The sequence below is a fragment of the Pezoporus occidentalis genome, unplaced genomic scaffold (assembly GCF_034315485.1).
Source record: "Pezoporus occidentalis ecotype Australia unplaced genomic scaffold, CSIRO_AGI_Poc_V1 ctg78, whole genome shotgun sequence".
In the NCBI taxonomy this organism is placed as follows: Eukaryota; Metazoa; Chordata; class Aves; order Psittaciformes; family Psittacidae; genus Pezoporus; species Pezoporus occidentalis.
The window spans coordinates 979454-1051542 of record NW_026916137.1 but is presented as its reverse complement, the minus strand read 5'-3'; the positions used below and the strand labels follow the sequence as shown (position 1 = coordinate 1051542).

Below are 72089 nucleotides of genomic sequence, written 5' to 3'. Positions count from 1 at the left end.
GTTACAATTGGAGAAATATATTCTGCTTCTCATTGTCACTTGAAAATGGTCTGAATGCCTTATATGTAAAATTTTCCAAACTATTCAGCAACCATGGCAAACTTCAGCCTAGAAGGTGGGTATTTCACAAGCTACAACTATTGAAAAACAGGGTTTCATAATAAAAACAATTTTCCATCTTAAATATAGAGCTAGATGTAACTTACCTTAATACCTGGTAATACAGTTTTATAAATATACAAATAACATTTTGGTTTGCATATAGTGCCTTGATTCTAGGCTTTCAAGAGTTCTAGCAAGAAGAAACTAACAACATATGAAGAAATGTGACAAAAAAAATCAGGGCTTTTTTTCCATTCACTTTTGAAGCACAAGAAGCACAAAGATATTAGTGTTCCTAGGCATTGGAAGAACTGGTAAGACATTGGCTTACTTGGTTTTACAGAGGAATCATTCTGCTATAATCTTGCAAGGATTTTAGAGTGATAAATGTAAAGGAGTTTCTCATGCTTTTTCCTATGCTAAACAAGAGACCCCATCATCACAGTCCAAATTCTCCAACTTGAGCACAAGCCTCTGCTGTGTTGCAAGAGCTTCTTTGGAGGATCAACTATAACAGCAAAGCAAAAAGCCAATGTCTTAAACTCCAGAAGGAAAGCTACCTTTCCACCTCTCAGAAAGAAGCCCCTACCACTACAGAAAGCAAATATTCAAATATTCATCTGGTTTACTCATCTGGAGATGATGATGGTGATGATGATGATTAATGCTGCAGTGTTTCAACTGAATTATTTTCTTAGCCACAAGACTTAACACTTGCTGAAGTCATTGGAAAACCTCCTCCCAGCTGAATGGGAAGTGGTCAGTCTTACTGAGAACACTTGGGATGATAAGATAAATGGTGCAAAATGGCAGCAATATGTGGACAGATATGTTGTTCACACATGTCACAGCCACTGTTAATTGCAGAAGGGTTTGGCTCACTGTAGTATCCTGAGGTTATATCCATATGTCTGTATACATGTAGCTGAACATACCTTTTAGCCCTCTGGTCATGACAAGTCCTCTATTTCAAGTTAATGTTGTGCCTGATACTTGCTATGAGCCCATATAGCATTTGGTAGGAATTCTTTTTTATTTTTAATGGAAGATACCGTGTGATTCCTTGGGGCAGCAGATATGCTCCATAGGAAGGCTTGATCCTTTGTAAAGATAGGATAGCCACTTTCCAGAACCACACACAGACTCTGGCTTCTGCCAGATAAAATTACTTAGCCAGGACCAAAGCAGCTATAGAAAAACATCAGAAATGGCAATAAACTTAGCAGTCCTTTCTAACGACTGGTCAGTATGCAGTACCAGAGGATATAACTCGCTCCTGCGAAATACAACTTGCCTTCATTTGCTGTGTTTGTCAGAAGACAAATGCCACCTTCTTTGCTGAGATATGTAACTTCACCTAAAGTGCCAGAGATTGTTGATTTTTGCTTCCCTGTTCTCTCAGAATAAACGTGTTCTGTAATGCCAAAGATGGATGTAATTCTTGGCCATTTACACGGCATATGGACTGGACTGAATTACAATTTCCTGCAGATATGTGTGAAACACAGGAGCTGACACAGTAGAGCTGCAGACTGCCTAGTCCACTGTCCTACCTCAAACAGCCATGGATGCAGCTATATCTAAAAGAGACAGACCTAATCCCACCCTCATCTCAGAACCATTGCACCTTTCTTCCAACACTGCCTCAAAGCTTTCACTGTCATCAGGGATCTTACATCCTGCCTGTACAAAAGACACATCCCTCATTTATGCTGCACAAACTGTGGCCTCCCAGAATCTCTCCTAGGTGACAGAATGGCAGGAAAAATACCTTTTCAGAACAGAAGTTCACACTGTACCACCTGAGGCAGATACCGTGGCAGCAGCTGTAACAGTAGACCTGCCATTAGCATTTTCTTCCTCCCCACTAGACTTTGTACTGCTTTGCAGTGGCTAAGGTGATGCTAACAGCACCTTTGTTACCATTTGGGAGTATGAAGAGTTTTGGATATGGCAGACTTTGCAAGGATGCAAAGTGACATTCAAGTCACATCTAGCCCTAGGGCAGGGAAGCAGAAAGTGAATTCAGACAAATATCATTGAGTGATTTTAATACATTTGTTGCTCTTGGTATTTTTTCCTCTTTTTTATTTTTTTTTACTTTCTTGATGGTGTAATTGATCCTTTGGAAATTAAAAAAGAAAGATTCAGCAAATTCATTTTGGATTATAATGAATAACAGTTTATGGGATGATTGCAAGGTGCCTGAATTAAGACAAAACATAAATGTGTAGATGCACACAGAGAAAAAAGAGAAGAAGAAATGGAAATTATAAAGTAACATTCATGATTTCTAAAGAAATCTTCATTTTACTGCTAATCATAATGGACTCCTGCTGCTTATAACCTTATTGTAATCAAAAGGGTATATTCATTTCTTGCATAGTTATGTGTACATAATTCCTACTGAAGCTAATAAGTGTTATGCACTCACTGTGAGGGGCAAAGGGGTAGCACACAATTAAATCATTTGCTATAGCTGCATAGTAAATGATAAAAATAGCCTAAAATGTTATAAATATCAAGAACATTGACCATTTTTAATCTTTAAGAGGATGTATAGCATCGGCCCTTTGGCCTTGCGATTGGGAGAAGACAGAAATGGTCACAGGCAATGAGGAAGTGGGAGGACAGGTTTCCCTGCATGGTCAAGCTCTATAGGCCTCCACCAAGTCTTGCTGCACGCTCTAAGGAGATTGCTTAATAACTTTTCAATGAAGCTTCTCATGGGTGCCTGCTGGGCTGGGTAAAGTCATGTCACCATGCCTAAAGATGTGGAAGAAACATGTCTTGGTGGGACCAGACACAGTGCTGAAAATATCATGCATAGAAGCTTTGAAGAAATACCAGCAAAGTCTGTACTGACCAGCAGGAAACTAATATCCCTTTTTCAAGGGTATTAAGGAACCTGCAAGCAATTTTCTTGCGTACCTTGGTTTGGTATATTTTAGATGTAACCCATTGGTCAGGTCTGACATCAGTGTTCAAAACAGTGGCAGGATGTTCAGTTGGTGCAGTTAATTGACATGTACCCTTCTGAGAAAAGCAATCCAGATCACAGTATCACACAGTATCACAGTATGCTAGAGATTGGAAGGGACCTCGAAAGATCATCTAGTCCAATCCCCCTGCCGGAGCAGGAACACCTAGATAATGTTACACAGGAATGCGTCCAGGCGGGTTTTGAATGTCTCCAGGGAAGGAGACTCCACAACCTCCCTGGGCAGCCTGTTCCAGTGTTCCGTCACCCTCACTGGGAAGAAGTTTCTTCTCAAGTTTAAGTGGAACCTCTTGTGTTCCAGTTTGTACCCATTACCCCTTGTCCTATCATTGTTTGCCACTGAGTAGAGCCTGGCTCCATCCTCGTGACACTCCCCCTTTATATATTTATAGACACTTATAAGGTCACCCCTCAGTCGCCTCTTCTCCAAACTATAGAGACCCAGCTCCCTCAGTCTTTCCTCATAAGGGAGATGCTCCACTCCCTTAATCATTGTTGCCCTGCGCTGGACTCTCTCCAGCAGCTCCCTGTCCTTCTTGAACTGAGGGGCCCAGAACTGGACACAATACTCCAGATGGGGTCTCACCAGGGCAGAGTAGAGGGGAAGGAGGACCTCTCTCGACCTACTAACCACCCCCCTTCTAATACACCCCAGGATGCCATTGGCCTTCTTTGTCACAAGGGCACATTGCTGGCTCATGGTCATCCTGTCGTCCACTAGGACCCCCAGGTCCCTCTCCCCTACACTGCTCTCTAACAGGTCGTTTCCCAACCTATACTGGAACCTGGGGTTGTTCCTGCCCAGATGCAGGACTCTACACTTTCCCTTGTTATATTTCATCAAGTTACTCCCTGCCCAACTCTCCAGCCTGTCCAGGTCTCGCTGGATGGCAGCACAGCCTTCTGGCGTGTCAGCCACTCCTCCCAGCTTAGTGTCATCAGCAAACTTGCTGATAGTACACTCAATTCCCTCATCTAAATCGTTGATGAATATATTAAATAATACTGGTCCCAGTACTGACCCTTGAGGCACTCCACTAGTTACAGGCCTCCAACTAGACTCAGCCCCATAGACTACAACTCTCTGGCTTCTCTCCTTCAGCCAGTTCGCAGTCCACCTCACTACCTGATCATCCAGTCCACACTTCCTCAATTTAGCTGTGAGGATGCTGTGGGAGACTGTGTCAAATGCTTTGCTGAAGTCAAGGTAGACCACATCCACCGCTCTGCCATCATCCGTCCACCGTGTTATTTCCTCATAAAAGGCTAAGAGATTGGTCAAACATGATTTCCCCCTGGTGAAGCCATGTTGACTGCCCCTCATAACCCTCTTATCCTTGATATGCCTTAAGATGGCACCAAGGATAAGGTGCTCCATCACTTTCCCAGGGATGGAGGTGAGGCTGACCGGTCTATAGTTACCCGGGTCCTCCTTCTTGCCCTTTTTGAAGACTGGAGTGACATTTGCTTTCCTCCAGTCCTCAGGCACCTCTCCTGTTTCCCAAGACTTGGTAAAGATGATGGCGAGTGGTCTAGCAATGACTTCCGCCAGTTCCCTCAGCACCCGCGGGTGCATCCCATCTGGACCCATGGATTCATGGATGTCCAGATTGCTCAACTGATCTCTAACCCATTCCTCATCGACTAAGGCAAGTCGCTCCGTCGACCTGACTTCATCTAAGGTCTCAGGGGTACAGGGCTCTTCAGGACTGCCTGCAGCAGAGTAGACAGAGACAAAGAAGGCATTCAGTAACTCTGCCATCTCTGTATCCTCTGTCACCAGGGCACCCATCCCGTTCATCAGTGGGCCTACATTGCCTCTGGTGTTAGTTTTATCTGCCATGCATTTGAAAAAGCTCTTTTTGCTGTCTTTGACCCTTCTTGCCAGGTTTAATTCTAAGGATGCCTTAGCCCTCCTAGCTGCCTTCCTACATCCTCTAGCAGCAGCCTTATATTCCTCCCAAGTGGCCAGCCCCTCCTTCCATGACCTGTAAACTCTCCTCTTCCACTTGAGCATACCCAGCAATTCCCTATTTAGCCACGCGGGTCTCTTGGCCCTCTTCCTTGACTTCCTACGTGTCGGGATGCTCCGATCTTGAGCATGGAAAAAGCAATCCTTGAATGTCAACCAACTATCTTGGGCCCCTTTACCTTCAAGCAGCCTTGCCCATGGGATTTCCCCTAGCAATTGCTTGAAAAGGCAAAATTTGCCCTGCTAAAGTCCAGGGTTGCAATTCTACTTGGTATTCTACTAGTCCTACCACACAAGATCCTGAACTCCACCATCTCGTGGTCGCTGCAACCAAGGCAGCCCTCAACCCTTACTGCTTCAACCAGACCCTCCTTGTTAGTGAGGATGAGATCCAGCAGCGCTCCTCTCCTGGTCGGCTCATCCACCATTTGCAGGAGGAAGTTACCATCCACACACTGGAGGAACCTCCTGGACTGTGGCTGGGTTGCCGAGTGGTCCTTCCAGCAAACATCAGGGAAGTTAAAATCCCCCACGACGACCACGGCCTGTGACTGTGAGGCCGCTCTCAGCTGCCTGTAGAAGGCCTCGTCAACTTCCTCACCCTGATCTGGTGGTCTGTAACAGACACCTACAACAGTATCGCCCCTGCCAGCCTGCCCTGATCCCTTGGACAGTGTAACCACAGCTGCAGGTAAACAAGAAAAGGATCCTATTTACATATGAATAGTGCCATTTTGGCCATATCGTTTTATTTTATATGGCAGGCTCAGATGAACTTTCAATATTAGAAGCCAAAATGGTGTAGCTTAGATATCAGACTGACCTAAAAGCTCTTTTGACAATGCTTAACAAAAACATTTCCATTGCGCTAAGGTAATTTCACATAAGGTGATGTTGATGAAATGGATAAATCCTAAAAAAAATAAAATACTCTGATTTTAGTAAATTACTATATTCTAAAAGACAACTGAAGTAATATTTTTCAGTTCTAAGCAGCATTTTCCAAACTTTGACATTTACATCAAAAAGAAATTTCTCAAAATGAAATAACATAAAAAGAAAATAATGAAAAGTTACAAACCTGGATAAGGGACTATGCACTTAGATGGTGAAGGAACAATTCATCATAGTACAATTCACTGTGTATAGAAGCGTTTGAAAGATGACTATCTTAGGCTGCTGCACTTCACGTGGATGTCCTGAGATGAGTGTTCTTGAATATAACAGTCAAGGGCACCTTAGCAAAGCAAGGATAATGCAGAAATCTGAAAGAAATTTAAAAAAAAAAAAAAAAAAGCAGGTTCCAAAGCTGAATTTTCAGAAATGTTATGTCTTCTTGAGTTTAGGCAGCCTGATTTGGAATAAAAGGCACTTCACGGATTGATGGAAGTCACAGCAGAACTCCCCTTCCTCTTACTACATATTAGAAATAGGCATCATTGTCTTCTCATGTGTTACACAACATTTAATGGAGGAGCTGCCACCAGTAATTACAGCAGCCAAATCTTCAATACTTACTCAGCACACACAAGCCTATGAATGTTACAATCTGGAAATAAGGACAAATATCCAAATCTCTATTTAGTTAACTCAATACGTAGCATTTTTTCTCAGATGTACCAGACCACCCAAGGCTCCAGTTTAATTGCATTCAGGGGCTGTGGACAAACAAACTCAAATCCAGCTGCGCTACTGGGGATCTCACAGCAGCCTTCCACTATCTGAAGGGGACTTATAAGGATACAAAGGGAGGGACTCTTCATCAGGGACTGTAGTGATAAGACAAAGGGTAACAGGTTCAAATTTAAATGGGGGATGTTCAGGTTAGATATAAGGAAGAAGTTCTTTACTGTGAGGGTGGTGAGGCACTGGAATGGGTTGCCCAGGGAAGTCGTGAGTGTGACATTCCTGGCAGTGTTCAAGGCCATGTTGGATGGAGTCGTGGGTGACATGGTTTAGTGTGAGGTGTTGCTGCCCATGGCAGGGGGGTTGGATGATCTTAATGTCCTTTCCAACCCTAACTATTCTATGTTACCACTGTAGCTGCTCATCTGTGTCATCTTCCCATCCCTTCCCTCCCCTAGTGCTAAGCACCCTTTAGAACCAGCCTGCACAGCAGTTTGTGTCAGCATTCCTTTATTTGTGCCAAGTAAATTCATCCATGTTAGTTTAATCAGTTTAAATGGGTAGCAGTAGTGACTGTAGCCTGGAAAGGCACCGGATTTTGGACAGCAAGGCAAGGATAAATGGCAAGCCACCAGCAGCCTGGGAGCTCATGAAGAGAACTAAGAAGCTCAGGTGGAGAGCAAAGGTAGAGTACCAATTCAGAGCTATTTAATCCTTTAGTGGTGCTGGGGTGTGTGGGGGGAGGGCAAAGCAGGACTATCTGCATTGGTTGTTCCCTTAGGTAGGACCTCCTTATCTCATGCCATCCTGTATATATGGTTTTCCAGGCTGTCCCATGATCTGAGGTGTCCCACCTGCCATGAATGAAATACACTGTTCCAGTATAGCTACATCCTTTATTCCTCTGCTTGTAAATGCTGTACCAGTGACCTTTCAGATCATTCATATTTGATATTTTTCAGGGAATCAGGCAAACATTGCTAGTCAAGAATTGTCACTTGTCACAATCAGTCCAGAAAGGATTTGCTGCCCCCAAGATACACACTGAGCAGCTAGCTGTGATGCAGCCAGGGAGTGTCTAGCTCCCCGTATGTGGTGTGCTTCCCATCCAGGAAATCCCATTCAGAAATGTGGCAGCATTACCTGGATGACACATATAACCTAGAAATCTTGACTGGTCCCAAAACCACCCGCTGCACTATGTTTGGGGACACAGCATTTGCACTTGCAACACATGTTCTCTTTCAGTCAGTGCCTCAGAACAGCAGATCTTGTAGCCCTTCACATGTAGGAGATGATTCAGCCTGACTTCCTCCTCTCTTCCCTTTGCCCACCATGAACTGTTTGAAGACGCTGCTATGCAGTGCTTGCTAATGATACTAACGTGTTAAAATGGTGACAACAGCACCTGTGTGAGAGACAGCCCAGTCTCCTCACCCTTGTATTTGGGGAGCTGTGCCCAGTGATGCATGAAGCACACCAGCAACTTTCCCATCAAGTGAAGCTCAGCTTCAGAGAAGTTGGGAATCCCCATCCAAATCAGCAGACCAGACTGGAGACCTAGGGCATGGGAAGGAATGGGAATCCGTGGGAAACCAGATCAAGATAGTAATTATAACCACCTTGCTCTCAGCGAGGACAGGTCGTAATCCTCTTTGCATCCCAGTGGGGACATAAGAGCTTAAATAATGAATCTTAAAGTCTCCTTTGTGAGATGCAACACCTCTTTCTGCTCCTCAGCTTGTCCTCTGCAGCAATTTGATTCCCAAGGAATTGCAGTGAACTTACAGATTCTTCCCTAAAACCCAGAAGGGGAGGGAACATCCACCAAGGAGCTATTCTTACATTTTCAGTCACCTCTTGTCCTGCCTCAGCCAAATTATGCAGTTATGATAGAGACTTTTAAGTAGTGACTATATTCTGCCTCAGAGCTAGCTGCATTCAGAGGAGTGAGCAAAATCTGGCCTTCTCTGTTTCAGTGTCCTCTGGATTAAAAATTAAAGGAGACATATTTGTGTTAACTTTCCTCATAACCTGGGGAAGGATTTAAACAATTTGAAACCTCGGACAGCTTCAGAGAGACATTCTGCAGTTGTGCTACAAGGCACAGTTACTCTTTGTAACCCTGAGGAAGACAGGGCGATGGCTTACAGTAACAAGTATGTATACTCTTCTATGTATACAGACACTGATTCTCATTTCCACTCCCCTTATAATGGGCTGTAAGATGAAGGTAAATATTATTTTGCACAATTCTTCCTTGCTGTTACAGCAGAGTCAGACTTGTAGGGAGAAGGGTTGATGGAGCTATAGCTCTGCTTACGGGATATACTGGATGCCATGTATCCTCTTAGCATCAGGTTGGAAAGCAGCTGCTCCTCTTCTGCAGTTTCTTAGATTGTGGACATATTCCAGTCACCTCTACACCACCAAAAGCTGTAAAAAGACCTTTCTCTAAATGAGAACACAAAGCAATATACTTTTTTTTTTGTCTTGATCAGTTCCTCTTTTGTTTTATTTTACAACAGGTAGTGAAAAATATTATTCTTACAGTTACAGATGTGTTACACAGTTCATCTTGGAAACTTTCTAGAGTGAGATTAGAAAGTAGAAATGATCTTGTGGCTGATAAAATGTGTATGTGCATTATGAAATAATGAGTGGCTCCTTAAAAAGCTCCAATAAATTATGTCCTCAAATGAAGATGGTCTGCTGTCTGTGTCCAACATTACCAATTTCCTTTGTGCAAGAAGAAGAAACATCATGCAGAGGTATGAAGGACACCTACAGTATCCCTCCTTTATGACTCATGTACGCCTATCTTCACAACCTTTTCTTCTGGACTGACCCTTTGAAGTCTTTTTTGCTCTTCCCTTTCCAGAAAACATTCATACTCTGAATGGCCTGATTTTCTAAGACAAATTAATCTAATTCACTGTAATTAGGAACATGGTAAACTTCTACTCGTGTACAAAAGATGAAAGGTAACAGCTAGCAAGTGATTATTTCTATCAGTAGGTTTCTGTATAGCATTTCAGACAAAACATTCCTGCCCTTAATAGCTTGAATGTCTCTAAAGAAATCCATGGTAACTTGATCAACAGTGTCTGAATCTTTTCACAGGCTGGATGCTTTTCAAGAAATAATGATATTTGAATCATCTTTCTTAATGAAGAAGAGAGCAGCAATACAATGTGCCAGTTCTGTTGCTTAGGCACTCAAAGTTGGCTCTGGCTTCACATTAGAGTTGTTCTCTTAGTGACTGCAGATTGCTAAGGCCCTGATCCAAGATAGTAATGAAGCAAGTGTGCCTAGAAATAAGCCTGAAGGTAATTCTTCAGACTATCTTATGTTCAATGCCATGCTCCTGCTCTGAGTACCTTGCAGAAACAGGATGGCAAAGCCAGGAGGAAGGGGAGGTGGGTGTTATTTGCAAACACTTTTGACAAATGGATCCCAGTGTGGAAGTGCTTACGCATCACCAGGAGTGGTGGTCTCCTGAGCACATCCAGGGTATGTAAATCATACACATCAGTCTCCTTAATTGTTTGGAAGATCAGGAGGCACAAAGCCATTGTAGTGAACTTCACTACGTTGGATTGCTGCAGCTGGCACCTCTAAGCACATTAAACCCACTGGAGCAGGGATCCTGTTACTAGTTCTGCTTTTCTTCCTGTGAGATCTATGACAATCAGCCTAAAATCACTCAGTTAAAATGATCCCTGCATCCACTGAGAGGTGTGAAGTGGGAACTGCAGATGTGGAGCCTAGTAATTATCTAATCCCAAATTCACCATTTGACCAGTTCTAGCAGTTTGTTCATGCCAGAACAGCGTACAGCATGCCCCTATCCATGGTGTAGGTATGGTGATCTATGGGCAGAGAAGGGGTTCTTCTCTCTCTAGCTTCTCAGGACCATTGATCAATAGAATCTGATGCCCTGATCTGCCTGATTCTGCAAGCCTTCTGGTGTGAGAAAATAAGAAACTTTGGCCTGAAGCAAAGGAGTCCGGCCGCAGAAACCACAGACCTCAAGGTTCCGAGACTGAGGGAAATCTGTGATACTTGTTGGGAGATTATGGCTCTGCAGAGACCCAGTAAAGCAGAAGCATGCCTGTATAACATCAGTCTGCACAAGAGGAAGGATGCAGTAAGCAAAGCACACTTCAGTTTATGAAGACAGTCCTGAAGGAAGATGTAGTTGCATTTTATTTCATGTTAATTGTGTGCACATTTCTCATCAGCATCCCATGGTCAGACGAGAATACTGGAAACATCTCCTTTTTTATTTTTTTTCTTCAGCTGCATTCCTATTCTTTGCAGAGGCAAAATCACTCATGAATCTTAAACAGCTTTTGCACAGAATCAGCTCAACTAATGAAAACGCAGAGAAGATTGCCATAATCTCTTGAATCTAAGGAGTAATATAGAGCACTGATTCCATCAGGATGAAGAAGAAAGAAAGACGTGAACAAGATGGCCAGTTGCATTATGAATTTTTTGCAATATATTTCTGTAAAAAAAGGTAGGGGAGGGAGAGTTGACACTATTTTAACAATACAATTATTTTACATCGTCCTTCTCATTATTTATGGACAGGCTGACGCTGAGATTTAGCACAGGAAACAGTTTCAAGAATCCATATATTCTTGGCTACAGTTCATGCCCTCAGACTGTGCCAGAACTTCAACTGAATGCTAAATATCTAATCTACCTATGGATTTTTAATGCATTACCATAATATTAAAATAACACAGAGTGCTAATGGCAACTCTTCTGTATTTTAGCAAATAAAAGGCAGTACCCAGAATCTATATTGAAACAGGAGGTGCAGCCAAAACTGATTTATGCTGCAAAAACATATTTATTTTTTCTTTCCCCAGAGATGATGTGCCATGCATAGTATAGTGAAAAGCATGGAATTAGATGTGACCAAACTTGTGGATAAGGTTTGCTGGACTGGGAGCTCTTCATTTGGAAGATTTAGGCAATTCTAGCACTGCCCCTCTGTGTGCCCTCAGCTAAGACACTAGGTGTATTTGTCACTGAAGGCAAAATGAGTGATGGCTCTGCTGCCAGTGCCCCACAGACTTGCTGTGGAGCAATCCCACATCAAAGGAGGGCCTCTGGTACAAGCACAGCATCCCATCTGTGAGGCTTTTCTGGGTCCTTGCTCTAGGCTACTGTCTGCACAGTATTACTGTGGGACAGTTCAAGGCACTAGCTTGGTCAGGGATATCTAACCAAGAACTGCTTTGTGTAAAAGTTCTTTAGAAATTACAAGGATAGTCAGAGAAATTAAATAGGGGAGATATCTGCTCTTTCTTGCCATGTCTTCTCTTGTCTAGTTAGGCTTTGACGGCTTCAAGGCTAGGACTCTTCCTTAGTGTTTTGCAGATACAGCATAAGGAAGCTTCAATTTCAGCAGCAGCTGCTAAGCACCACTGCAATACATGATAATTAATATGAATTAATTGTGTATACCAAAGAAACCAGCTGACTAGCAGGCCCCATGTACTGACTTCTGAAAAGATGATTAGCCCTTTGTTTTTCTCTCTGCTTATAAATATATACATAAGTGTATATACGTATTTCTTTTCCACAGGAAAAAAAAATAGTGATTGACCATTTAAAAAGGTATATAACGTATATAAGGCTTCAGATCTGGAGAGAATGAAAGGAATGTTCTTAAACCATGACATTTTTAGGATGTTGAAATAGTGTCTTCCATTTCTTTAATTATTTCTGGAACAAACATACTCAGTATTCATTACTGCTCAAGTCTCTGATCCATTAAGCTTTTCTGTTGAAAACAGAAAAAGACTCAGTGCAAAGGGAAGGAGATCAGCTGCTACAGAAGCAATTAAAAAGAAAAGAAAAAAAGAAGAAGAAAATGAGAGAAATAATCTGTGTCCCTGGAACAGATTCACATAAAGCTAGTCCCCTCCTTCCTGCCTTCCTAGAACATACAGGTTAAAGTATTCTTGCATTTGCATTACCTTCTGCAATATTCTGCTTTGGTTCTGCCCGTTATTAATCTAAAACACTTTTGCTCAAGTTAACTTGCTAACTCTTGCTAACCTAACCTAATTCTGAGGAATGCTACTTCCTCACTGTCAGAAGGCCTTTCTTACCTAGAAGACGATGAAATCCTGGCTAGACAAAGCAATTACAGCTCTGCAACAATTCACTAATAACCTAAAGTGGCATCCCTATTCCATAATCCTGCACCAAAAAGAAATATTTACGCTTCTAATGTAAATACTGTTTCTGGGTTTTTGCTCACTCGTTCTGTCACTGAGACACTGAAAAAAATGGGTACTACGTTACACCCCAAAGGCGAACACTATCACATTTATTTTCCTCGGGAAAATTAATTTCTCCACTCATGTCTTTACCCCAAGGTACCCAAACACCATCATCTTCATTTCCTATTTCAGGTGCCAGAGAACAGGCAAGGTGACTTATGCTCTTGATGCTTTAGTTGTTCTTTTTTTAATCTGGGAACATGATATGTATTTTGTCCTTGTTTCCTCTGGCAAACTTGGTACCACTGTAGACACACTGTGACAGGAACACATACCTCAGTTGCCTAAAGAATAAGCACCTAGTTCTCACCTAGTTCTCAACACCAGCTAAAGTTAGCTGAAATGAATTCCACTCATAGTCACTGCTACTTTCTGGGTAGCTCAAAGCTACCTGCTATAAGCTGCTCATGCTGTGCCAGCACTCGCTTCAATCAATGCAACACCTCAAACAGTGAGACATGACCCAGCTAGAGGCAGAACTGATTTCCCTGTTCTTTAAATCAATGAATTTTGCCATTGATTTTCCTTAGGACTAAAATATTTCTTTATCTTTAGCATAATGATATAAGTATGGCCTTGCTGGTTAAAAGCAAAGGTCTGTGCAGCCCAAAAGATAAACAAAAGTGTTAGAAGCAAGGCTGGAATAGAGTGATTGTTCCCTATTCCCATATGCCTTTCCAGCAGCTAGAAACAATGTTGTTTCCTGAGCTTGTAGTTGTGCCTACACAATACAACCTTTGTTTGGCCTACTGCCAACAGCTTTGTTTAATTGTTGGCTTAATTTCCATACATTTGGGCTTTCAGAATATCCTGTGGCAATGAGTTCCACAGTGCTGTGGAATACCTGAATACTTGAATGTGCTCTTGAATTCTTACAGTGCTTCTTTTAAACCTGCTGCCTAATAAATTGTTCCCTCCCTCCAGTGAACCTTGTCATTTTCTTAATGAAATTTCTAGTTCTGTATTTCCATACCTACCTCATGCTTTTTTTTTTATTCTACCAGGAGATCAGAACTGCAGGTAGCATTCAAGATGTGAGCACAGCATAGGTTTGCATGGTAACAAAACGTATGGTTTTATCATGTTTCCTATTTCTTTCTTCTAATATTCCATTTGTCTTTTTGACCACTGCTAGCTTTGAGATGACGCTTTTGAAGAATTATGTGTAATGATTCCCAAATCTGTCTTCTGAGTGGTAATAGCTCATTTAGAGTCCATCACTGTGAGTGTACAGTTAAGTCTGTTTTCTTCTGTGTGCATTACTTTGCATTTATTGACACTGAATTTCAGCTGCTATTTTATTGCCCAATCACTCAGTTTCCCGAACTCCTTCTGCAAGCCTTCACAAACAGTTTTAGCTCTGACTGCTGTAGATAACTTGATGTCAGCAGCTGGCTATGCCAATTTACTATTCACCTCTAAATACTATGGGTCCACACCAAAAACCTCCCTCTTCTGTGAAACTGCCCCTACTTTCTAAGGTCTCCAAACTGACACACTTCAAACTGTCCTCTATCTTGAGGTACCCAGGCAATGTGGCTTTTCCCTTCTCCTTCTAGATCCTCACCCTCATCCACAACGTCTCCCCATACTAAAACTCCCTTTGCCCACTCCCAGAGCCAGGCCTCCTAGTCCCAGCCCAGCGAGGAGCACAGTTATAGTTTACTTCCCGCCCAGGTCCCCCTACGAAACCCCTTTCGGCGCGGAAGCACCCCGCCGCTACCTCCAAGCCTGCGGTGCCCTTCGCCGTCGGGGCTTGGCCGGACCAGCCCATCGGCGGCGCACCGGCCGGGGCGGGCGCATGGCTCCCTCTGGTGGCCGCGACCGGCATGGCTCCCCGGCTGGGCCCTCAGCTGGGTCAGGATGGTGGGCACCCCCGCGGCACCTCCGCGCTACTCGACCGAGCAAGCAGGAAACGGGCTGCGCTGCAGGGAGGGGTAGGGAAGCAGCCAGCCCCCATGACTGATCTCCGAGATCGCATGGGCAGTGCAGGAAGCACCTCGGAGCTTGACGTTTGAAGCTTTTGGAGAAAGGTTGTTGCTCGTATGGTCCCAGGTCCTCACTAGCAGTGTCGGTCATTCCCTGCCATAGTTGTTCCCAAGCCATGGCACTGTCACAGCGCTTTAGAATTTTTGTGGATCTCAGCAACAATGGGAGTTGAATGTTTTTACAGGGAGGAAAAATACAAATCCTCTTTGCTGTTCTGTTCATATCTTCCCCAAAGGGAGATGGGAGAAGAAAATTAAACTGAAGATTCTGAAGAGGAATAGCTGATGAACAGGAAGCCAAGGACCCTGCCAGAGTAGTTCTTACCTGGGAACTTACCTGCCATAACTCAGAGCTCAGTGCTTTTGTTAGCATACTGCTAACTGCTGGCAGACTACCTGTCTGTGCTGTACAGTGCAGAGTGAGAGAAGCTGAGAAAGAAGTAAATTTCTAGTTAATTCTTCACTTGCTCACAGAGAGGGCACTGGGAGTGGAGGGTTCATCTCCATCACTTTGGGCAACACTGTGTGTTGATATAAAAGACAGTGCTGTAAAAGGTAATTACTTCGTCAGGCTCACAACACGGAATGGGACTAAGTAGCGTGTTTAGAACTCTGTATTAACTGAGATAGTTGCCCTGGTCTTAGAAGCAGCATCTCAGTACACCAAAGTTCAGCACAATCTGCCCTGGAGGAGCCAGCAGGTTTGAAACTGGCCCATACATAGAATCTCTGCATTGCATGGTGCTGACATGCCCTGATGCACCTGGAAGGAAGTTCAGATACAAATGCTTAAACTACGTCCATGGTTTAGCTCAGTTACAGCCCACTCCACCAAGGGCAGCATGAAGATACAAGATTTTTGTAACATTCTTGTTTTCATAAGATCACTGCATTATTTTGGCACCTCTCAACTTACACATCTAAGTGTCTCCTTTTACAGCACCTACTACAAAGAGATTCTTAGGTACTGAATGTGAGCTCTAAACTCAGTCTAGTGCCTTGAGAAGTCCAGGTGGAAGTTGCATTTCAGATAATTAAACAAACACAGAATGCAAACTCAGTGAATATGACCACATTCCCCACATTAATAGAAAACTGAAACAGTTTGGAGCATATTTCCAAGCTGATAGCTTCCAATCTCTGTTTGTGACCTCAGGGTATTGGTCTGAAGGCTACATGCTTGGACTCTTCGTGAAGAGGGTACACTGGAAGGCTGAATGCAGCCACGATGTCCAGGAGCATCCGCGAACACACAGAGCCATTCTGTTTTCCTCTGGCCTAGTATGTATTCTGTTTGGCCTGGGTGAAACTTCAGGTGCCAAATGAGGCATTAAATCATCCTCAGTCAGAAAGCTTTGTAACAGTTGTGACTAAGCCAAAAACCTGATCAATATTTCAGGCCAGCCAACACGTGAATCAGGTACACTGCACAAACTGCTAATGGCTTCACTCCTTTTGTCTATGTTCCTCCAAATGCTCCCACTGCACTATTCTAGTGTGAGCCAAACCCTAGTGCTTTTCTCAGCCATGAACTAAGTCTATATGAGCAATGCAGAACATGCATAAACCTTATTTCCTCCGCTTATGAAGGTCCTAGTGCACTGGAAGTCCAGTATGTGAGCTGTGGTCCAGGGATACTCAGCCAGAACCCCGGGCAGGAATCTTGACTGCATGGTTATAAAGAGTACACAGATCACTTGCTGGTCATGTTTTGTCAAGCAGAAGGTAGCTAAGCAAATGCGTGTTGTTCTCTTTTTGTCTCGGAAAGCAAAGAAAAATGATCTCAAGCTATATTCATCACAGCTTCCTCATCACAGACACATGCCTGTGAAAATTCTTTGTCTCTCTCCATGTCTTTAAAACACTTTATGTATTTGGTCTTCTAAAAAATCATTGGGAAAATTCATCAACAATTCACTGTGGAGACAAAAGCTGAAGATGAAGCTGACCATTAGCACTAAAGAGCAACTTCAAACTAGGATGGCACGAGTCACGTTAAGCAACCAGCTTGTACGTGAGGTTAAAAATGCTTCCCTGTCTTTCTCCCTCCTCCAGCTGCAAATAGAAGAGACATGCAAGCTGGACTAATCATTGTTATATAAAAGTGGATTCTGGCGGTGTTCATGGCCTAAGGACATTGCACTCTCTTTGGACTGAAGTATCCTGAATTTGATTAGCTCAGTTACATATGGTGAAAAGTTCTTAATAGAAATATTTTTGTGGAAAGCAAAGACTATCTTTATTGAGGGTGAAACAGGAGATAGAAAGACTCTCCTTGATTCTCTGTATGCCCATTATGCAGGTTGGATATTAACTGTTCAGTCACCTGTGGATGCTCCACTTGAACAGATATGCTATTTCCATATCTACAGAGGACATTGGCGTGGTCCAAAGTCAGACATTGTCTCTGCTGGACATTGCCTTGACGATGTCTGCACTGACATGGTCCCTTAACTGCATTCTCTTCTCTATTGCATCTCTACCCTATTTCAAATGCATTCAGTGAAGCTGTCTTACTGCTTTTTCTGGATTGTGTTATGCCATCTGTATCACTATTGCCTTGCATTATCAAGATAAAAAAGTCCTTGGCTGCGTATGACTCTCTGTTTATGTGTGTGGGCAATTTTTTTGTGCTCTGTAGCTCTGTGATGTATTAAGGTGAAGCCAAATGAATATTTAGCCATTTAGCTTGTTATGCCTGAGGTGGATTTTTATTGGAATGCGATATTTCTATAATAAACTACAAGCCCCAAAGTCCAAAATGTGCATCTTCAGAATTCTTGAATTCAAAATACATGCAGTCTCAGAAAATTAATATTTCAGATGCATTTGTTAGTTCTAACACTTGGGTATTAATGAAAATGCACCGACATGCTGCAAGCTTGATCCAGCCACCATTTCAATCAAAGGAACTATTTATCTGACTTTTATGAGAGCTAAGTTGGGCCCTGAAAATACAGTGTTTCAAATTTTGTTTTAAATGTTTTAGTGAAACTATAGATCTTCAGGTATAAGCAGGAGAATGCCTGAATGCAGCATTCAAAGACCTTGGCAGTACAGCTTTGTTTATTTAATGCAGTTTCTAAATAACCAGTGCTAGAATATGAAATGGGATCTAGGCTTACTGCTTGTGTCACTATTGTTAGCCAAGTATTATTAACTGAGCACTGGTTTAAAGGTGACAGATTTGGATATGTAAAAATAATGTGAGTTTGCACTCCATATTCTTCGTAGTTCTTCAAAGGAGTGAAAAAAAAACAGCCCACCATCCTTATCATTTAAAATAGGAAGTGATATGTAATTATGAACTGATTCTTAACCTCATCTCACCTCTACTATTAGTGTACTAGCATGTAAACAAAACTTAGAAAAGTGTTTACAAAAAACTTGTCAAAGCTGACAGTGACTGTCTTGTGTATTCACCTAGTCATGTCAACAGCATAGGGATGGCAATTAGTATGTGGTGTCTGCAGGGAAGTTCCTGTATATAAAGCACGTACAAGGCTGTACCTGCCTTTGCAGAGCCTGAGGAACAAATCTACGTGATGCCTGGGACAGATTAATGCACAGGCATGTGCCTGGGGCTCCAGCTCTGCTTTGATGACAGCAACATCTCTGTTTGCATTATTGAGAAATGCTTTTAGCCCTCCTGCACATGAAGAAAACCTGGAAATGGCAACCTGCATGTCACGGATAGAGCAACATGCACTTAAATCTGCTGCCAGTGTCCAGCAGAGGGAAGGGCTGTACCTAAAGCTAAAGGAAAATTACAAGGACTTTTTTTCCCCCCTAAATAAATAAAGAGGACAGAAGAGATTTTTCATTTTTAAAAATGCTCTTTTTATAAATTTTGCAAAAGAGCACTGACAATCTGAATATGTTTTAATTTTTCAAACCTTACTGCCATAGCAATACAACTAAATAGAACATTTCAGCCAATTAGTTTTATTTTTGGCAACCGAAATTGTGAATAAGCTTCAGTATTCATTCAGGAAGGAAACTCGCTGCCCTCTTACATTACCACTAATGTAGTCAGAGGCAGAGAACCTGCCCTCGCTGCCCCTAACAGCGTTCACCCATCCTTGACTAAGTTTCGCTTTGGCTATGCAAGGGGGCTTCTTGGTGCTTTGTTTTGCCCATGTACAGCCCAGCTACACTCTGTTGACATGTGGTGGGGATAAATTTTCATTTTCTCCCCAGAATGGGCCATGGAAACATTTAGTGGATCAGAAAATAGCACTACTTTTGTAGCCCTTTTCAGTGCCGCAGCAATGACCTCACCAAAGGAGGCTGAATGAGCCAGGAATAAACCACAGAAAGGGTTTAATCTACCCAGCAGCTCCTGTCTGTTACCTTCAGGCTAAAAAAATGCCCTTTCATCCCTCAGAGGATGTTTGAACAAGGCAGTATTCACCTTCTGCCTCCTTCTCCTCTTTCCTGGTCTGCAGTGAAGTTCTTACAGCCCCCCTAGTTTTAGTATCTACTTTGAGTTGTGGAGGACACAAACAGCAGACCAAAATGAGCAGAGGGAAGGGGCTTGGGGGCCAGGGCTGAGGAACAAAAAGTTCATGCAAATGAGTCTCTTTTCAGGTAATTCATCAGTCCTGCCTGTGAGACAGATCCTCCCACCATCTGCAGGAGTCTGACCATATAAAAGAGCTTTTAGGATGTCCTGATGCATCTGTCTCTTAATATATGAGCAGAAGCACTCTCAAGTCTGGCATTGCCTTAGCTTTCCAGTACTTGATTCTGCAGCCTCAGCTAATAGTGCTCTTTAGATGGACTTTTTGGAGTGTGATTTTAGGGATAAAAAGCAGAGAGTGCACTTGAAGAGAGGCCAGGTTGGCACACAACTACAGAAAAGTTGTTTTCCTGCTAAAAACTGAAAGGGGAAAAAAAGAAAAAGAGACAACTATATAGCCCAGACAATTTTCACAGCCTGTGACAGCAGCACATCACAAAATACAGAAGCATGTTTGAAATATCCACGGCTATAAAAACACAGGATCGCTTCTTGCAGGAAATTTATTTGAAACACATGCTACATTAGGTGCCTCCCAGGAGAATCAAACTAGGGCTTTTCTGACCCAAAGGCATAGGCAGCTTTAGCAGCTGGAGCTAACCTTTGGCTCAAGTGTTTGCTGTTTGTGGGCCAGACCGTAGAAGAACTTGCAGTCAGCAGGCAAGAAGTGTGTATTTCTCTGAAGCTGAAGTTCTTGTGCCACTACATGAGTGGAAATACCATGGCTCAGAGAGCAACTTAGAAGGAAAAACACCCAAAACATACTTTTGCCCTGTAATCAGACTACTTATTCCAGTATGCAACTCAACCCCCCCAGCAGACCCCTATGTGCCCATGTAGCTTTAGAGATGTCATGCCTTTATCCAAAGGCTGAAGTGGGCTTGCTGTTTCCCTCCAAAAATCCTGTAATTCCCAGAGCCACAAGAGCCTCTCTCTACCCCTTCCTATGCCACTTCAGCACCTGGCCTTTCTCTGGAGGGATGCAGCAAGGAAGCTTTTAATGGGCCCCTGTGGGATGTCACAGAGAAGTCCAGGAGTGAGGAAGAACATCAGGCACATCATTCATGACCTGCCTCAGGCAGAAGGGGACAAACAATAACAGCAGCAGCGACAACAAAAAAGGTCTTCTCTCTAGAGTGGATTAATAGGATCTCCCACTGGAGCCTATTAAACAAAACAAAATGCTGAAAGCCTAGGAATATTGTGCACTTTATCATTTTTCCAGTATCCCCAGGGAGAGGGCAGTGAAAGCTGCAATGCTACCAAAGTGAAGGAGCCTGGGAGAGGGCTGGCTTAGGAAGGGAGAGCAGTGCCAGATGAGAGAGGCTCATGTCTCCTCAGTAAGTGGATGGACGTCTCCTTTTTTGTGCCTGCAGGTGATACTTTTCCTTCTCTAGTCTGTACACAGATATCTTGTGCTCTCCCAAGATTTTGCAGGGCCTCAGTGGACTTCTTGCTTGTTTTGCCATTCTGCCATCTGGCCAGCCTAACACGGCTGTCCCTGGCGGAAGTTGAAATCTCGATGTATTGTCTAAATTTGGAAGTGACATTTTCCCCAGGTTTTGTAAGCAGAACTAATGAATCAGTGCAGTGCAATCTTTCACTCTTGCTTCATGGAATTGACCTGAATTTAGCACTGATGAAAATTATGTGTTGACAGGACAGGTTGCAAGGATATTTCCCAGTCTGCTCTGCTGAGGTATCTTGCTCCTGCTCAGTATCTTATCCTGCTATCAGTACTTTTTTGTTTACTGCTCTCACTCCTCCATCAGCAAAGAGTTTATTCTCTTCTCAGGACCCCCTTTGTATGGCTCTGAGAATACGCCTTCCTGACCTCCTGCCGTTCCTGTTCTAGACCTAAGAGAAATTTGATAATACAAACCATTCTAGCTCCCAGCTTATCCTGAGATAATAGTTAAAGTCTCATCAGGCAAATGGCTGTTTGGCCCAGCAGGCCTGGATCAGGATCAATTCACTCCCTATTCTTTCTTGGATAAAAAGAGTTTGGGGTATTTGACAAAAAAAAATTATGAGTGACAACATTTCCCGTTATTCATTTCTTTAAAACTGCATGTCTAAGTGCTGGGAATTCTGAAGTTTAAAAAAGACAGGACAACTCGCAGCTTCCCTTGTGCTCTCTAGAAAAAAAATTGGCTTTAGTGACCAGCCTTTATCGATTTTTAATTTACTAGCTGTCTTTATAGATAGTGTGCTCTCTGCAGCTTCCTGAGGAGGGGAAGTGAAAAGGGAGGTGCTGATTTCTTCCAGCTGGTATCTATCCAGTGATAAGGCATGTGGGAATGGTTCAAAGATGCACTAGGGGAGGTTTAGGCTGGACATTAGGAAGCATTGGTTTACTGAGAGGGTGGTTGAACACTGCAACGGGCTTCCTGGTTGATGCCCCATGCCTGTCAGTGTTTAAGAGGCATTTGGACAATGCTTTATTTGGTAAGCCCTGTGTTGGTCAGACAGTTGTGCTACATGATTGTTGTAGATCCCTTCCAGCTGAAACAGTCCTGTTCTGTTCTGCTCTGCTCTGTTCTGTTCCAATCATGTCTGTAATTCTTTCCTACCCTGCAGAGCTGCAGAAGCCATACATACAAAAAGTCAAGGCTGTTCTTGGCTTGGGGTTTACTATGTCAAGTAATTGCAGGAGAATCTTTGCATGGAAATAAGGTGGATAAGAGTATCACTTCTTTGCATTCTGTGACATCTTTTCACCACGGAAGTGACTCAAAGCGGAAAACAAGGGTGCAGGACAATTTTCACTTCCCTTCCTGGGCTGTTGCAATCCCAGTGGGCTGTCCCACGGGACATGCTGCCCTCTCCTGCTTGGCTTTGAGAAGCAGAAATAGTTCAAGCAGTTATCACCTGATACTGGCTCAGCCAGAACATTGAACTAATCACTGTAACTAGAGCACTGTTGTAAAATAGTGTTTGCAAAGCCTATCACGTGGAGGATGTTGACTGATTAAAACCCATGCAGGGTGTCAGAGCCAGTTGGGATCTTTATGACACAGTATTGCTCTTTTCTTGTGGAAATCAGAACATTTTTAGAGAAAGGTAAGGGTGGCAAACTTTTATACACTGAAATCTATGACTATTCCAGACAGATAAATGCCCTGTTATTCATGCAATATAGAATTTATTTATTCCCAACATAAACTATCTCTGCAACAGCTGCTTTCTAGGATGCCTCACAGACTGCACTGCTGGATTTGAGAAAAATATCTATGGAACTAGAGGAAAAGCCTTTTAAGAAAGGGGGTTGATAATTAACTGCATCACATCTTAAGACAGGTACCAACCTTAGGAAAAGCATAAATAATATACTTCTGACTGGTTTCTGACAAACAGCTGATTTTCCCATTACATCTAGGAGAGCTAGGTCAGTGCACTAGGTCAGTGGCAAACACATTTGTTCTGCAGACACAGAGCACTACACCACCAGGCTGGTGGTGTTTGGATTCACTTTTAATTAAATAAAAAAGTATTATTAAAATACTTCAAATTGTTTAAACTTGTTCCAATAGTTTTTTAAAAGGTTGTTTTTCTGTGTTTGAGATTACTTCTTTGTTTAAAAATAATTATGGTGAAAATAAATAATTGAAAGTTCAGAAGCAACACAAAACGTTTTATTATGATCAAAATGAAGTGGGTTTTTTTGAGCTGAGACTCATGAGCTGGAAGTTTTTTTGAGTCCTTGAGAGTTTGACTTTTTGTTCTGATTTGGAATAGGTGCATCTCTTGGAATCTCAAAATACTCCCAGAATGAGAAGGCTACTTCTCATGAAACTGTACCTAGGAGGTAAATGACTCTAGATCAGTCTTCTCAAGAATGAGACAATATCTAGCAGCTCCACCCCATTAGAGCAGCATAAACATTTCCCATACAGACACTGATAGTCAGCTCAATCTCATTGACTTCTGCCTACTGCTACTGTTTGTGTGTACTTTTTCTCATAGAAGCACATTGAAAAAGCTGTCTACCAAAACAAAACAATCCAGTGCACACATCGTTAAGAGCACAGGACAAAGAATGTCAATCTTACACTCCCCATCAGTATTGCATGACCTATTTGATGGGGGGTGGGGGTGTGTATGTGTGTATGTGTTTAACCACACTCTAGACACCTAACTTCTAGATAATGAATCTAAACTACTTCTTGAGACTTTCTTTGTTGAAAATGTAGAGAAAAAGTGCCTCCTGAAGGAGGTTAGGAACACCTTTCAGACACTGACCCGGGGATAGCTTGAGTTGCCCATGATTCTATGATTTGGAAGTGCCGTTTTCCTCCCCACTGGTGATTGAGACAGCTTGCCATGGCACTGTTTAAAAGATTATTTTCTGCTGGACATCTCCACAATGGGAATTGGGAAGGCCTAATTCTGTAATTGCAGATACCTTTACAAAACAACAGCAGTCCAGCATAGCACTAGTGATTCATGAAAGGATTCAGTGCCTTCTCAACATCTGGTGATGAAGAACCATTCTGGAACACGGGAAGTTCATTTTCATGCATCACTATGGACATTTATTCACCACCAAACTGCACCCTACTTGAAATGATGATCTAGAGGTCATGGACTTTCTGTTTTACTCTGTTATCAATTCCTGGAGCATTTTATTTTTTTTCCTGGAGAAATGTTGTTATTTCTTTACATGCAGCCTCTGTAGCCTTCTTCAGCTGTTGGAGAGAGAATTGTTCTACCCATGTTTGCAAGGGTGGGCTATGTTAAGCACATTCCTTCTTATTTTTAACTTTCCGTCAGCTAAAGAGCAGACAGATCAAAGCCAGTTTATAGCCATGCCGGACAGTACTCCATGGCAATTGCTGCTCAGAGGCCTGAATTGCTGTGAAAAGGACAACCTTTGATCTCTCCAGCCCTTCCCACATATAACAACTCCTGCTCTGTTTGAAGCAAAGAGCTCCCCATCATGGATTAACTAAAGATTTTTGCTAGAAATACCTCTACGAAGGGCTCGAGGGGCCTGGCAGGAAAGAATAATCATTATGAAATACAGGAATGGATTAAACCGAGGGTGAGGTTGCTAAAAATGACCTCCAGGCTATGTAATCAGTGACCTGGCTCAAACTGGTTTTGTGCTTCCTCTCTTGCAGTTCTCCTGCTGCTGCTGTTATTATTTTTTGCCTGGGAGAAATATCTTTCTGAGACCATTTCACCTTGATGGATTATGATGCCATTTTAAATGTCAATTGATAATAATTGTGCCATAAAAAAAAAAAAAATGCTATTAGTTTAAACCTATGGTGTCCCTTTTATTAATATTTCTAATATATGAGCTTGTTGAGAAATCTATGGAGACAGCAGGACTAATAAATCTGAGGCTAAAAGGACTCCAGAAGGTAGCATGCATAGGCTTTCTGCTAGATCATAGGCAGCTGTTGAACTTTGAGAAGAGCAGAGAAGCTTGGCTGTCACTGGGGAAGTTGTCAGAGTCCAGTAAGGCGTAAAGGATGGAGGACAAACATACAAGGATATGAGGCTCCAGAGGTAATGTGGGCAATTTGCAGCTGCATCGTCCCTGGCACCTGCCAGTGCACCTATGCACCGGTGCCTTTGACTGCCTGAGCTTGTAGACTTGCTCTGTACAGCTGATTGAGCACAAGCCCATAGAGGAGAAGTGTTGTGAGCTGCAGTTCATGCTGTGCATAAACATTGGACAGCTCTGACACTGTGTCACATAAAGAAGTGTGATTTCCTTAAACACCTTAAAACTTAAGGGTTTAAGATGTTTCAGAGGTGTTGTGTGGGGTGTTGTCCTGTTATCATCTTTATCGGCTTTATCCAGAGGAAAAGACCAGCAGGGCTGGAACGGTTGTGCTTCCCTACTAACAGCATAAATACAATACTTATTCCTCTTTGAGACAGGCAATATAGGACAGAAAACTACCAAGTATTGATCCCCAGTTGATTTCCAGTCCGTACATCCAGGATTCTTCACTTTCTGAAAGCACATAGTATTTTAAAAAACATATTTTTAAAGGCTTTGTGGGCCTTTAGATTTGCCTGGCACAGGCACGGCGGGTTGAGAAAATCAACACAGCATGATTTTGTTCTAGACAGCTGTCTTCTGGTGTAAAGAGTTGCCTTCAGAGCTCAGCAACCCTAAAAGAAGATGTTTCCTGCCTCAAGGAATTTATAGACTAAATTAGACAGGTAGCACAATAATTGTCATGAATGAGAGTCATATGCATTTCTAGGTCAAGCATAAATGCAAAAATATCCCCAAAATAGCCTTCAAAATCCATCACATTAGAACTTGGCTCAACAATAATTTCTTCATTCTTTGGCAATTTTAAAGTATATTATTTCTTGGTTTGAACATAAATGATTTATTACATTTCAGCAACTCTATCATTTGAAAAAGGGGATCAACTTAACTATTTTAATTGGCAAAAATGCATTTCAAGTTCTATTTTTTGCCAGTCATCTTTATTTTAACCTAATACAAAGCAAAGGAATTCAGTTATCCCAATAAAGTTGGGGTTTTTTTTTAGTTTAATGAAATAGTATTTATCACTATTTTTCCTTTTTTTAATTTAAAAATATTAAAATGTTCAAGTCTTTTAGTATCACTTAAACATTTTGATATCAAATCTACATTTTTTTCTGAAGAAACTTTTATACACAAAACATGGGATTTATACACCATTACACTGCTGCTTTCTAATCCCCTTTCAAGAGCTGTCACTTATTCACCCAGTTTCCTACTCTGGTGCTTGCTGGTTTTTCTATATAGAACAAAAATATATTTCTAAGTTGGCATTGCTTCCAGTTGCAATAAAAAGAACAATACAATAAGACAGAACAAAAATAAAGCCTTCACAAGGAAGCTTTCAAGTTGTAAATTTGCATGAGAGCATCTTATTTAAGCACACATAGAAAATCAACTTGTCCCTGCGAGCAGCAGGGAGTTTAAAGTTGCAGACTAAGAGAGAATAGTTGTACAAACAGGCACAATTTGATTTTGTGACATTGGACTACAGTGTTATCTCAGCAGGTACCTACCCAGAGTGAGTTGGTGGCAGTGAAGACAGGCAGTGCATACTCTGAATACAGAGATACTCCGGTTTCACTTGGTGCATGATGTCAGCATGATCACTGAATAAAGGTATTTCACTGAGATGAAAACTTGGAGTGTGCCTGCCTCACTTCTCTCTTCTTCAGAAATTTTCTAACACAGAGGCTCATGTATTTTGTTGGCAGCTGGTGTGAGCGTTCATAGAGACATAACTGCCCAAAAGGCTACATTTCTTCCTTTCAAAACGGTGTGTATTTAACTCGGCTAAAACAGAGCTGGAGCAAAGAGGAAAGACAGGAAGTATGGTTTTTCCCCTGAGATGCTTTAGGATAATTTACCCAGTCAGTGACCTCCAAAGATATGAGGCCTCTCATAAAGAGTATGGGACCTGTCAGACTTTCCTGTGAAATCCTCCTCCCCGTACAGCAAAAAATTAGCTCCTTGAACACAAAGAGACTTTAATAACAAATCAAAGCCAAACATTTCCGCAGCAATGGAAAGCGTATCCTTTCTTGGCCTTCACTTGGCAACTGGAACAGACAAATCCATAGTCTTCACTCCTTCACCTACACAGAGCCTTTGGAAAAATGAACAGCAGGGGAGGCTTAAAAAACAGAGGCTCCAAGTCCCTAGAGGTGGTTGGCTTGTGCTTGAAAGCTTCCTTTAAATAAATGGTAGCACAGTAAAATCAGAGAGTTCAGACACTTTCATGTGTGCTGAATTAATATACTGAAGGCTGGACATACAACTCATGACATCTGGGAAGTACGGTTTAAAGCCATGCTCTATGGAAAGCTGGTAAAAGCAAGAAGAGTGGCCAGTTTTTAGTGCTTTAGGCAAGCTGAGTAGGGAAAGTAAGGTGTCTGTAAAAGAATGCACCAGGTTTTTCCTTGTGCTTTTTCATGGGTCTTGAATCAGAAATCACGAGGAAAAAGGGCAACTCTGTCATTAAATAAACAGCTTTCATGCAGGGTGTAGATTCAGAGCATCTTTCTTTCCATTCCCTCTCCGTACAGATGACACGCTCACCTCTTCTCAGCCCATAAAATTACCCACTCTAGAGGAAGACATCCCTCTTTGTGTCCCCAGCCAGAGTTACAGGCACTGGCAGAAAAGCAGCAGAGGATGGCTTACCTAGAACAGCATTCCTCCTATGTGTATCAATTTAAATGGCAAGGTGTCCTCTGCTTACGGAGAGGGCCACAAGCCCTTTTGCACCCACAGAACAGCTGCCACCTCATCACAGAACCAGGGAGGCATGAGATCCTCCTTTACACAGACAGCTCCACTGAGCCACCGGGCAGAGGGATGAAAAGGGAACAAAGAAAAGCACTTCCCACTCTCTATCCCATGCATTTCATCAGTGTGAAAGACACTCTCTTGTCTACCCTCTCGTCTGGGAAGAAGCCTGACTAATAAAATCAGACAATTAATATTCTTCATCACCACTGGCTGCACCATTTTTTACCTCTTTCATTGTTCTTTTCCCCACCGACCCCACTGCTTTACCAGTATCTTGAATCTGGAATAAGCCGAAAGCCTTTCATCTTATCAGGTGTGGTTTATTGCCCCCTGGTTACACAGTAATTTTGGTCTCCACTCCTTGGAGAGGTCATATGATGGGATATCAGCACAAGAATTGTCAGTTCACTGGACAAATAAGGCAGGGCCTGCCAATACAATTATAAGAGCCCGATAAGGAAGACACAGAGAAGAACCAGCAGGAGAGGGAGACTCAACCATAGCAATTTAAAAGGTGAGGGGCAATCCCAGAAGGCAAGAAATGCCAGTGGGGGCAGGGAAAGGGAAGGAACGGGAGTGTATCTAACCACACATTCTCCCCAAATAAGAATTAACAAGACGGAAAAGGCTCAGGAAAGGAATCATTGGCATTCATTCTCATTATCCAGGAAATCTCTCCTTCAGTGGATGCCAGACTGGGAGACACAAGCAACTGGTGGGATAATTACCAAACTAGCTTCCCTCATAGCTCAGAAGGGGAAGAAAAACAGGTTTTATCTTTAGGATTATAGGTGGGGAGCAGAGGGCACTAATTCCTATTCCTAAGCATGTTGCAGAAGCCATCGCTTTTTCTCTTGTGACTGATAAGATGGGATGATGTTGAAAAGCACCTGTTTGGAAAGTTCAAAGGGTTTCCAAAGTAGAAGAAAAGAGAATCTGAACTGAAGCTTATGGGTGGGGGACGTAGCTGAAGGATAACCTGGGAATTCCTAGTGAGGGAGGTTTCTCTCTTGTATGCAAGAGAAGTTCACAAGGTTCCTTTCTTACTAGTAAAACAAGCAAGGGTCAAGTATTCGTCCTGCTGGTTAACTCTGTAATAGTACAAATCCAATGGGCTTGCCAAAGATTTCAGCCTGAAAGCAGAAGAGGATAACTGCCCCACCAACAGGATTTACCAACAAGAAGCAATCCTTTCCAGAGCATTTTCCCCCTGGGTCTGTGAGGAGCACACATCTTCCCAAGAGGTTCGTAGCTCTGTAATCTGCACTGGCTGGGGGATGCTGGGCAGTGGGTAGGATGGGCAAGACTTTACACCCCCACTTGTAATGCTGTCTTCCCCAGACACAGGAGCGTATGTCTTGATCCCAAGCTGATCAGCAGAGAGGAGCAGGCGCATGTGCTCACTCTGAGTGGCCTTTGTTTTCCCTCTGAGTACTGCTGCAGGTCGGCTGGGCACGGGTGAAGAGAGACAGGCACATGCGTCTTGGGGCACACCGAGAGCCAGGAGAGCAGGAGAGCACTCTCTGCCCTGTAGCCACTTTGGCGAGAAGATGACAGACCCCCAGGGGTGTGCTGGCCAGGGGAAGCCCAGCCTGTCCTTTTCCATAGAGGAGATCTTAAAGAAACCTTCTGCCAGCACTGCCCTAAGCAGGGAAACCAGGAACAGAAGTAGCTACGCAGAGAGGCCACAAGCCCTAAAAGCAGTGTCACCACTGGCCTTTGGTAAGTACCAATTATAACACTTAATGAAAATGCTCCTTTCTTTTTAACCCCTAGAGCTATCACATTTGATGCAGGGGGGCGGAACTAGATGATCTTAAGGTCCTGTCCAACTCAAACCATTTTGTGATTCTATGATTATGTAGAATTTTTATTCTTTAGCTTTTGTAGGAATCTAGGGTTTCCTGAATCAGGTACAAATCATTAATTGTATATACAGAAATGATCCTTAAAAAATAATTTGCTTTCAACCTTGCAGTAGACTGGGCTCTGTTCCCAGGCTTTGGTGGGATTTCATACATTATGAAGTCCCAGTGTCGTTGGAGAGGTGGGTATGCAACCTGGACAGTTACTGCAGGTAGTTCTCTTCAATAGCAGTAAGAATTGCTTATAGTAAACAAATACAATATCATCCCAGTGTCTTTCCCTTTAAAAAAAAAAATTCTTGTTATTAAAAGAAAAAAATCCCCTGTCATAAAGAAGGACAGCCATTCAAATTCAGGAAGTTACCTAAAATTGCTGAAACATACTGAAGTTGTTGCAGTTTCACTTAAATCAAGAGCTGACTGTTGTCTGGAATTACAGCCAAATCTCACATTAGTACATTCTCTGATAAATTCGACTACTCATCCTCAAGGAGAAATGGTCTGCAAAGGTAATGGTAGCTAAGGAGTGTTAGAACTCAATTGCTGGAACAAGAAAAGAGAAAACATTTGTGTTTAATCATTTCTCCTTATCATCAGGGACACTAGGTTTTTTCATGAACTAAAGAAAACCAGCTAGTAGAAAACTAGCATAACTTCAATCTTAGCAAACCAGCAATGCATTAGCCTATTTAACTTCAGTTTCCACAGTTTAGTTAATTTGGCCTTGAGTTAACGTTTACCCCCAAGAAATTCTCTCTTTTATTTTCCTTAAACAAAGACCAATGGCCAGAACTTTCAGGATTTAGTATTCCTTCTTCTTTTTTAATTTACATCATCCATGAAATGGAGATTTTTTAAGCATACAAACACACCCACTTAACTGGAAAATGACCTGTAGTTTTGAGAGAAAAGTTTCACTCACCTCTCGCTCAACTGCTTTTAACAAAGCTTAAGGCTCCACTTCAATTTTTGTAACACGCAGGCATTCTTTCATGGTTCAGGACCCCATTTCCCAGGACACTGGATGAATCACCCAGCAGTAAGGGAGAGACTTTTTCCAAAACTCTGGCAGTCCAAGTAATCATTGTTTATTTGCATAGCTTCAGCTCTTTTTATGCCTGTAAGTTGATACTGACCTGGACTAGAAAGAAAACAAGACCTAAATCGGGAAGGAAACTACAATAAAGTGAGCACCTCACTTACTACTGTAACATTAGTCACCAGTCCCACTAATGCTGCCTCTCAGCCATTCTTTGTGCAAGATTTGCCCTTTCTTGTTCAGCTCTGACACAGGGCAATTTCATTCACTCTGTACAGAGCTTGTTTCCTAACCATGGGGCAGAGCCAGCCGACAAAACACCTCACAGCTGTGGAAGCCTCAAGCATGGGGCTGAGTATGCGACTGCTGCCTTTGCACCGGTATCTGCGGCTTTCCACAGAAACCCATGTGTGGGGAAGAAGGATAGCATGCTGCTGAATTTTCCCAGAACATAGGCTAGCTGAGGTTGGATGGGAGCTATTGAGGTCATGTGGAACTCCAGCCTGCTGCTCAAAGAAAGGACAGCTTTGAAGACAGACAAGGTTGTCTATCTTTGAAGCTGCCACGGTGAGCACTGCTTGGCTGTTTCACTACTGGTACTGTTGGAGGACTGCAGCATTTAGAGGCCTCCTAAGGCTGCCAGTGCAGATTGGACTGGAACAACAGCAGGCCCAGGTCATGTTTTAAATATGGCCCTGAAACAAGTAAGAGCTTGGCAGTTTGTAGGGGTGGGCAACGTATTATGCTTGCTGGTGATTCATCCAGTGTCCTGGATATTACGCTTGCTGGTGCAAGCATAATAGAGCTTGAGTGCTGAAGGAGCCCAGGTGCTACATTGTGAAGGGGGGGAAATGTTGGTGTGAGCTCCATGGGAGTGAGATTTTGTGAACTCAAAGTCCTTTCCAGAGGGCAGTTTCTGTGCCACTGGATCCAAAGTGAGACAGATAACACCACTGAAAATGAAGTCAGTGCTGTTCATAACATGGACCATAGAACTGCATTTTAACAGCATGAAACTCTTCTCTGAGAACAGAGAAGCGTGTCAGAGACAGGACCTTTTTATATTATGTCTGTTTTGTGATCAATATGTTGAAGCCCTGTTTCGTTGTATGCTTCAGCTAAGCGTGCTGCTCCAAGCGCAAGGTCTGACAAATCTGTATGCAGGACATAATGGGTTCCTAGGACTGCATTACTGCACTGCCAGTACTGTCTCATCCCAAATTGCTCCACCTGAGAGTACAGTCAGTTTTTCACCTTGAAAGCAATGCAGGCAGAAAAGCCAGGCCTTGCCATTGACTTCGCTTCATCACCTAGCCAAGAGACAGACTGTAGCTGTAGCAAGAGAGTATACTAACTCTTTTCTCCCCTGCTAGAAAGCCAGGTTGGATTAATACACTTAAAGCAGTGTAAAATGTTAACTTATGAAAATAGTAGATTCATTTAGCTGTCACTGTATCTGAGCAAACAGGAAAGCTGTAGAGATATTCCAAACTGTTGTTGTACGTTGCTTTTGCTATTGACCAAGGGTGTTTAAAAAAAAAAGCCTGAAAATGAATCTTTTTCACTGTTGGCTTCTCACTAACACCAAATTGATACTTAGGCTTATTACCCTTTGCTTTCCCAGCAGAACTGCCGATTTTTGCAGATAAGGTTTATTTAGTTCAGAAGTGCAATACCCTATGCTGTACATCTTGGGATAATTGCTGTATTTCATCAGTCATTCAACTTCATGCCATATAACTGCCATTAAACAAGTTGTGTAAATAGTCAGCTATATCTAATTTGCCTCAGTGCTGGCCAAGGTCAGGGCACTGAAATGCGCAAGGAAACTTGTTGGAAATTCCAGGAGGGGACACACATCCAGCTCCTTTCCCAGAACAGTTCAGCACTTTTCAGCAAAGAAGGAAGTATTACAGGTCAGACCTGAGTTATACCTTACGATGGATTTTAAGAACATTTCCCATATCCCATATGGTATGTATCTGAACCAAGCCATGATCCATATGAGAGCGAACTGGCACCACACACATACTCATGGCTACCAAAAGGTAAATACCAGGGCCAGAAATTATCATCCACCTCATCTGCTAATCTAGGCAGCCTAGGTACTGAGATCACACTTGTCTAAATCTAGAATTCAGAGCTGAGGAGATGGGTAATACCAGAGAACCAGAAGATGCAGAATATCAGAAATTAGGGACACAAAGTTTGCCCTGGAGTAATTTCCCAGGAAAACCTGGGAGTGCTAGATCAGATGGCTTCTAGAGGTTGCTGCTAACCTAAATTATTCTGTGATTCTTTAAAAAAAGGATGTTGTGATGTACAGTTGCAGCCTCTTATGGAAAGCTGGGGCAGGATTTGATGATGTATGAGATCTCTGGGCCTGACTTTGAAGTTTGCAGGTTTTTCTGAGTGTAATTCCTGTGGGACTTGGAATAAGGAGTGTGCAGTCTTCCCAGGAGTGTGTGACTTTCCGGTTTTAGTGAGTTTACTGCATACAAACACAACTACTAGGTGGCCTGAAACTGCATCTGTTGATCTGACATCTACTGAAAGACTCTTACTAAGTTAAAAAAGGAACAGTGAACAAGAAGACATTTTAGTATTCAGTCTATGCTTTCCATCTCTTCTTTTTGTCACAATGCCTCAGGAGGGTAACCATGTCCTTTGCAAGTGACACAAATGAGCATCCACCAAGTGCTGATCTCCTCCCTAGTGCCAAATCTTTCATTTTAAACAAAGAAGACTAGGAGGTTTATTTCAGAAGAAATCCTTCTTCTGAAATCCCTAGGAACTTGATTTCAATGTGCTTGAAAGTACATCTGAAATAATTGTTCATTACTCCACCACCACTGAAGTTCCACCAGCAGGAGGTTCTTTATCTAGCCAAGGAGAGTTTGGGATGAGTACATTACACCTGGGAAATTAATAGTAAAAGCAGTAACAGATACAGCAGTTTTGTCATTCTGCCTGTTATGCCCCATTATGTTAAGGACATGCAAATTAATAGGAATACAACTGCTGCTTCACACACAGTCAATATGGTGATTGTTTACTTCACCCTTAGCAACACCCCACCCAGCTTTATTGCAAAAGAGGAAACAAGCTGAAGGAATAAAACTGAACAGATACCACCTGGCCAATATCACCAGTTCATCCCACCTTTTACAAGGCAAAACAACGCACCTTAAAAAAAAAGGCAAAGAAGCAAGAGAAAAACAACACAATAAAAAGATGCTTGCATATCTCAGTGACAGCCTTCTCTGTTCAGAGTTGTAGGAAGATCCTAAAGTCATAAGCCCTATGCCTCCAACAGGTCTTTCTCTTCAGTGATTACACAGAAAGGCTTAAATGGAACTTAGGCTATCTGAAATAACCTCCCACTTCCAAAAGGAAATCTTACTATCTTGCAAGAAATTTCCCATCCTTTTCTATGCAATTGAAAGTTAAACTAAAAAGACCATTTTGAGCCATAAGTCAAAGTAATTTCTGTGCATGACAGTAAAAAGTGTCTCATGTTGTGCCAGGCTGAAATGTCATAGCCATCCCTGAAAAAAAGAAAAAAAAATAGAAAAAGGGAAGGAAAGAGAAAAGAAAAGAGAAAAAGAAAAGAGAAAAAGAAAAGAAAAGGAAAAGAGAAGAGAAGAGAAGAGAAGAGAAGAGAAGAGAAGAGAAGAGAAGAGAAGAGAAAAAAGAAAAAAAAGAAAAGAAAAGAAAAGAAAAGAAAAGAAAAGAAAAGAAAAGAAAAGAAAAGAAAAGAAAAGAAAAGAAAAGAAAAGAAAAGAAAAGAAAAGAAAAGAAAAGAAAAGAAAAGAAAAGAAAAGAGAAAAGAAAAAGAAACGAAAGAAAAGAAAAGAAAAAAGAAAAGAAAAGAAAGAAAAGAAAAGAAAAGAAAAGAAAAGAAAAGAAAAGAAAAGAAAAGAAAAGAAAAAAGAAAATAAAAGAAAGAAAAGAAAGAAAAGAAAAGAAAAGAAAAGAAAAGAAAAGAAAAGAAAAGAAAAGAAAAGAAAAGAAAAGAAAAGAAAAGAAAAGAAAAGAAAAGAAAAGAAAAGAAAAGAAAAGAAAAGGAGAAAAGAAAATTAATTGGAGGAAATTTCACCCCGTGCCAATCTGTAGGTATTTTTCATAGCTCTCTGCTGGAGTCACATGAATATGCACTAAAAAATACTGTCTGTCCTAAAGAGTTATCACTTCAGACAGTCTCCTTGCTTGTTCAGGACAACAAGCACCAGAGAAGGTTGCAGTGCAAACAGGACTAGACTTTAGGGCTCCTAAGTCTCAGATATGTGCTTTAAACTCAATATCATCTACCTTCAATCTTATCCTCCAGAAAACTTCTTGATCTTTTCTGACTCTCTTTAGGGTTCATAGCATTCTAATTACTGCTTCTATCTCAAACAACCAATCCTCCCACTCCTTTTCACCAGTTCACATCAACATTGGTATTTTCCCATCTGCCAAGGGCAGTCTTCCATTCCCTCCCTGTTTTCTCCTCTTCAGTCTATAATTATTCTATCCATGCACACACAAAAGTTGTGCTCATCACTGGGGTATGTAAGCATCTCAGAAAAAAAATCAGAGGGAGGAAAGCTGTGTATGAAGGATGAAGATATGTGAAAAGTCTTCTATAATTTAGAAAATGCCAGTGTAATTCTCAGGAAGCTTTAATCACTGCTCATAAGAGCACCTTGCTCAGGTACTGTTACGTTCTTCATTACTGTAGGATATAAGCACCACTGATTCTGTAGCATACCCATTTTCTCAGCATCACATCTAGCAAAGGAGTGCACCTAGTCCTTAATATAAAGATGGGGGATTGAGATATAAAAATCTATGCCAACACTAATATTCTCTGATGAATAATGAATAAATCATTTAACACCAGCCACGAGCCGGTGACCACTGCCAGGTCTATCCGTCTCCTTCATTCCGCAAATATTGTTCAAAACCTCACCTGTTTTCTTACCAGAAAATTCAAACCTAGTTGATCCAAAAGGAATTAAATTAACCTCGTTTTGCACAATACGCCTCAAACACAGAGGTGGACCTCATACCAGGTTTTTAAGGTTCACAGGCAATTGTGTTTAGAAGTTTACCCAAAGATTGGTGATAATTTGAAAAGATAATATTTGAACAGTCATCCTTTATTGACATGAGGCTTTGGCTAATTTCCAGTGCTCTTGTAACTGCGTTTTCTTCATGTCACTGTCAGCCCTCTGTAAAATTCCTCTTGTGTGGGCTTTCACTAAGGGCAAAAAGGGGCACTTTGTCTCCGGATGTTATAAATATCATTGCTCCAAGGCTGGTTACAAATAGAACTGTTATTTGTTCAGAAAATAAGCTCTTGACAAGTCTAAAAAGTTAGATGTTTTTCAATGCACCAGAAGTAAAATATGTATTAAAATAATGGAGTTTCTTCCAGTATAACCTGTTGGGGTTCATGCATGCTGCTATTTAGATATAAGAGGGGAACAGCCACAGGTGCTGCAAACCCCAGAACCTAGGTATGGGTAACTCCTCTATAAAAAGATACTTGCAGTCCATTAATGCATTAAGATTTTAAAGTTCTTTGGTGGTAACAGCAGCCAAACCTGTGCTGCCACATTCACTTCAGTGTTACGTTAAACATGGAGCCTAATGAGTCCATTATGTTTATGTGCTGCCTCTTCTTCTGCCTTTCCCAGCAAAGAAATCCAGGCATGGAGGAAAACTAGATCAAATTCTAGGTTTGCCATTAAAACAGCACACACCCAGTTATCTTGTCTCTGAAGAGTCAAGCCTTGATTGCATCTATCAGGGGCAGCACATAAAGCACTATGAACCAGGGATTTTGGTGAGGCTTTAGTGTAGAAGAGAGGAGGTAAGTGAGTGGGAGTATTTGGTCTAGCATCCTCTCTTGGGATACTAACAGCCACCAACAGACCCCAGCCTGAACAGTGAAGCTTCCCAGCATGTTATACTTCAGTGTATGTCTTTTTAAGCTCCACTTACTCTTAAAGAAGAGTAAGGACTCTCTACGTCTACAAGAGCAGAAAATTAATCTGAAAGATATTTGCAGTACCCCTGTACACACAGAGCTGACAGTGTTTGTAATGAGGCAGAAGAAAGATTATGGCTTCTGTGATCAATTTCATCACCAGTCAGTGACAGGAATCCTAGCACATGTCACCACTGGCTGCTACTGAGGTTACCTTCAGCTCCCACGGTGACTGTTTGTAGTGCCCATGTTCAAATCTAAGGTAACCATATGGCTGCACTTCCTGAAAATGGGCCAATATGCACTTCTCTTATGTTTGTCCTGTCCAAGAGCATGCAGGGGATTTCATGAAGATGAGTTGGCTGTCAGTGCTTTCCTAGATATCGCCAGTGTCACCTGTCACAAAGGCAGATGGATAATGTTGACATCATGGGCAAAGGCTGCTTTTAGAATTATCCAATGCCTAAATCTGAGAGGCAGGCAGCCCAGATGTAGAAGAAAGAACAAATGGACCTAAATCAGGGAAGACAATGACCTTTAGCTTATTCTGGCTCATTTTCCTGTAGGGTAGATGTACTTACAGGGACATTTAAGAAAGGAACAATTTTTAAAAGCATTTGACATATAGCAAATTCCATAGTGATCTTGCTGACAGATTTTCAAAACACTCCACATCTACTGCACTTCCGAGTTGTTAGAAAAGGCAGCCACTGATTTGGGTACCAACACGGCAGCTGAGCTTTCTTGACATTGGGTGTGCCTCCTTACTTCTACAGTCCCTTCCTGAAAATATTCCACAAGGACCATTGAAAGTTTTAAGGTGGAAGGAAGCAGAGAACAGGCTGGATTTTGGGGTCAAATTCACCAGGATCATGCTTCTGCAGCATGGGTTCATCTTGGCATTGATGCACAGTACAGAATGATCAAGGCCATTTTAAATATTATCAGGTTTGAATGCTAAAGTATTTAGCACACATCCATGCTTCTATTTTTTCACACAAACTAGAAGATGCACTGAACAATGGCTGGTTTATTCAAAGCTATTTTGTGCTATGTCCTTCACAGATCCCAGCAGCAGGAGTCAGTTAGACTGTGACTTATATTCAGCCAAAATGCTTTTCCCTGCCATGTGTACTACGCACATAGCCAGGGCAAAAAATATGCAGGCAGCTCACTGCAGAAGACCTACTGACAGCCCAGCTTCCCTCCTGGGTGAGGATGCACGACATCAACACCTGGAAGGCAAAAGAAAACACGAGGAAGAGGAAGATCAGATATGTGATTTTCCTGTGGACCATCCACTTCATGGTGAGTGCTTCTACATCCAAACTTTTTCCCAGAGTACCCAAAACCACAAATGCTATCTTACAGTGATGTACATGGCAATACCTAGTAACAGATGTCACAAATATGGCTGAGTCACAGGGATGATTCTTCAGTGCTGCCGTCGAAAACATGGAGACTCACCCTTTGAGCTAAAGATCTAGATCTGGCCTGCCAACCCTACCAATTTTAGTGATAGGGACTGCTTGGGGTGGCTATTGCCCTTCTAATTGGGGTGGCAATCTACAGTTACCATGTTCAGCAGCGTCTCTTCCCGGGTTGAGCAACGCCCATTTCCTGACAAATAGGCATTGCACAACATGGGGAACAAGGCTACTGAACATGACAAATCAGCTCCATGTGTTCCATACACCTTGGACCCACTGTGCAGGTGATGAGGTCATCAGCATGCACACAGGCAAACTGTCCATGTGCAGTAGGTCTGGCATGCAGGATGGGCCAGGCACAATTTTCAAGCCTGGCTATGTTGGCAGGTCTGGTAATTTCATTAGTTGTGAGCACTGGTGAAGAGCAGTATATCTCTTAACCAAAGAAAAGGGCAATACAAATATGTTTTTCCAATATGTTGCACAGAGGCTTTAAACGAAGCAGGGTGCATCGTACCTGGACAAGACAAGTTCCTAACAGACAGACTGCAGTTTATTTGGAGCTTGTGGCAAAAAGTGCTTTAAGTTCTTTGGGTTTTAGGAAAGGTTAATACAGATTATCATACTAACTGAGAAAACAACTCAGTAGCAGCAATAAGGTGTTTCCTTCATAGTCTGTTATTATTCACTCCTTTCTGAAAGAAAGAAAAAAAAGACAATTCCAATTAAGGCCATGGAAGACTCCTAATGGAGCTCATGTGACCACAGATGCACTTGTTCAGCTGGCTTCACTGAGATTCACACATCTTCCTCAGCCCATACTCTGCAAGGTGACAAAGGAAACATTTCTCTCTGTGAAATACATTTGAAAGAAAAGCCTTGTTCCTGCTGCTGCTGCTATGGTATATACGAGTCTTGTGATGAGCTGCTGTCACCTCCTTCTCCTGCATGAGACAGCATCTGTCTTGACACAGACAGAAGTCTTGTAAGATAACTGGATATTTTAGCCTATCTCTGACCTGTAAGCTGCATGCAGCTGATGGCATCAGGACAAAATCAAGTTCCTCACAGACCAGCTAGGGCTGTAAGTATCTGGCATTTGGAGTTGCCCATGAGTACTAAAAAGGAGTATATTTCATGCAGGAGGGAGTCCCCAGCCACAGGGATCACACCGGAGCTGGCTGGTGGCTTTCCCAGGGTGATAGAGGAGGGTGGCAGCTATCCCGACTCAGCACTTAGCCTCATTGACCAGCACAGTGGTTGGTACCAGCCTCATCAGCAAAGCAGGCTGGAGAGGATGTAATTATCTGCACAAAGCCAAGCCAATCTGAGCAGGTCCTTTCCATGGAAACATATTTTAAAAACATTTTAAACAAAATCCCTCTGTTCCCTGGTGGCAGTGGGGTTTTGAAACCAAGCAGAGGTTTAATGATCTGCCATTTTCTAGGCTAATGGTTCCTGCAGTTGCTGAGCCTTTGATAGAAACTGGCTCAAGGAGGGAGGAAGATCCTGAAGCACTGGGTTGGCATTTTCCCTGCAGTGCACAGTGATGTTTCATATCCCATTCATGCACTGTGTCATTCTTAGCAGAGAGCTGGAGGCCTGGGCTTAAAATCCTTTCCAGCATCATAAGCTTCAGCCTCCTTTCTCTACTTTACATTGGGGAAGAAGAGCTAGTGGCTCTTTTTCTCCTGCCTCTGGCTGTGGCATGAGTCATCTTTGCCAGACAAGGTCAGTAGCATTCCCTGCAGGAGAGATAGACTGCACCACCCTTGAAAACAGTCTCTAATCCTTACATTTTGTGCTGATAGCAAATTAACTTCCGTTTCAATGCCTATCAACTCTGTGGCGCTTCAGACACACTCTCGGCATGGTAACTATAGTCTGATTATCGGTCATCTAACAAGGCACAAGGGCAGTGCCAAATGCCCATAGCATGTGCCATGGAGGTGTCCCCAGGACCTCCCTCACATCTGCATTGAGGATGCCAACAAGTGGCCAGGGCAATGGCACCAACCCTCTGCACCAGGAGAACTTTCTGATGTGAAAGACACCAGAAGTCCTTGGCTGGGCATTCCCTTCCCTCTTTCTCATAGCCCACCTCTATCTCTATAAAATACCTGCATAATTTGTGAGGAAGGGCACTAGGCTCTGGCTAAGAACACACTTCTGTACAGCTGTCAGGGAGCAGAAGAAATCAAAAGGGCTATGAAATCACCTAGGTGGCAGGAGAACTGGGGTTTGTATAGTGCTTTCTTGGATAGGAAGAGAAAGATGGGGAGGAGGCTGTTACATTATGTCCTTCATGGGCAGGTAGTCTGAGATAGCAAGAGCACCCCAACTGTGTTGTGAGTGTGAATTTGGAGGGTATTTCCAGCAAACTCTGTAACTCTGTAGTGTTCCTAAAAATTTTTTTCTCCCAAAAAAATGCCTTCTGTGGCAAAGTGGTTTAGAAATGCAGTGTCTTCTAAACTTAACAGATTTATGCCCTTATCACAAACCATTTACAGGAAGCAATGCCTCTTGCACTTCGAACTTAGAGGCTGCATCATAAGCAAAAGAAAGATAAAAGCCCTCACATGCAGGAGACATGCTGACAGTGACATTTAGTTTTGTTAAGCTCCCATTTGAATTTTGAAGCCTTTGTTCTGAATGTTGGGTGCTCTCACCTGTAGCCTTCTGCATGATAAACAGCAGAACCTGTTCAGAAAAACTCATTCCTGGGAGCAGTGCTTATAAAATCTGGTTTAGGAGACCACTCTGAGAGACGCCTTTACTTTGGAGCTGGGTACAGGCTGTGCTTGGGCCAGCTCCCTGTGAAATGATTAATTGCTGCTGGTTTGCTGTGTACAAGCATCATTGCTAGGGTCTTCAAAACTCACGAACAAGGAGGACAAGCTCTTGGGGCTGTCAGTCAGCATCACAACAACACATCCCAAGCTGTGAGCTCCCACTTTCCATTTAATTCCTTCTCTCTACCCTACATGACACCCCTGAGACTTGACAGCCAAGCGCTGGAGCCTGGGAGGATTACCTGCCCCCATGTCTGTGTGACCTGCTGGAGACTGCCACGTACAAAATCCCAGCCTAGTTCACATCCTTATGGGCAATTCTTTTGCAATGTGTTCTACACATGCTGGGTCTGGTTGCATACATCCATGTGTGTGTGCTGTAACTATTTACATCCAAATGAGTGTGCCCAGCACTGCACATAGGCAATAGATGCAGTCCTTTATTCCAGCAAGGGAGCAGCCCATGCCTTGGAGAAGCCAGACAGATAGCAGCATCACCTTAAGACACTGGCAGACGCCCAGTCTTGTTAGATTTCTTCTCTGAGAAATAATTCAAGTACAAGGTAGAACAGGCTTCAATAAATGGAGCTGACTCCTAATTCCAGCAGAAATTGAGGTTTTCAGGTCATCGGAAAAACTGGAATATGTTGTTTCCTTCAGCTCATGTCTTCTTTATTCACTGTAGAGGAGGATGCCATAATGAGTCAATGTCACCCAAATATTTCCATAGCAGATATCCTCTGCACATTGCTGACTGGAAGCCCAGGGATCTTTTTATTAATCAAATTATTTTATTATTATGATAGTATCTTTGATCCCAAAGCATACTGACAAATTCTGGTGGCAATTATAAAGACAATGGGAAATTTAGAGATGATCTCAGTTCTGGAGAACTTCCAGTGTAAGTCAGTCATGTCCCCTCTGTACTGATGTCAGTTGCATGCATCTTTAGCTTACTGTTAATGTTCTCTTTAACTCCATAAATTAATTTGTACTGTTCACTTGTGGACAATATGGTTAAATCCATGTACCCCTGTGAAACAGCATGGTTTATCTCTTGCAGAACAGTCTTTTCCCCAATATGCTGACTTATCTTAATGCATTTATAAAGCAGCCAAGAGACTATGAAGCACTGTGTAATCACAATCCCAGATAAATATCAGCTGTCCAGAACATGCCAAAGGGACTGCAAGAAAGGGCTTAAGCATCCCATTATCCTGCAGAACAAAAGGAAGCAATTCTAAATGAAAAGGAAAAGCAGAAGGAAAAAATACATGCCTATATATATAATTTGGCTACCATTAGCTGTCTTAGAAGTCTTCTGTTTATCAGCATGAATAGACCCTGCAGCCATGTGTCTCTGAAGTGCAGTATTCCTATATACATTTAGAAATGCAGCAGACCATTGACCTTGTTTTGGTGCGTTTACCTGAGGCACTGTTGAAGGCTGGTTCTTTGCTTTTCTCCTTCTTTGAAGACTGACTGTTTATAATCACACCCTGGATATTAAAAGAAAGTCATGACACCTGAATCCTTTACTCCCACCCTTCAGATTCTGTTCACATAGAAGTCTCACTGATACAAGTGAGCACTGAAGAAAGCAAAGCTGTCAGCAGTTGGGGGGACTATAATAAATACTGCTTGTATTGTTTCTTTGTGGATTTGTGGGTTTGGGTTGTTTTGTATTTGTTTGGTTTTTTTTTTACTTAGAGCAAGTGTTAGCATTCAATGCTTTCCTCTATCAGCCTCTGCTTTCCCAGGAACTCTGGATCCAAAGGGTATATTACACAGGACCCAGAGATTAATTTGTTCCTGCTAGTCAAATCTGTGTAATGTGACCATTTGTAAAGCTAATTGCACACCTTGATAAGCTTATTTCAAAGGTCTTACGAGTACTTATTTAACTTCTCCTAAATTAGTATCATAGAATCATTGAATGGTTTGCATTGGAAGGGACCTTAAAGCTCATCCAGTTCCAACCTCCTGCCACCCCTTCTAGTGGAAAGCATGGACACCTTCCACTAGACCAGGTTGCTCCGAGCCCTGTCAAACCTGGCCTTGAACACTGCCAGGGATGGAGCAGCCACAGCTTCTCTGGGCAATCTGTGCCAGCACCTCATCACCATCATAGTGAAGAATTTCATCCTAATAGCCAATATAAATCTACCCTCTTTCAGCTTGAAGCCATTCCACCTTGTCCTGCCACTACATGTCCTCTCCAGCTTTCTTGTAGGCCCCTTTAGGTATTGAAAGGGTTCAATAAGGACTCCCTGGAGCCTTCTCTTCTCCAGGCTGAGCAAGTCCAACTCTGTCAGTCTGTCTCCATAGGAGAGGTGCTCCAGCCCTTTGATCATCTTCATGGACCTCCTCTGGACTCACTCCAGCAGGTCCACTTCCTTCTTATGTTGGGGGTCCGAGCTGGATGCATTACTGCAGTTACCAGGTCACACCAGAGTGGAGCAGAGGGGCAAAATCTCCCTCAACCTGCTGGTCACGCTCCTCTTGATGGAGCCCAGGATATGGCTGGTCTCTGGGCTCAAGCACACACTGAAGTGGCTCATGTTGAGATTCTCATCAGTCAATGCCCCCAAGTCCTTCTCCTCAGGGCTGCTCTTAATGCATTCTCTGCCCAGCCTCTATCTGTGCTTGGGATTGTCCTAACTCACATACACCAATGCTGTAACCCCATCATGGAAGGCCACCAAATTTGTCAGACGTGATTGTGAAGCCATGCTAGCTGTCACCAATCACCTCCTTATTTTCCATGCACTCCAGCATAATTTCCTGGAGGATTTGCTCCATGAACTTGACAGGCATTGAGGTGACACTGTCTGGCCTGTAGTTCCCTGGGTCTTCCTTTTTTTCCCTTTTTAAAAAGAGGGGTTATGTTTCCCTTGTTCCAGTCAGTGGGAACTTCACCAGATTGCCACAGCATCTCAAATATTATGGATAGTGGCTAATCCACTTCATCCACCAGTTCCCTCAGGACCTGCAGACGCATCTCAGGAGGTCACAGGGACTTGTGCACCTTCAGGTTCCTTAGATGGTCCTGATCTCCTCTGACAGTGGGTGATTCTTCATTCTCCCAGTCCCTGCCTTTGCCTTCTGCAACTTGGGCAGTGTGGCTGGAGCACTTGTCAGTGAAGACTGAGACAAAAATGTTCCTGAATATCTCAGCCTTCTCCATATCCCAGGTAACCAGGTCTCCTGTTTCCTTCCAGAGAAGGATCACATTTTTCCAGTCTTCCTTTCACCATTGACATACCTATAGAAGCTTTCCTTGTTGCTCTTGATGTCCCTGACCAGATTTATTTTTACCAGGACTTTAGGTTTCTGAACCTGATCCCTGGCTGTTTAGGCAATTTCTCTGTAATCCTCTCCCTGCTTCTACCCTCTGTAGGTTTTCTTTTTGTGTTGGAATTTCTCTGGGAGCTTGTGGTTCATCCATGCCGGCCTCCTGGCATCTTTGCCTGACTTTCTCTTTGCTGGGATGCACCACTCCTGAGATTTGTCTGAGAATTTTTCATTACATCCCCAGGATTTAGTACTTTTAATTACTGTTCTTTGAAATTGAGGGCAAGCCTTTACCTACTGTATTAGCAAGTGTTTTATGCTGAAATGGGAAACTAGGGAGTGCAGACTCTGAGGCAGGGATGTAAACAAGCATGTCTGATTGATGTCTAGAGGTTTGCAGGTACAAATAACCACGAAGAACAGTCGAAAACAGGCTGCCTGCAGCCTGCAATAAGCTCGGCTTTCTCCATGGGCAGATGACTGTTTTCTAACAAAGGCAATTGATCAAACAGTGTGGGGAGAGTAGTGGGGAACCCAGTGAGAACCATTATCAGATGAGGCTGGGCACTGCTTCTAAGGTGAAGTTTGACAACTGCTGAACCTTCACAGAAAGTACATTTCAAGCTTGATATTCAGCTGAATGGAGAAACTACATATATACCTACCCCAAATCCATTTGGATCTGAAGAAGTTCATGAAGATGCAGGTCATTTAGCCTAAGTACAGATTTGAACACACACTCCTGTCAGTTGGGGTCCCTCATACCATGGCCTGCATGCTTCTTCCTCCAGATACATCACTGACTGCTGGCTGTGCCAGAGTTACACACAGCACCATTTCAGGGCAGCAGCATTTGTAGACACTGTCGTAATCTTGCAGGCAGATGGGAAGGGTTAAACTCACCAGGGGCTCAAGCTGATGGCGAGCACCATCCTCCACCACCAACTTCCAAGTGAATGGTTTCATACATAGCATCTATTCTGACAATCAGACTGAGAAGCTCACGTGGTCACCATTAGCCTGATATTTTTAGAATCCCTGCTCATTCCACCTAAAGTCTGTACCTGTCTGCATTCCAGCCATGCTGCAGGGTGATTAGGCACTTAACTTAGTGCCAGGGTGGAAGCAACTCTCCATCAAAGAGTTGTGGATTGAAGGTAAGAAGTCATGCCTTTGCAAGTTCAAGTTGTGCTGCTCTGTCTTATCTTTGGCAGTGCCTAAATAGCCAGCAGCTGGATCCTAAACGCTGCATTTTGCTAGCAGGAGGCTCTATCCAGAGCACATTGTACCTATCCAATTAGGATCAGTATCACTGGCTATGCTAGTCCTTCCTAACAAAGGCAGAAAAGCCACTTTAATAAAGATTACCATGCTGCCATACTCCCACTTCAATATTGCAGTGCAAGCTCTTTTGAAAGCCACAAGCCACCTCCTTAACTAGGAGAGGGACTACAATGGGCACATCTCTGTACACAGGCAAGCACATTTTGTCCTGATGCCATCAGCACCCTGTAATAACTCTGATAGAATAGCAATTGGGGTTTTTTTTTGCTATGGGCTTGGTGGCAGGGTGTCACCACAAGAGGCAACATTCAGAAAAGCCACATGAAGGAATCGGCTGGGAAACCCACATACGTGTGATTGGATGAATTAAAGAGACAGAGAAACACCTTTTAAAGGGTCTAAAAAAGAAAAAAATAGAACTTAAACAGGTATAATGAAGCCCTTTTTCAGGGCTTTTGAGTTTCTTTTTGAGAAACAAATGATACAACTTTATGACATAAAGAAAAATATATTTCTGAGAATATGTAACTAAAGCCACTTTCTTGCTTACGTGACTACATTTTCTCTTCTTGTCAAAGAAGCAGCAAAATCTTTGGATCTGGTTATTGCATACCATGAGAGGGTATCTGTCCAGAAATGACAAAGAGTATTGCAGCAAGATAAACTGATCCCACCATCTTTCATCTACCTACATTACATACTCCAAAGCAGATATGTGCCACCACTGACTTCCAGCCTTCCTCTTGGGTTTTTAATTTCTTATCCCTACAGGCGATAAGTATGCACCCTTATAACGAGACCAAGTAGTCTTGATATGGTAGTCTTAGACTGCTAATGGGCTAAGCGCAAATGGGAGATGCAATTGCAAAGATCTCCCTGAAGTAGCATTTATCTGTCTGGTTCAGGAACACTGAGCAGCTGAGAAACAGAAGTACAAGGTGTACCATAGGCTATATGCCAACTATAGACTATAGTCCAGAATGAATTTGCCCAAGCATGGCATTGCTGCAGCTGCACATCTTTTACTTAGCAAACTCAGGTACAAGCAGTAGTCTTCAGTACTGGTTTGTTCATACCTCTAATATCTTGTGACTGTGTTATACTAGGCAGTGGAAATAAGTTGTAATACACTAAGCTAAAACTGTGTAAACAAGCAATTGCAAATAAGACTCCTTGAGCTATGCATAGTATCAGAGCCTTAAATTCCCTTACTCATTCGGAAAGGAATGATGAGGGGTAAGGCTTCATTCCATGTGGATATTTGGAGGTCAGAGATCAGATAATGAAGTAAGTTGGGAGGGACCTCTGGAGACCATCTTGCCCAACCCCAGCTCGAAGCACAGCCAGCTTAAATCAGGTTACTTAGATCTTTGTCCAGTCAAGTTTAGAATATCTCCAAGGACTGAGACTTCTCAGACTCTCCAGGCCCATGTCAGGCCACCTTCATGGTGGAAACCATCCTGTTGTGCAACCAGAATTTTATTTGCTGCAATTTTTACCCATTGATCTCATCCTTTCACCACGCACCTTCAAGAAGAATCTGTATTTCTATGAAGATCAGACGTTTCAACTTGCTCCAAGTCTGACCTAGTAATAAAGCCAGATCTGCAGGGTCAAATGGAGCCTGTGACTGAATTTAAAGGATCTATACTGCTTTACTGTTGTAGAGAATCTTGGTCCTTCCAATGCCAATTTTCCAATTGCCAAGGCAATGTATAGACAGCTGTATCTCTAAGTGTCTGCAAATGCTGACATATTTAGCTGCCTGATATTTTCAGGCTTGGTTTCAGCTAACCTGCAAGTGACTTTCAAGAGAGCATAAAAACACACTTGAATATCCCCCGCTTTTACATAGAAAATAGCTCAGGAAACTCAGACAGAATCTTATTTCCCCAGAGACTCTAGAACCACGTTTGTAAAGCTAGTGTTACACTTCCAACACTTTCTAGCCTTATATCTTCCACCCACATTCTTTATTAGACTGTAATTCTGAATGCAGTTGTTTGCTATGGGATCTCTAAGCTAAGGTCCAAAGGCAAAGAGAAGTATCAACACTACAGTCAGAAAAAGTTTTATCTTGCAAGAAAAAATGTTAATGGATAGCCCCGGATTTTTTGTATTTTTATAGGGGTTGTTTTATAATAAACAAAAATAGAATGACAGAAAAAAAATGCACTTTTCTAGATTTCCTCCTGTCAAAAGCCTTGATTAGTTCACAGGAGTTAGCAATCTAATTTAATTTCCAGTTGAAATCAAATCCTGTCTTTCAGTCTCTACTGGCCCATAGCTGATGTCATGTTATTGTATTTTGTTTAATATGATGAGTTTCAGCTTTGAAAAATCTGATTTCAGAAGGATTGACACTTCTGAGCACTGTGTAGACCTTTCCCTTACATAAGAGTCTCATCTGTAAAAAAGTTCACCTTTCAAGAGGGAAAGATGTGGAGGATGTAAGAGTGAACTGACAGGGAGTTTCTTTTGCCCATCACCAAGTTATCTGCGTCATTTTCATACCAAAAAAAAGGTGTTATGAGACACCAGAAACTCACAAACCTGTTCTCTCTGAAGCTATGCTCTCTAGTTCTGGACACTTCTTAGCTACAGGTGGGACAGAATACTGTAAGCGATTATCTGACAGATCAATTTCCCATCCCATCTCCAGCAGAGTTTAAAATACTGTGGGGTTCAAGGCAATAGATCTGCCTCCTAGGTACCATAAGATGTTCCAGCTCAACTAAAAGTTTCTTCTCAAACCTATGCTAGCTGTGCACAGACTTTGTTATCTCATTCTTGTATTTTCATTGTAGGGTAGACTTCGTAAGTCCTTCTAAATTCATGATCTTCAGTACTGAGTTTGTTCCACACCTTGGCCCTGTGGAGATGGTATTGCATTGCTTTGTAGCAGCTGATTTCTTGAGATCATCTAGGTTGATTAATCCAATAAGCTCTGTACCAAGTGCCCTGCCAGCACCCACAAGTTCTTATGGTGGTAACCAAGGATAGATAGCGACATAATTGTCTCTGGTGTGTATGAACATACTCTCTATGGAGAAGTCCTCCAGCTAGCATGGTCTAATAGAGTAGACCATTCCTTTCTAGTTCAGGTAGTAGTTTCTGGTTTGGGCACTAAAAGTCTTGCCTTAGCTTTGATTCCCCATTAGGAAGAGGAGACGATAGCTGTCATCATACGTGCTTACAGGCAAGAGCTAAAGAATGCTGTTTGTATGGTGTCTGCTACAATGAGGGCTCATACAGTTGGCTGATACATTCTGATGGAATACTAAAATCTACCTTTTTTACTTATTATTTGATGTGACGTCTTAGGTTTTAAAATGTAGACAGTTGGTTCTTAATTTGCTTAGTCATGAAATTGTATTTCAGTTCATTAATACTTTTTTTTAAAAGGAGCATTGGGATTTTTTGCTGGTTCAGAAATCTTCCAGGAGCTGGGCAGGTTTGTTCTCATTCTCGTGAAAGCTTTCTGATTGCTTGAATAGAATGCCAGGGTGTACAAAACCTGTAAGGACAAGAACCCTGCCAGAATCCCTGATGTTTATGTACAGTGGAGACCACAGGAACAAGGAGGTGATCACAGTCTGAGCTTGGATCTCTTGCTCCACTCTTGAAGGGATGGAGGTAGACTGCAACTTCTCCCAGGTTTGTGGAGCCACTCTTCTATCTTGCATTGAAGCAGGAGCTCAGCTCAGTGTTCAGGGATACATAAAGGACATCTCAGGGAGGCCTCAAATTTCTGAGACCACGACAAGGTTGGGGCAAATTTCACTTGCTGTCAAGATCTGCTATATGAAATGCCGTGTGCTAGAGAAATCTAAATACCATATGTTGTCATGATGCACATACAGCTGAGAGATTTATTATCATATCACAGAACATGATGTGCTTGACAAAATATAAGTTTGGTACTCCAACTTACCTCTCCGCAGCATCTCCCAGAACGATATGGAGGCCAGCCTCACACCAGAGAGGTATGAGGTGAAAGTCTTCCTGACAAGACACACCTTTATGAACTGTTAGCTCTTTCATATTTACAGGGGACATATAGTGCCCTGAGATTTATATTATCAACACTGATATTTGCCTTTTAATCTATATAGCAATAAATCCCCCTTACAGCCTTTTTTGGGGAAGGTTCAAGTAGATGCAGCTTTGTAATCAGGGCTTCTTAGGAGAGGGTGCCCATTGCTAACTTCAGCATAAACGCACAAAATTATTTCTCATTTCAGATGTCTGTCACAGTAGTGCCAGCAAGATCCAATGTAAATAACATTTTTCTCTTGAGGCTGAAGCCAGCACTGCAGTCTAATGAGTAGTACTTCACAGCCCAGTGAAAAGTCTAATGATACAGATTTAACTGTGTTGGACATCATCTTTATTAGGCTGCTTCTGGGATACATGAGTATTGACAGTTATTTATGATAAATGATGCTCCTCTGTTATTCTTACATGTCTGATTTCCTTTCAAAGTACCCAAGAGGTTTTAGTGAAGATGAAATACAATGGAATGTATTCTCTTTACTGGTCCCCAGGTACTGTGTCCTAGGCACCTTCGTACTAAGTCAGTGGACAGATTTTTTTAATCCCTTATTTTCTGTCTCAACAGAGTTACAATGAGGTTTCAATTACAGAACGAAAAATGTCATTTTCTGATTGGCACAGTGCCCAGGTTATATTGGCCAAGGTATTTAGTTACCTTTTTTCACCGTTTTAGCCTCCGAAAGGAAAAGTTTATGCCAATGGTTGAGCAAAAGGGGCACATAAAGCAAAGTCTCTTTGAGGGACTAAGGTAATCTTCTCTGGTTAACCATTCCCTTTAGGAAGTGTATTGCATCTAGTTACATAGTATGAATTGGTAGTTGTCATGAGACCATATACAACCAAAGCAGTTATTCAAAAAGGTAATTTTCTCAAGCAATGTGGTGTCATTGCCAATTACTTCAGGTAGTTGAGTAGCAAGCTTATCATAGTTACAAGTGATATTAGAATTTTTATGCTCCTATCAGGCTGCAGTTTTCCAACCTCAGCAGAAAAAAATCCTGTGACTCACAACACTTAGGGGATAGTTTTCTACACTGGTCATTCAACATCGGCTGGAAGATACTTCCAGTGCCATTTGTGCATCAGAGAGGATTCCAGCTTTGGGATGAGGCGGAACTCCACGTTCTGCAGATCATCTGCCTTAAAGCTCACTTCTGTTGCTCCTTTCTCCTCATCCTTGCAAGATATCAGGCCTTCAAGCATCCTTTCAGAGCAACCTAGACTATATTCAAATTTACACCATGTGGCATACTAAGTTCATAATTTGAATAACGTACTCTGGTGTACGAGCACATGTGTAGGAGTTCTGAGGGAAGTGTTTAGTGTGGTCCCACTACTGCAGGTGAAGCAATAGAGCAGCCTGGGAGTCCCCTTAGGAATTCACAGCAGCCAAAGTTCCTGGTAGGCTGCTCCATGTTTTTTAAGGCCTTGCAGTTCTTAAGGACAAGCTTGTTTAGAAAGTCCCTGCACCACAATAGTGCAATGAGGAGCATACCATGAATTTTCTTTGTAAGGTAACATTTTTAATGACACTGTCACACTGAAGTGAAAATGCTGGCTATGCCTAAAAACTGCCAGAGGAATGGTATGGGAAAAAAACATCAGTCAGTTTGGAATGGTTGACTTCTCTCTACAGCATTCATGAATTTTGAGTACTCTTTGATATTGCAGGATGAGAAAATTCATCAAAACGAGTAGAGTGACAATGGAATAAAATAATACCTCACAGCTTGAGGAAAGTAAGACAGACCAGCATGATGGGAAAAGATAGGAATGGAAAATTTATGAGCTGAAAGATGGTGATTTCTTACAGGCATGAGAACAGCACCAAGACAAAATACAGTATCTACTCTTCCATTCTCTTTACATTAAGGGTTTCTTCACAAACAGTTAATACAGGATTGCATATTAGCAACAGATGTGTGCATGTGACAGGAACAAAAAGGGTTCAAAGGTTGGTCCAATACTAATGGAATTTCATGACAAATCCAGGGCTAGTGTGGTTAAAATACATAGGGGTTTCTAGCCTTTTACGTGCAGTGGATCCATGGAATTAGCACTGCAAATGGGCTCCTTTGACTTGAATGACAAAGTAATTCATTCACATTCACTGCTGGGTCAGGAGACAGTCACCTTTTGTAAGCGTATCTCTAGAAGGTGCTGGAGGTGCCATCCCACCTGCATAGCAATTTACAGAGATTGCTGGATTTCTGAATCTTCTTGTGGGCCTCTGGCGCTTTCCTATAAAATGCAATACACCTATTCTTGTTTACACAGTTGAGAGGAAAGGCAAGCGGAGAATCCGGACAACATTCACAGCCGAGCAGCTCCAGGAACTGGAGAAGATTTTCCAAGTGACTCACTACCCAGATGTCCATATTCGCAATCAACTGGCAGCAAAGATAAACCTCCCAGAAGCCAGAGTTCAGGTACATGTGTCTCCAAAAGGCTATGCTCACTGCAGCAATTCTTTATTCAGAGTACATTCTTAATAGTTTATGCCTGGCTGACAACACTAATGAAATACGTGACCTCTCTGTTACCTTACAGAAGAGGCCAGTATCACTGCTCTGCTTTTACAAATAGGGAAAAAAGTATTTGTCACTCAGCTGGTACTAACCAAATGGGATTAATCAAAGGGTTAACAGGAGCTCTAAGCATACTAAATGCATAGCAAATAGGAGTTACAGATGGTTATGAGCAACCTGTTGGACTCTGTACTGACAGAAGGGCCATTTATGAAAATAATTATTAATCATTTTTCAACCTTTTATAGACTAATGTACATCCAGTACAAACTGTCATTCACATCCATCTTCTACAGGGTTTCAAGAAAATAAAAATAACTGCCCAAATGAAAATGCTTTCTTAATGTTCTGTGTTTTGATATCACAGGCTATAAATGCCCTGGCTGTAATTTCAGTGCATGAAAACTAATTCAGTTCCCCCCAGCTGTAATGTAGTCTTGCTGACTGTGCTTAAAATTGACCCCAAATGTTTACTGCATATGAAATCTGCTACATTAAAATATACATTCCACTGTGTATTGGAATTTGGTGTTGTTTACCAGGCACTGTTGTGATGATTTTTGCGTGAGTCAGTTTCTGTACTTGCCATAAGGCTAGAATCATCAGTGTACTTCCATGCACAGATTCCACTGTAACAATTAAATTTCAACACCAAGCAGTTTATTGATTATGACATGTCTGGGACTATTGACTAACCATGATGACATTACTTTATAGTTAGGTGACAGGGAGAATTAGAACAGCATAGCCATAATATGCCCATTAACGGTATCATTGTACCCACAATGCATTTCCAATGGTATAAAGCACAAGCCGGGCTACTAGTCAGTGTTCCCAACAGAACAGCAAATCATATGAAAGAACAGGGCAATCTTCTGTTTAGAAAATATTTATAATCTGTAGGCTGAAAAATAAAGAAGAGTTATCATGGGAAACATCAACCTGAGATGTAGACAAAAGAAGAAAAAGCCCCTCATGTATGAACGGCAGATGGCGAATTCCCAATTTACAGTGTTATACATGACATGGGAAATTCTGTGTTTGACCTCATCTTGGGAATCAAGGTCAACCAAGAGATCAAGGGAAAACCAGCTACAGGACTCAAAATAAGCAGTATCTTAGCACAAGTTACAAGTTGTTATAATTGGGGGTATTGGTTGATGAGAAAATGAACATGGGCCAGCAGTGTGTGCTCGCAGCCCAGAAAGGCAACCGTATCCTGGGCTGCATCAAAAGGAGCATGACCAGCAGGTCAAAGGAGGTGATCCTGCCCCTCTACTCTGCTCTTGTGAGACCTCACCTGGAGTATTGTGTGCAGTTCTGGTGTCCTCAACATAAAAAGGACATGGAACTGTTGGAACAAGTCCAGAGAAGGGCCACGAGGATGATCAGGGGACTGGAGCACCTCCCATATGAAGACAGGCTGAGGAAGTTGGGGCTGTTCAGCCTGGAGAAGAGAAGGCTGCGTGGAGACCTCATAGCAGCCTTCCAGTATCTGAAGGGGGCCTATAGGGATGCTGGGGAGGGATTCTTCATTAGAGACTGTAGTGATAGGACAAGGGGTAACGGGTTAAAACTTAAACAGGGGAAGTTTAGATTGGACATAAGGATGAAGTTCCTTACTGTAAGGCTGGTGAGGCACTGGAATGGGTTGCCAGGGAGGTTGTGAAAGCTCCATCCCTGGCAATGTTCAAGACCAGGTTGGATGAGGCCTTGGGTGATATGGTTTAGCGTAAGGTGTCCCTGCCCATGGCAGGGGGGTTGGAACTAGATGATCTTAAGGTCCTTTCCAACCCTAACGATTCTATGATTCTATAATTTTGATTGATTGTATTTGTCACATATAAACAAAACAGCATGCAAAGAGTTTGTACATGCTCTTGTACTTTGAAATAATAGTTTGGACAAACTTAAAAGCAGAATAAGCCAAATCACCTCAGAAAGATAATTTAACTGGAAACAAAAAAAAACAAGTGAGCAACTATTGGGTAACCAAGTGAAGCGTTTCATAACTGTGAAAAAGCCTCTGTCCTCCAATCAAGAAACAAAGGTATGATTGATGTGAAACAGTTTAAGTGGATAGATGGAATTATATTCCTGCATGTGTGCATGCCTACATGCAACACAAAGTGAAGAATGCTGTATGAGTAAATATTAGAAAAAAGAAATTATAAAAAATTAATAAGCAAAGCAGAAGGATACAGGCCAAAGCTTTGGTCAGGAAAATTAAGGATTGTTAGAAACTCAATAAAAGTCCATTAAAAATAAAAAAACAAACAATCAAGTCAACAATTATATTGATCTGCTACTTTCTAGAAACTGTGGGACTGCCAGGGATAATGCAGAAATGGCACAGATATTCAGTCATAATTTCTGCTCTATCCTTGGAAATGTCAGGTAAGGGGACAGTATGACACGATGATGAAACACTTATCCATAAGGACAATGTTGAACAGCAGCTGCTACAGACAGATATTTTTAAATCCAAACATCTAGGTGACTTACCTCCAGTAGTTCTCAAAAAGTTGCTTGAGAAGCACTTCGGGTCATCAATGTTGATATTTAATAGACCTGAAACACAAGAAAACAAAGAACCATTTTAGGGGTAAGAGTATTGGAGAGCTGGATGGGCAAAAAAAAGGAGGTACTTGGTCTGTGAATACTGTTTTGCCTTTATGAAATAAAAAATAATAATTAAAAAAAAAATCCTGAAGTGAGGACTTTATCCCATGTGCAGACTTCGGAAGGAGCACTTCAAAGGTTGAATTTTGGCTTCAGTCCCCCATCTGCCCTCAATCACTTTGTTGCTGTTAAAGAGGAGCCATTTTTATGGTGCTGTTTCACCATATAATTCCTGCATGGTAGAAAGGGAATGTAGCAGTTTGTACAGACTAAGCAGTTCTCAAACACATGCAAACCCAGATAAACAAAACTGTCCTTTCAGTAACCTCAGATACTGCTAACTATCAGCAATATAGCAGAGGGCTCCTGACATTCGCATTGCTTCCTGGGCAACAGATGCAGAAATTATTGAGCTGCTCATTATTTGATTTGAAATACATATATATTTACATCCAGTAGCATCTGGTTCGGATCACTAACACCTTGTGTTTGTGTGAAACACTTGCAGCAGCACATCCAAGCAGCAAGTTCCTAAGCCAGCTAGAAACTACAGTGAAAGGGGGATTCAACTTTTCACAGCAATGCAGCAAGATGCATTACGGTGGCTGCACAGTCACTACTTGTGTACCCGCACCAGAAACCAGACTGGTCAGATGAAAGAAACTTCCCCTCAGAAAATTAGCTGTCTGCTTTCAAGTGAAAAAGAGATGTCAGATAACACACTCAGACTGCTGAGTGATCCCCTTGGGTCTGCGCTTAGTTCTCTTATGTGAACTTCAAAATGTTACTAGTTAAATATAGAAAGAGCCCTGCTACTACATCTTCACTGGCGACACATTTTTATTGCAGCCCAGCAAAACATCTAAGTGTGTCTTTTCCCAGTCTATTCATTTGGGAATTGGGAACAGGGCGAAAAAGCCACGTCACGCGACAAATCACACCTCCTAGGGAAAACAGAATGCCATTTGCCTTGATTGCCGCAAAGCTTTGACCGCAAAAGAATCTGCTTCCCCAGGAGAGCCCTGTAAGGCATACTCCTTCCTGTGACACTGTCTTTCCAGTAGATCCTAGCTCTTTCATAGGTAGATCTTAGCTCTTCTGTGAGTTGCAAGAGAAAAAAGGATGTCATCCCACATCCCCCATGTCATCCCATGTGAACTGTGAAAGCTGCTGTGTCAAGCCCGATGTTTTCCTTTAGATTCAGTCACTGGTTCTGCTGAGCTGGAGGTTAATGTTTTTTTGATATTCACTTAGAGAATAGGAAAATTAGTTGGATGTGAGCGGTTCCTCCTTCATCTCCTGTTCATTTCTGTACCCGTTCTTTCTTTCCTGTATTCAGATCTGGTTCCAGAACCAGCGAGCCAAGTGGAGGAAACATGAAAAATTTGGCAACTTTGGTGGCCTTCAGCATCTGACAGAAGTTGATTTCATCCCTGCTCCCAAGTCGTGTATCACAGTGAGTACCAGAGGCTACATAAAAAGCCACTAAGGGAGAGATAGCTATCATTCACCAGGTCATCTCTTCACATGGGAGTATACCAGTGAAGAAGGACTGGAAAAGACAAACATGGAAATATGATTTAGAAAAATACTGCCAAATATGGTTAAATAACACATTTCTTCATTAAATTAATTGTTTTGTAAATATGATGTGAGGTGCCTCTTGCAGGATGGTCCTTCCGCTTTTACTTCTGAATCACTCCCTAAATTATATTTTGATTGAAAATATCTTTACCATCAGAAATTTCCTAAAAAGGAAGTAATATGACTTTTTCAGGGACAAAGCCATGTTTCCTTATAGGCAGTGTCTCTTTACAACGTCCAGCCTTGTTAAGTTGACCAGCAATTTTTGCCTCTGACCTACATCCTTGCAAGTCCAGGACAGTTAATATGATTTAGGCTGGCACATGCGCTTTCCCTCTCAGGAGTTTTTCTATGGCTAGAAAAAGGGTATTTTGCCTTGATACTTGAGTGACAGCACACCACTGGGTTTAGGGAGTCTATCCTTCTTAAACTTTTCTTCTTAATTACTGAGCACCAGGGAAACAGATAAGGCTGATTGTAAATTGTATTTAACTAAAAGTCTTCATTGATTCACCTGAGACTTCATTTTTACTCTTGAAAGGCTCCAAGCTTGATGCCAAGAAAGCTCGCTGCTACCATCCCTGCCGTGGGGTACTACTCACCGCTGCAAGGGCAGCTGACTACTGCCTGGCTGCCCAGCACGCTCTCCTTCGTCCCCCACCACTTAGAGCTCCTGCCCTTCCCAAAACCATACTTGCTCTTCAATGTCCTCCCCACTTACGGTGTGCCGCTACCCCACAAGTTGGAAAGGAGCAGTGTCTGCACCAGTTCCACATAGAGAAGAATACGGAGAGCAGGGGAAGTCTGGGGCATGTTTTTCTCACCCATGACTAATCTGGGAGTGTGCAGTTCCTCTCCTTGAACAAGACTGCTGGGACGATGGGTGGCCTGTGGTGCAAAGACAGCTTGCTGCAGGAGTGCCACCATGAGCAACAGAAGCCTAGCAAGCACAGGCAAGAGCCACCATGGACCAAGAAGGAATTCCCCATCTGCTAGAGGAGCAGCATGCTCTGCAGAAACCCACCCACTCAAATGATATCCTCTTCCTGAGGGAATGGTGCATGGAGCAGCCCTGCAAAAGAACTGGGGTTTTACTCAGCCCTGAGACAATGCTGGATGACCCAATTGCATTGGTGGATTGAAGCAGGCAAGATGCCTGCCAAGGTGTGCATAGCGCCACAGTCCAGCCAAAGGGGCTTTCCTCCTCAGGTTTATGCTGCTTTCCTCATATATGCTGGTCCTCATGTGCTGGGGAGAGCAAAGAGCATGCTTAGGTCAAAAATCAGACTTTGAAGATACTTTTCTTCCCCAAAGTATTCAATGTGTGAGGGAAGTGGGTTTGATTTGCTGTGTTGGTGACTTGAATAAAGGGGCACGAGCACAGTTTGAGCTGAAATACAACAGTCTGAGAGGTGTAGCAGTGCTGAGCTCTGGATTTGGTACTTTGAGTCTCTGGGGGCAACAGAATTCTTCAGCTGGTTAATTAAAATGCTTATTAGGAAGCCTCTCATTTTTGACCCAAATTAAGAAAGCTCCAAAACTCTCTCAGAAACAATAACGAAAAGAGACAGTCTTAATCTGCTAGACATAATAGGATGGTTTGACCCCACAGTTCGGTTTAATTGTACATCAATAATGAGATCAGCCTGCCCACTTACAAGATGACTCTATGGGTTATTATTTACATAATATTAATCTCCTTCCAACATATGGTGCTTTTTTTCCTCCTGCTTATTCAGAGTCCAATCCTACCACTAATTTCTGCACTGACTTTCATGAGAAGCACTGTTGAAAAGCATTGTTTAAAGGGTTGAACAATCTTTTGTCTTGCAGTCACAGCACATACTGCATACACATAGGGCAAGCTACTGAGCAAAGCCATTAAAATGTGGTCTCCCTCCCAGACATACCACTTGTAAGGGTGGCCATTCATGACAGAGTCCAAAAGCAGTGCAAATCGTGACCCAAAGGCTTGCTGGGGAGGCTGCCCTGTGCACATGGGAGTGCAGGTAGGTTAATGACTCTGAATAGGTTGCTTACTTCAGAAATCCCTCCAGCCAGACCGCAGCTGCCAGGTCTTCAGCCTTCTTCTAGCTGCTAATTGTTAGTTACATAGTGGATCACAGTGAGTCAATAGCTTTCTTGTCTGGCTGGTACTTCAGGTTTGGGAGTCTCGTATGCTATTCAGTAGGTGACTGTTTCAAGGAAAAGAAAGAAAAGATAAATCCTACCCTATACAGGTTCATTTCTTCAGGCCACAACTATTCAGCAGAAGTCAGATATACTGTGTCCCTCCTCTTACAGATATTAAACAAGACTTTTCCCACCCCTGCTTGGATCTTTCTATCCTCTTCATCCCTATCATTTTATGTCAACTAAAGGGCAGTCCAGTTAGATACAGGACTAAACTTCAGCTCCAACAAAGGGATTTAAGCACCTAATTGATTAAAGTCAACAGGGATTATCAATGGTGCTCACCTCATACAACTTTAGGTGACTGAACTGCAGCCACACACACCTGGATTAAGAATCCTGGGCTCACTTTAAAGAAGTAAGAGTCTTCATGCTAAGGTTTCCGGGTTAGACGAAGTCTGTGCATTAGTGCAGTTTCCAGCGAGTGAATTGTCCCTGTGCAATGATTAGCTGGAATATAAACACTGGCATTGTAATCATCTAATGCTAAGGGGCCATGATTCTTAGCCCAAGTAGACAAGGGCTGCAAGCCAGCACCCACACTGGGACAATTTATCATTGTGTGGGAATATTTGTGTAGCATAGAGGAGGATTCTGGGATTATCATAATGTAACAGTTTTTCTTCATCAGTATATGGAGTGGTTTAATTTCACCAGTCTTTTAATAGAAACCAAACAGCTTTCTAGGGTTATTGCTTACTTTCTGTCCTCTTGATGTGTCTGTCTGATAACTGCATGGCCATGATGCCTGACCAGAATCTGGAAACTCTGCTTCATGTCATGAGCAAATTCCATCAACTTCATTTTGAAAAACCAAAGCCTTAGAACTCCTTTTTTGCTAGCAAGTTCAGTACTTGGGGAGTTTGTTTTGACATAGAACAATTTTGCTTGGGCTTTCTTGTGTATTTATGAAGTTTCAGAATTTCCCACTGAAAATCTATTTTTCCGGATATGTGTAGCATCTCCATCCACATGCAGCTGTTCAAATGCCATAATAATTCATATTATTACTTCTTTTTCACCAATTTCATTATTTTATTTTGGGATGCAACCAGAACAAACGGACACAGAGTGGGGCAGTTTCTGGCACTGGTATCTTGTTAAAACCCAACACCTCCTAGTCTTCCAGCTTTCATCCCCTCTCATCTAATAGTGGCAGATTTCCCTCTGTCCTGGGTTCAGCAGTAGCAGTCATTTTTCTCCTTCTTAGCAGCTGGTACAGTGCTGTGGTTTTGACTTTCAGCCTGGGAACAGCGCTGATAACACCAATGTTCTTAGTTGTTGCTAAGTAATGTTTAGTCTGACCAAGTCCTTTCTGAGTTTCATGCTCTGCCAGGGAGGAGGGGAAGCTGGGAGGAAGCAGAGACAGGACATCTGACCCAAACTAGCCAAAGAGGTATTCCATACCACAGCACATCATGCCCACTATATAAACTGGGGGCAGTTACCCAGAAGGACTGGATCACTGCTCAGTCAGGCTGGGTATCGGTTGGCAGGTGGTGAGTGGCTGTATTCTCTTCCCTTGTTATTTCCCTTATCATTATTATTATTGGTGGTAGCAGTAGTGATTTGTGTTATACCGTAGTTACTGGACTGTTCTTATCTCAACCAGTGGGAGTTACATTCTTTCCATGCTCCTCCCCATCCCTCTGGGAGCGGGGTGGAGGAAGGGGGGGAGTGAGAGAGAGACTGCATGGGTCTGAGTTACGGCTGGGCTTAAACCACGACACCATCCCTCTGCACCCTCTACCTATCTTCCATGCAAGAAAGTCCACTTATTTCACAGTTTTGATGGTTTTCAGGATGCTATTTTTGCACTGTTGTTTTTTGCACTTCTTTTTGCTTTGATGTTTCCAGAAAATGCCAGGTTGAGCACACCAGTCTTTGTGACACCCTAAACTCCGTTGTCCTTCACACATATAGGACTGCTTTGGGCATAAATGTATCTTAAACCTGCCAAAGGGTTGCTAGCGCAAGTCATTCAAGGAAGCTGGTCACACAATAGCAAGACCTGCATATAGCAATGCAGTCGTAGTTTCATCCTAACTTAAGAGTAATAGTTTGTGGCATTCCCTGAGCATGTGAGTGGAAAAAAAAGCAATCATCAGATTTCTCACCACTGGTGTATGGGTCTGTCTGTACTGTCTCAGAGTGAGCCAGTCCATCTGATCTCCCAGAATATGTCCCAGCCTTGTCCCAGTCAGAAATACTTTGACCATCTCGCAACAGACACATCCTACTTCTCAAACAAAAATGTGTGGCTGTCATCTCTATCCAAAGGGCCTGGCATAGAGCTTGGGCTCAAATCCAGTTGTGATAACATTTTGTTCCCTCAGCAGATCACAATCAATTCTCCAAGGCATTGGCAATGAGAGATGACAACGTGGAGCTATGCGCTCTTCATTGATGGCCATCCTGGAAGGTTGTTGCCACAGTCTGCTGGTTCAGGTCACATTAACCTAATAGCATCTCAGAAACGAGTGACAGGAGAGACCCATCTTATCCTAGTCCCCGGCAAAAATGAAGGGCCATTATTTCTGGTAGATGCTTAGAGGTTTTGCCTCACCTGATTTCAAGTGACTCAAGTGACAGGGCTTACAGCCCCCTCGGGGGAGACCCCGCTGCAGTGTCACAGCTCTCCATGACATTTTGCTTCCATTATTCATGTGACAGTTTCATCCTTCAATCCCCCACAAAACCCCTTGTAACCTGAACAATTCCTCCTTCCAGCTTATAGCCTTGATTTCCATTTTTACACTGACTTTCCTCAGTAAGCCAGGACACCGATTTCAGGGCAATTAGTCCTCTTCAGTACAAGGAAGACATGATCCTGCTGATGCTGTTTGCACACCACAGACACCTCTGAGCCCTCAGACTTCCTTAGCTTGTTCTTTAGCTCACCTAGCTATCTGTCGTCCTTAATCTTTCCTTGTAAATCCCTCTGGGACATAGATATTGAGGGCAAAATTCTCAATTGGATTGAAAACAATTAGATGGACGACCAAGGTTCGAGAACCAACGTTAATTAGCGCCAATCAAGAGGGCGGAGACTGGGACAAAGTCCGAAGGGGTGGTAAATATGCATTGGAGAGAAGGGGATGGGGAGCACAACAAGTTGGCAGGGTTGGGACCAGCTTTGCCCACGTATCAGCTACCAGGGAGAAGGGGCCCTGTGCTACTGAAAGGGAAGAGGGCATGACTGTACAGAAGGAAAACTGGGCTTGAAAAGGACCACACATGAAAAATGGATGATGAGGCTACCTGATTTTTACTTAGACAATTTAATATGGAAAACTTGCTGCATATCAGACTGAAAGGTACATCAGTGGGCAAGCAAGAAAACACATGTGCAATGGTTGCTCTTCTGATCAAAAACTCATTTTGGGGTTCTTTTTTACTCTTAACTGGAATTTTCAGATGGGCTGGCTTTTAACTGTATGACAGTAAGAGAGCCCAGGGGCCTCTAGAAAGCTTTTGTGTTATTGTTGCTGCTGTTGGTTTTTGGGGGTGGCCAGAAAAGAGAGCTGGGGCTTGGGGAGGGTTGCTTACTTTTAAAAGTTTCTTCTTTTTTACTTTGTTTATTTGTTTATTTGCCCCTGTGATTACCACATGCTCTGATCACAGTCAGAAACCAAGCATGCAGAGAGGGTGCTGCCTGCTCTGCAACTCCAAACAGGTACACACTACACCTTTGGTCAAAAAAGGCTATTATTTAAAGCAGCCAAAAATCTGGTTCTTCATGCTTGTTGACCAAGATCTCTGTCCTTTTCCTGCTCTGATCTAACTCTGCTAAGTGACTGTGTCTTTCCTCTGTTACCTCGTGTCACCCCTTAGCCTTAGGTTTCACTAAAGTGTCTACTTCTGTTTCCTTGTTCTGCTCCCTTTTTGCCCCTTGGTAGCTTCATGCATTTTTGTGTTATGAGAAAATGCTATCACTTCTAGCCCACATCTGGGTATCTCAGGGAGATCAACCAAAAAGACTGGGTGTAAATAAGGGTTTAATTCAAAAAATACTGGTTAGTGCAATAATTCAGTGGGGCTTTTATCCAACCAGGAAAGCATGATTATTTCAAGAATGCCTCTTGTGGCACTTCTCCCTTTCTTGAATCTTTATGAAAACCTGCTCTGTTCCTGAGCCAGTTTTTACTCCATTTCCATGACATGTTCTTGCTTTTGCTGAAATCCACCATTTACAGTGTCTATCCAAAGATACCTGCACAGACTAATTTTATTTTCAAGTGGTTAGCAATAAAAACTCACCCCCTGACCTCCTGAAGCCCAGCAGAATGAGGAGGATGGGAAGGGAAAATGCCTTTCATTCCAGCTCTTCAGAGCTTCTGAAAGGACTCTTGAGTTTGATCAAAGTGAACCTGCTGTCAAAGCCACAAAGGGGGTTTAGATTAAATGCTTTAAAAGGAAACCCAAACAGATATTTATTTTTTTTCCAATAAGCTCAAAGAAAACAAAAAATATGTGTTTCAAAGTAGCAAATGATTCATTACTCTGACAGCCATTTTCAAAGGCGTCCAAGGAGAGGATGTCCCCTTATGGGGTAGCTTGCATTGGCACTGTGACAGTTTCTGGGACCAGCGTATCAAGCAATATGTGTTGGCCACCTGAATGATCTGCAGCCTGTTATAGAATTAAAGACTACCAGCCAGAAACTGTGTGCCAGGAATTCATAGAAGCTGCCCCTTCTTCTGCATTTCAAAACTCTCATAGTTGCATTCTTTGCCTTTGCGTTCCTCGTCTTTGTCACACAGATGATGTAGAGCTTACAGGACAGAAATTCACTGAATCCTTCATCATCTTCAATTAAAGATAGATGCTGCTATTTACAGGCTTACCGACCCCAGGCCTTGTCAAGCTTTTAATGTTTAGAAAACTTCCAATAGCAGAAAAGAGCCATTTCATCTGCTACTCAACAGTAGGAAAAGCCAGTTTAACACTTTTCTTTCTTCCCCTGCAGGAAGCGTGTTCCTGACTCTATGATGGCACCCTTTGCTTTGTTTGTGACTGCTGAAGCTAGGAATATGTTTAGAGCTCTCAGCAATATCAACCCTGCCTGGCAATAATTTTCTACTCTCTGAAGCCTTGCTATTTCCGAGCTCTTTTCTTTTGTCTCCCCCACATATTAACAGAACAAATGCTATTGCTGCTTTTGCTTTATTCCCTTGGCTAATCTCTTTTTGCTGCTCTGAACTTAGGGCTGTCCTGGACAATGCTACCAGGATTTCCCAGCAGCAATAGGTGCACACACTTTCAGAGGCACCAGTTAGGGCAAAAGACTTCCTCACTGCCATGAAGCAGTTGCTGGTGTAGGGAGCTATTCAGGAGAGGCTTTCTCCCTTTCTTGTGTGGAGGAGAAATAGATAAGGATCCAGTGTTCAGGGTCTACCATATGATTCCCAGGGTTACCCTTACAATTAAGGAAAAGCACGTCCCCACCCAGGGGTCTTAAATCTCAGCCTGCATCACAGGTGTTTACTTAATCTTTTACTGATGGCTTTTCACAGTGCTCCTCAGTGCAATTCCTCTATTTTCTGACACTTTGAATTTTACTAAATTTTAACTTTTAAAATTTAACATTTTTGTGCATTATCTGTCTGCCTCATGCTAATGTCTTAAATCTAAGCAATTCCATCCTTGAGGCTGGGGAAAGTGCATTCTTTTGCTCATGATGACAAAATTCTGGTCCCATTTTTAGAACAGCACTTAGAGCAGAAGCTTGAAATCTGGCATGGAGGTGGCCTTTTCTGTTAATTGTGCTCATTTGCCAGCTACTGACATCTGGCCAAAGCATCAGTTTTTGAAAAGTAAAATTTTGCACAGGCTTATTTTGTATCGTTCGGATTATAGCAATTACATTCCTTGTGGAGTTAATGCTCCCTAACAATGCTTATTCTGGTACCTCAGCACAACTTCCCACAAGCTCAGTTCTTAGTTTGCTGTGAACCTACACATGGCCCAGACTGTCATGATAGCCACCAGAGCCTTTTTCCCCTGGTTTCTAAATGCCCCATCACCTCAATTGCAGGACCACAATGATGGAGCAACCTCCTCAAGCCTAATAGCACGAGTGCAATACCAAAGAAGGTGGGGTGGCAAGGAGGGGCTGTGGCTGTAGAGGAAATATAGGACAAAAACTGGCATAGGCAGAGGAGTCTCTGCTGGGGATGTGTTACCAGAGGTGATGCCTGTGGGTTCATGAAGCCAGGATGGGCAGGTAGCAGTGGACCACACAGGGACAAAGAGCTGATCTGAGGCAGGGCGAGGGGCAGGTATGGCCCTACCTGTTCCTATGTGATGCTCAGCTAATGGCTTGAACTGCAGGTTTCACATATGCAAGGCTCCTTTTCCATATGCCTGGCTCAGCTGCATCACACTACAACCCTATTTGGCACTGCCTGCCTGGAAATGTAAGATCCCCAGACTCTGACAGTGGCATGCCAAGCTCAGAAGTGCTCCTGGCCTTCGCCAGCCTGTGTCCCAGTTCCTACCTGCAATACAGGGGGGGCATATCCTTGAAGAACGTGAGTTTGTGGGGCTCACACCCCCAAAGTAGAGCACTGTAGAGAACCCAGTGAGCTGGGAATACTTCTAACAACAGAGCAGCAGCTAAGGCATGAAAGCTCACTATTAATAATAAGGAAAAATAAAACAAGTCCTACCTAAGGCCTGTTTTTCAGTAAATCCTTCCATCTTGTGCATTCAGTGAAGTCTGGTCCCAAAGGAAAAAAAACCCAAAACATTGTGTAATCATTTAATTAAGGAATTAAGGACTCTGACACAATTCAAACACAAAAAGGGGCAGAGCTGAACATTCACTTCACCCTCTTGGGCTTTCCTACCCTTTTCAGTGCCTGATTTATCTACCTTGATAGCTTTTTCTTTACTCAGCTTTTGCCTGTGGTGCTGTGCAGAGCATCACTGGAGAGACTGAATGGTGAGAAGAATCCTTTGTGCCATACAGAGCAAAAAACCCTTGTTGACTGATGGAAAAAAAATGACCAAACTAGCAGGTATTTTAGTCTCTATTATATCATTCATTACTAAAAAGCAGTGATAGAATAATATATAGAATAATAAACACTCTGATGAATGTACCTGTGTTTTAAACATGGGTGTGTATGTACGTGTACATTTCTCGAATGACACTGTTTACAGTCTACTGGTGAATCCCACTGATAAAACTGCTTATTTTATAGAAACTGGGAGTGAAAGGACATAAAACGAGCCACATTACATCAAACCCCAAATTAACTCCCAGCCCAGTACCAGACAGCTCCCAGGTGATCAGCACTGGATATTCTCAGCATGTGCTATTCCATGTTGTGTTGTGTGCATCAGGTTATTCCTGTGCATTCACCCAGCTCAAGCAAACAACCCAACATGCTGTCACTTCTCAGGCAGCCTCTCTGTCCTTGACATCATCTTGTTATGAGGGTTGTGTCAAGTGAGACAGTTGTGGTGTCTCTCCAGCCACCAGAAAACCTCCATGACCACGACTATCCTTTTCCTCCTCTGTGAAAAACATTCAGTCACAGCCTACTGACTATATCTATTTCAGAACAAAACACCCACCTGTAATATCTCCCCATCTTGCACAAGCACCTGCCTCCCTGGGTAGTCACAGTGCACCCAGTTTTCATCCAGACTTGCTGAGGACTGACTGAAGTCTGAATTGGATGCAAGGTGTCTTAAGCAAAAAGTAGATCCATTTTCAACCCCCAGATATCCAAAATGGTCCCCATGTCTCATGAGCTTCTGCTGACTCTTAAAACCCCTAAATTACACAGAAAACAATTTTCTATGACTAGTCACAAAACAAGCAGGGGCCTATGTGGAAAACACTACCTTCTGATCTATACCTGCTAAAAATCTGCTGTTCAGCTCTTTGTAACTTGGTGCTAGGGACGGCTCTGGGAAGGATGGTGAGTTTGGCTGTGGGAGTCTGTTTCAGTCCCTGTTGTTACTAGTAGGAAAACAGGAAAACATCCATCATCTTTGGCAGAACCAGAGATTGGTGTATACTGGAAAAAAAAAACACCTCTAACACCTACTCACTGAACAAAACTACAGCCGGAGGCCTATTGATGTTGCACTAGGAGTGCAGACCAGCATAGCACAGCATTCCAGGACTTAATATCATTCCAGGCAATTTATTGTTCTCCAGTATTAAAGCTGCTGTTCTTATGAAAACAACAGTGTGTCTCATATTTTCTGTGTTAAACTGAGCTACCTTAGAAATCCTGCTTTAATAAAGCTGAATTTGTACTCATGTTACAATGAACGATAGTGCTGAAGGAACTGTGAGAGTTAGCTCCTCCTCTTCTTGGAAGCCAAGCCTTCTCAGCTCTTGTAGGATCTGTTGCAGCACACGGAAGGCACTAGCCCAGAAAATGTTTTATCACACTGTTATGTAGCAACTGGTTCTTAGTGTAAGAATTTACTAGAAAAATAATCTTACGCTTTTGTTTTCCATGGGGAGGATGGAATCAGGGAGACAAACCCCAGTCCTGCTTCTCCCGTCAGACTACCATGACTACTAGGTCTTGCTTGGGCACTTTAATGTTTCCTCTCCTTCTGGCCTCACAGCATTTGTATTCCTGCCTGTCATTCCTAATGACACAGCCTGTAAAGGAATTACTCTTTTGCCCCATACCAGAGCTGTGCATCCCATCTTCCTCAAGGCAGAGAAAACTTAGGGAGCACATCCTGGTGAATAAAACCTGTAATCAATAGGTCTGAGGTCTTGCCATGGCTTTTTATGTGGGAGCTGCAGCAGTGACAAAATCACACCTTCAGCACTGGTGGTGGTGCATACCCTCAGTGGTGTTGGCTGCTCCCATCTCCAAGACGAATTGGGTACCATGGCAAGTGGCAGTGCCTCTTGGATTTCAAGCATGCCTTAATCTCTCCACAGAGTCTATAGGGAGACTACGTAATTCAGGCAGCTCAGATACAGCCACTAAACTATAGCTCCACAATGCCTATATCAGGCATGGTCTGGATATTGTCCTCAATGTAACATGTATATTTTAGCAATACTTATCTTCATAGAAGGCTATCTTCAACATCCACCATGGTAAATAAGGGATGCAGCACTATATCTTTTCATTCAGGCTCACAAAACACTCGCTCCTGCAGAGAATCACACGTAAAGAAAGAGGACAAAAAAAAAGTCTTTTTAAAAAATGAAAAATCGAGGAGGATAGCTTAATTGAAAGATAGACACAAATGAAATCAAAACAATCAATGGCAGTTGAGTTTCATCGTCAGAAGATCTGTTGCTGCTCTTTTGCCTTTCCTCCCAAAATTAGAAGCTCTGGAAAGGAAATTTCCCTCATCAAATTTCACATTCAGTTGAATTAGTCTGGGAATCTGGTTAATAAAAACAAAAAATAATAATTAAAAAACCCAAAACCACCAAAAAAAACAAACACACACAAAAAAGCCTCCATAAACCAACTTGAAAGAAAACTCTATTTCCAGCCAAGGCACTTAAACCAACCACCCTGTGCCAGGTCGTTCCACGAGGGAACTGGAGGGTGTCAGCACTAACCATCTGCCCCTGTTTTCTGAAGGTAAATTCGGCATGTGTCTCAGAGCTGGAGAGAAGAGGCTCCGGAGTCCTCCAAGGAATTGGGTTGTAATTCTGATGTGATGGCATCAGCTAATTAGCAGCCTTAGCAAACCTCACCCCCAGCTCCTTGCTGGATTTTTCTCCAATTATGGCTAACAGTAAAGCCTGCAAGAAGCAGAGGTGAGACCATAGTTACTGAAGGTTACACAGCTGCAAAGAATAAAAATGACTGCAGGATTTAACAACGCTCCTGTTTAATTCTGACAATCAAGAGTGTTAACATCCCGCAAATAGGGACAAATTAATGTGGAGGATCCTAAACAGAGACAAGCCCCAAAGCCCCTTCTCCGTCCCTTTGTGCCGAACTAAATTTTGCCATTATTGACGTAAGGGACTTGGCAGCCTTTGAACATGATTACTCCTTTACATATGTGGCTATAAATATATAATTTCCTTGAGGTTCTGCTTTATTAAAATTCGTAACTACAGAGGTTTTCTTCCAACGCTCTTTTCTCATACATATGGTGCAAAGCAGCAAATACTGTTTACCACAAAAAGAATAATCACTTACATGCCAAAGGCAGAAAACACTTTAATTGCTGCTGTCCTCAGAAGAGTTTTCTGCTATGCTCAGAAAGTTTGGGTGTGTTTTTTGTCTCTCAGTGGCACTGGAATACTCTCCCACTGCAACCAGTGTAGTCCATTTTTCACTGAAATCACAGCATCTCCCAGCTGCCATAAAATCGCACAGAATTTTACAAACGCCATAAACGTGGCCATGCAAAGAGTGAAAAATGTTCAAAGTGTGGTTGCATCTTTCCCAAATAACTGTGACACCCCTGTCACAGTACAAAGCTTTGCAACGGTTATATCGCCACACGTAGCAACATAAAGTGAGGATGATGACACCAACAAATGCTCAGTGCTGACACTTAAAAGAGCAGCTGTAAAAAACAGCAGTCCATGATAAAAGGCACAGCATCAGCCATTGACTTTATGCAAAATATTATTTACTGTACAAACATACTGGACTGCAAAATATAGCTAATAAAGTAGGTGATTTGCCTGCCTGCTGCTTCCAGAATCACTCACAGTCTCCAGCAGGCACAGTTCCCTAGGGGTGATGGAAAGCATTTTCTAGCAGTAGACAAGAAACTCTTGATGAATTTTTTTTGCCCTCTTTCACTAGCAGTGAAAAGCCACCCTTGAAAATCTGATTTTAACTCACTAAACTCATGTCAGGAAAACTAAAAGCAGGAGCACAGGTGCTAAATAAATCAAATCGATTACATCTCCTAGGGACAGGACCTGCTCCTCCAGCTCCGAAATAGCCAAATGGCATGCTGACATTGTTAGGTAGCATGGAGCATAGGCACCAGTCGTGCTAAATGTCACCTCACAGTAAGCTGGCATCACAGTCAAGGTGTGCTTAGTTTTGGCCAATGCAGAGCAATTTAGATTGGATATAAGGAGGAAGTTCTTTACTGTAAGGGTGGTGAGGCACTGGAATGGGTTGCCCAGGGAAGCTGTGAATGCTCCATCCCTGGCGGTGTTTAAGGCCAGGTTGGACAGAGCCTTGGGTGACATGGTTTAATGTGAGGTGTTCCTGCCCACAGGGGGGTTGGAACTAGATGATCTTAAGGTCCTTTCCAACCCTAACTATTCTGTGATTCTATGATTCTATAATAAACTGGTGAGACAGCAGCTAGGGTCAGCCTACAAGCCATTTAGGCACACAAGCCCAGGAGCTGCATATGAGCTAAGAGGTCCTCCCCTTGGCTCAGGTGGCTGACAGACGGCTCCCTGAACACTGCCTGTCCATCCCTGTGTCACACATACATCCTTTCTTACTTCCCTCTTGCCTGTACTTGAACTGAATAAAATCCCTCCCTGCACAGGCCATTAACTTTGAGATCTATGTACCAATAATGTTCAACTTGAAAAAACTCTAGGTAGGTCAAGCAGGCCTCAGAGTTTCTCCGTTGACAATGATGAGTTTTGCTGCCTAAATACAACACAAACAGCAAATCTTCTGGTAGTATCTAGACCACACTAATTTCTGAACAGAAGCCAAAGACCTTTTCCTTGGCTGATCTCTGAAAGATCTTGTTTCTCAGCCACCAGCCTGGTCACCTGCATCCTGCTCATGTGTGAAGATTCAGAAGAAATCATCTAAATGAATTTAGGGAAAGGAAAATTTCTCCAGAAATGCCAGCAGCCACGATGCCCAAGAGATGAGTAGCTGCTATATCAATACTACAGCATTACAAGTTAATCTGCATGTACTCCAAGGAGAAGTAACTGGCTGTACTGTGGTCTGTTTTTCTACTTCTTCTTAACAGGTAACCCCTTATTCAAGGAAGCCTTTCACCAGAGAGCCAAGATCAAGGCAGGAGGAAGGAGTTGTGGGCATGCTGGGAAGGGTTTCACCCCACCACCTCTTTCCCACTGACAGGCAGTCCACATTCACCAAGGAAGTCAACCACCTACACCTTGGAATCATTGTACACAGATTGGATGCTGGGCTCTCTTCCTGGCGATCTCACTTCCCACCGCAGCAGGGCACATCAGACATGGGCTACTACCCATCCCTCTGTGCCTCCTTACATTGCGCTGCTTCAGCTCAGCTTTTCTCCATGGAGAGCTGCCTCACTTAGGAAAATAACCCAAGTACCTGAAACCCATCACAGTGCTTTCAAGGTTTCCTACAAAGCCTCCTGGAACTGCCCTGACATTTCAGGCATAGTCTCCTGGGAGTACTGAGGAGCTAACACAGAACACAGGGACAACAAAGCAAGTTTACGGCTTGAGGAATGTAAGCAAAAGCAAAGCAATGTCATTTCTGGATGGTGTTTCTCAGCCAGATTCCATTTTGTCCTCTGGGAGTTTCTTTGTTGGCTGTTTTGGGTTGTTTTGTTTTTTTTTTTCTCCTCTCCTTGTTTTAAAACACTGACACATTGACAGATGCTTCCCATATATTTCCATCCTATGGTGTATTAAATCGTGCTGCTGAAGCAGCTACACATCCTTTCCAGGGAGTATTTATTTCATTGTTACACCTGGGTCATCTGGAAATCTGAGGGGAGAAAGCAACATTCTCCGATGGCTCTGTGATTAAAATGATTTATCTTGCCACATCTCGCAGCATCACAATGAGCAGAACGCCACCACCCTGTGTGCATGCTAACTCCTGCACGACTTTGCTAATGGCTTCTTTTCCGCAAACAGGAATGGCTTCAAAACCCCAGAGATTTTTTCTGAGGCTGGAAAAATACCTGATGCTCAAAGCCAAACTCAGATGGAAGCAACACATTAGGCAGGAACTATACTGAAAACTCAAAGCAACCTTGCTCTCCCTTATTAGTTGTGTAGTGTAAAGGCAGGGCCTGGGCTGGTGACAGCAGGAATGTGTTCATTAACCAAAGGCATCACAGCTTCCTTCTTATTGCTGAGCTCTGCAACTGCATGCAGTATCCCCACCTAGAATCAACGCTGCTTCAGTAATATGGTTAAATCTAAGCATTGCTCCATTTATTCTATTACAGATTAAAGTTTTATATTACCTTTTACATCAATTTTTTTTCTCTTTGTTACAAAATTGTGACATGCCAGTTGAAAATACCATGGAGAAACTAAAAAAAAAACATGGTCTTCTGACTGCTGAAATTTTCCTTCGCTAAATAAATATTTTACCATGCATTCCCCTGCCTCTTGACTTTCCTGCCATGCGAAAGGACATTCAGTCTGGTATCTGCCCCTCAGAAATTGTATACAATACATTTGTGCCTCTTCACATATCAGGCCCAGAGTTACCCTAGCTCTTGACAGATGCTGTTTCTAAATATCTCAGCTGGTGAGGCAGAACACTTATAGGGGACTGCCAGCCATTGGAGAAGTATGGTGGAAAGGAACAGTATTTTGTGTGATTGATACGCACTCCACCAGTCCTTGCTTTTACGTTCCAGAGACAGTACCACTGTGACCCTGCCTTAGAACCTGGCTTCACACCTGCAATTGAGTCATTTAGCAG

General features: G+C 42.6%; 1 protein-coding gene across 1 annotated transcript; it reads left to right on the top strand.

Moving 5' to 3' along the window:
- The first annotated feature begins 29255 nt into the window (after nucleotides 1–29255).
- Nucleotides 29256–58378, top strand: ISX (intestine specific homeobox). The gene is made up of 5 exons (XM_062602615.1): nucleotides 29256–29531; nucleotides 37756–37998; nucleotides 51824–51975; nucleotides 56036–56152; nucleotides 56822–58378. The coding sequence occupies exons 1-5, from the start codon at nucleotides 29360–29362 to the stop codon at nucleotides 57056–57058; spliced, it is 921 nt and encodes a 306-aa protein (XP_062458599.1). The 5' UTR covers nucleotides 29256–29359; the 3' UTR covers nucleotides 57059–58378.
- The last annotated feature ends 13711 nt before the right edge of the window (nucleotides 58379–72089 follow it).

What these genes read in the sequence shown, in the direction of transcription:
- ISX (XM_062602615.1), top strand. Translation starts at nt 29,360, where the DNA reads ATGACAGACCCCCAGGGGTGTGCTGGCCAGGGGAAGCCCAGCCTGTCC. An exon ending in AGTGTCACCACTGGCCTTTG is followed by an intron (nt 29,532 to 37,755) that starts GTAAGTACCAAT and finishes TGTCCTTCACAG; the next exon opens with ATCCCAGCAGCAGGAGTCAG. An exon ending in CTCCCAAGTCGTGTATCACA is followed by an intron (nt 56,153 to 56,821) that starts GTGAGTACCAGA and finishes TACTCTTGAAAG; the next exon opens with GCTCCAAGCTTGATGCCAAG.